At 34.8% G+C, this 72,089-nt stretch overlaps 3 protein-coding genes across 10 annotated transcripts in view; all 3 read right to left on the reverse strand.

Annotated features, from left to right (window-relative positions):
- Positions 1-10,139: 10,139 nt before the first annotated feature.
- LOC109073485 (F-box and WD repeat domain-containing 11-A-like) lies at positions 10,140-27,059 on the reverse strand. Its single transcript, XM_042737914.1, has 14 exons — positions 26,903-27,059; positions 23,628-23,732; positions 21,860-21,928; positions 20,230-20,463; positions 18,894-19,075; positions 17,559-17,649; positions 17,295-17,432; positions 17,089-17,207; positions 14,746-14,995; positions 14,547-14,656; positions 13,183-13,302; positions 12,970-13,048; positions 11,475-11,639; positions 10,140-10,279 (listed from the first exon to the last, which is right to left on the reverse strand). The coding sequence occupies exons 1-13, from the start codon at positions 26,939-26,941 to the stop codon at positions 11,478-11,480; spliced, it is 1,698 nt and encodes a 565-aa protein (XP_042593848.1). The 5' UTR covers positions 26,942-27,059; the 3' UTR covers positions 10,140-10,279; positions 11,475-11,477.
- Positions 27,060-28,516: 1,457 nt separating this feature from the next.
- On the reverse strand, positions 28,517-38,546 carry LOC109073472 (eukaryotic peptide chain release factor subunit 1-like). Of its 2 annotated transcripts, XR_006156410.1 has the most exons (12): positions 38,401-38,546; positions 37,987-38,080; positions 35,444-35,619; positions 34,101-34,240; positions 33,881-34,019; positions 32,259-32,449; positions 31,927-32,056; positions 30,745-30,918; positions 30,295-30,359; positions 29,406-29,430; positions 29,160-29,307; positions 28,517-29,058 (listed from the first exon to the last, which is right to left on the reverse strand). XR_006156410.1 is itself a non-coding variant. In XM_042737915.1 (11 exons), exons 2-11 carry the CDS (start codon positions 38,070-38,072, stop codon positions 28,976-28,978), a joined length of 1,332 nt encoding a protein of 443 aa, XP_042593849.1. In that variant the 5' UTR covers positions 38,073-38,080; positions 38,401-38,543; the 3' UTR covers positions 28,517-28,975. The 2 variants fall into 2 exon arrangements, 1 of the variants encoding a protein (XP_042593849.1); XM_042737915.1 differs by lacking the exon at positions 29,406-29,430 and having other exon boundaries at positions 38,401-38,543.
- A 15,487-nt stretch (positions 38,547-54,033) lies between these two features.
- The window catches only part of spock1 (SPARC (osteonectin), cwcv and kazal like domains proteoglycan 1), a 221,201-nt gene continuing 203,145 nt past the window's right edge, over positions 54,034-72,089 (reverse strand). For 5 of the 7 annotated variants that reach the window (XM_042737922.1, XM_042737921.1, XM_042737917.1 and 2 more), the window contains 5 exons: positions 65,337-65,453; positions 57,032-57,253; positions 56,849-56,911; positions 56,626-56,763; positions 54,034-55,321 (listed from right to left, as the gene is read on the reverse strand). In XM_042737922.1, the coding sequence (XP_042593856.1) occupies positions 55,128-55,321; positions 56,626-56,763; positions 56,849-56,911; positions 57,032-57,253; positions 65,337-65,453 (734 nt within the window). In that variant the 3' untranslated portion in view covers positions 54,034-55,127. The remainder of the gene's footprint in view (positions 55,322-56,625; positions 56,764-56,848; positions 56,912-57,031; positions 57,254-65,336; positions 65,454-72,089) is intronic. The other 2 variants (XM_042737916.1, XM_042737923.1) reach the window with 2 other exon arrangements.

The raw sequence follows: 72,089 nt of genomic DNA on the forward strand, positions 1-72,089 counted from the left end.
CCAGCTGAGTCAGCGGGAAAAGCGAAGGATTCCGAGAGAGAAACAGACTGTTCTGGAGGCGAAGTGGTGGAAAGATTTGTCGGCCAAACCCAGAGGGAAGGTGTATGGTAATGCTGAGAGAAGGAAAGAATGCAAAATATGTGCGTGAGAACACAGGGTGACCTGAGACCTGCTGGAATTATGGGAAAAAAATATATCCCACCGACCCACAGGAAACCACTCACACCCTCCATCTCTCTCTCTCACACACACACACACGGTCCGCTCCAGCCAGACACGCAGAAGGTCACGCTCACACACATTCTCACACACCCTCAGTATGACCACACACCGAACACGTCGACACAAACACACCCTCAAACCAGGAGGGACGCCGCAGACCCGCTCAAGTAAACGTGGCCAGCTTCACACACGGATACAATATTCTATTATATGCGGTAAATTAGCTACTAGCAAAAACCAGACAAAGGGATGAATCATACAAACACTTGCAAAAACCTATGAAGAGCATATTTCACTTAAAAATCAGACAGTATTCTGCATAAAACAAAAATAAGGCTATTTTTAGGATTATTGCAATTTTGTGCATTATGACATGATGATGATTAAACAGATTACACCCCAAAATTCTAATGACTACTTATTTTAATTAATGCTAGAAATCACTTATTGATCACTTATTGCAAATATAAAATAATATTTAAATCATTATTTAGATGTAATGTTTTGTTTTTTTTAATGTTGTGTTTTTGATTTATTTTTAATTTTTTACAATTATAATAATGATGATATAACACTAAAAAATTTTATAGCAAATTAATCGGTTATTTTTACTTAATGATAAGATCTCTATTGAAAAAAGTAAAAATAATATATATATATATATATATATATAATATATAATATATATATATATATATATATATAATATAGATATAATATATATATAAAAAAAAAAAATGACACACACGCAAAGTATTCCAACATGACCTATTACATTTATTTTCCACATTTTACGGTCCTATTTTACAAAATATAAAGATTTGTAAATTATATTATATAATATATAATATATATATGATATATATATATATCTATATATATATATATATATATAAATATATAGTCAAAAAGTAAATAAGAATAATAATGTATAATAATAAAATATATTTATAATATAGTTTAAACACAATGTGAATTGAGTTTTGAGTATTTGAGTTTTATTTAAGTATTTAATGTATTTATTATGTATTACTATTACTATAGTTATATGCTAAACTTACATAACACTAAATATTATTTTGCCTTTGCTGTTGGAGTGAAATATGACCTGGACATTTGCTCATGACACTCAAACACACACACATCTAACTTTTCTGTAACACGGGTAACATCTAGCCCTAAATATTCACTACTAGAAGGCCACTAATACCGCAGCGTAGAGACTGAATCCAGGTCATATTGCTGTGCAGCGAACAACCACAGCTCCATCTCTCTCTCTCTCTCACACACACAAACACACACACACACACTTTTCAGCACAGCAAACCACAACGACACTGACGGGCCGCAGCCAGACCCACAATGTAAAACAACGAGCATTAAGTGCTCCTTCTCTCTCGTCGACACCACAAACAAATTACTTCTGACACACATTCCCTCTTTCCAATCTGTGAAGACACACAGGCCCACGACGATAAAACTCTCCAAAGACAAATGCCCTTTCTGAAGATGTATTGGGCTGAAATGGGCTGAATCGACTCAACATTCCCAGACAAACATTCTCATGTCGGCCGCTGGCTGTAAAGCCGGAGGAATGTTTTGAAATGGGAGAGTCAGCGCGAGGTGTGCCAGGAACCGCTAACAGGTGCACCGTTTGGGATTGTTTGTGTTTGTTTGGGAATGTTGGGGAAAAGACGGCTTGTGGCCTCTTCTGAACCTGCCTGTGCTAAACTGTGCACTCTTCGCGCTGGTTTGTTGTGAACTTTTCCAATCTATTCTGGACGAGTGACATTTATGCATTTAAATGCTTTAGTTTGCCAAGGAAAACCCATTGAGGACATATTAACATTTCCAAGCATAAGTCCACCCAGGGGTGAAGGTGTTTGGCAGGGGTCGAGCGTAACGTGCTTTATCCAACTGGAACAACACTTCTATCGGCCAATCATATTTCAGGAACCTGTGCAGAGGTTGCACTCAAGCCAGCCAATCAGATCACTGTTCAGGTCAAGGAGGACGCTTCTAGTTGTTTATCAGAAGGGAGCTAGTATGGAGTTTGATTATTTATTTATTTATTTTTAATTATATATTTACATTTATTTTTAGTTTTGGTGGGTGATTACTGATTGTATAATTATTATTGTTTTTTTTTAATTTTTTTTTAGTTGGATATTAATAAATTTTGTTTAATTGTGTTTAATTGAAAATACTATGTAGGTTGTTCAATTTTATTTATTTGTGTTGCTTTGTGATTGTTTTTTGATTTTTTATTGTTTTTCATAGCTAGATCAGTTCAGTGTCAAAATGCATCAGAACTGATTTTATTTACATTCTTAATACATCTCCCTGGTCTTATTTTGATGGATTCATCTATGCATGTTTTTCTATTCAATCAATTATGATTTTCCTGAATATTAACACCGTTAAAGGCCTGAGATCAGAAATGTACTCTAAGCCAGTGCAGTAAAGAAAAAGTAAATAAATAAAAAATAAATGAATGAGATAAAAAACAATAAGATAAAAAATATCAATAAAAGACACATTCAAAATAACATCTTACAGTGTAGTGCTATGTAAATATAACTACATTTAAATAATACATAATAATATCATTTTTTTAACGAACTGACTAATAAATAAATATAGATCTTTTTTTTTAAGAAACTGAATATTTTCCAGATAACATTTTATAAATTTACAATATTATTTAGATGTTCCTTATTTTTCTTTATTTGTTATGGTCTATGATGTAACTAAATAGTCTCATAAGCTGCTAAAAAGAAAATGAGACTACTGGTCTGGCCAATGGACTGCCTCTATCATTTTTTAAGAAAAAGACCCCAGAACATTCTAGCAACCACTGCTAACACCCTGGTAACCACTCAGAACATTTTGGATGCTTCGGCAACCACCCACAACATTTTAGCAACCATATAGCAATTCCCTGGCAACCCTCCAGAACATTCTAGCAACCACATAGCAACACCCTGGTAACCACTCAGAACATTTTAGGAACTTCGAAGAGGAGTGGGAAACTTAAGCAGTCACATAGCAACTCCCTAGCAACCACTCAGAACATTCTAGGAACCTCAAAGTGGTGTGGGAAACTTAAGCAGTCACATAGCAACACCCTGGCAACCACTCAGAACATTCTTGGAACCTCAAAGTGGTGGGAACAGCAGCCATAGCAACACCCTGGCAACCACTCAGAACATTCTAGGAACCTCAAGTGGTGTGGAACGAGCAGTCACATAGCAACACCAAACCACTCAGAACATTCTTGGAACCTCAAAGTGGTGTGGAACTTAAGCAGTCACTAGCACCTGGCAACCACCAGAACATTCTTGGAACCTCAAAGTGGTGGACTAAGCAGTCACATAGCAACACCCGGCAACCACTCAGAACATCTTGGAACCTCAAAGTGGTGTGGGAACTAAGCAGTCACATAGCAACACCCTGCAACCACTCAGAACATTCTGGAACCTCAAAGTGGTGTGGAAACTAAGCAGTCACTGCAACCCCTGGCACCACTCAGAACATTCTGGAACCTCAAAGTGGTGTGGGAAACGTAAGCAGTCACATAGCAACACCCTAGCAACCACTCAGAACATTCTTGGAACCTCAAAGTGGTGTGGGAAACTTAAGCAGTCACATAGCAACACCCTGGCAGCCACTCCAGAACATTCTAGGAACCTCAAAGTGGTGTGGGAAAAGAACGCGTCACATAGCAACACCCTGGCAACCACTCAGAACATTCTAGGAACCTCAAAGTGGTGTGGGAAACTTAAGCAGTCACATAGCAACACCCTAGCAACCACTCAGAACATTCTAGGAACCTCAAAGTGGTGTGCGTCTGAGGCAACCACTCAGAACATTCTAGGAAACCTCACAGTGTGGTGGGAACTTAAGCAGATCACATAGCACCCCTGGCAACGCCTCAGAAATGCTAGTACCTCAAAAGTCAGGTTCCTTCTGAACTTCAGCAGTCACAGGCAACACCCTGGCAACCACTCAGAACACCCTGCAATGTAACCCTGGCAACCACTCAGAACACACACAAATCAAAGCTTAGCGATTGGTTTTTTTTGTGTTTTTGAATAAATAAGGGGACCGCTTTAACGCCTCGTTTCCCCCTGATTATGTTAAATATATGTATTGTTATATAGCTATTATGTTTTTTTGGTTCGGATACATTATGTATTACAGTATACGAACTATTGTTTATGGTAATATTATAAAGAAAATAAATGGCAAAATATAACACTACTCACCGCATGATTAGAATATAACATTGCATGATTATATATAAATTTTTCATTGTACTGTATTATGGTAATGACAGTTATTGTTTTTATTGAAAACATGAAGAAAATCATGTCCAATAAATACTAGAAACTGTTAAATAAAACTCTCAACTTCGAAGGATATGCACTAAATATTTCTAGATGGTGGAAAAAAAAACCTGTTTGCTTATAACTGAAGCCTGAACACCACACACACACACACACCACACACACAGACCACACATTTACTTCACCAACACCGTAATCCCGCAGTCCTCTGCCCAGCTGATCAGCGGGAAGCGAGGAGTCGGAGAGAAACAGACTGTTCTGGAGGCGAAGTGGTGGAAAGATTTGTCGGCCAAACCCAGAGGAAGGTGTATGGTAATGCTGGAGAAGGAAAGAATGCAAAATATGTGCGTGAGAACACAGGGGTGACCTGAGACCTGCTGGAATTATGGGAAAAAATTTATCCCACCGACCCACAGGAAACACTCACACCCTCCATCTCTCTCTCTCACACACACGGTCCGCTCCAGCCAGACACGCAGAGGTCACGCTCACACACATTCTCACACACCCTCAGTATGACACACACCGAACACGTCTGACACACAACACACCCTCAACCAGATGGACGCGCAGACCCGATCAAGTAACGTGGCAGCTTCACACACGGATACAATATTCTATTATATGCGGTAAATTAGCTACTAGCAAAAACCAGACAAAGGGATGAATCATACAAACACTTGCAAAAACCTATGAAGATATTATTTCACTTAAAAATCAGACAGTATTCTGCATAAACAGAAAAAAAAATTAAAGGCTTTTTTAGATTAATTGCAATTTGTGCATTCGGCATTATGATGATTAAACAGAGACACCACAATCTAATGAATACTTATTTTAATTAATGCGAGAAATCACTTTTGTGCCATACACGAAAACAATAAAATAAATTGTTTCCACATCATCAGTGATTTATTTTTGTGAATTGGCTATTTTTAATTTCGAAACGCGATTTTTCAATTATAAGATGAAGGATATAACACTAAAATTTTTTATAGCAAATTAATCGGTTATTTTACTTAATGATTAAGATCTCTATTGGCAAAATCGTAAAAATTATATACTATATATCTATATATACTATATATAATATATATGATATATACTATCTATATAATATACTATATAATATATATATTATAATTTAAAAAAAAAAATGACACACACGCAAAAGTTATTCCAACATGACCTATTATTTCCATGTTATTTGTCCACATTACGGTCCCTACAGCTTTACAAAATATCAAGATTTGTAAAATTTATATATATATTATATATAGATAATATATTATATAATTATATATTTATCAATATAATATATATAGATATATATATATATATAGATATGGTCAAAAAAGGTAAATAAGAATAATAATGTATCTTAAAATATATATATTTAGAAACAATGTATTTTGAGTTTTAAAGTATTTAATATGGATGTTATCTATGTATTACTATTACTATAGTTATATGCTAAACTTACATAACACTAAATATTATTTTGCCTTTGCTGTTGGAGTGAAATATGACCTGGACATTTGCTCATGACACTCAAAACACACACACATCTAACTTTTCTGTATACTTCGGGTAACATCTAGCCCTAAATATTCACTACTAGAATGCCACTAATACGCGCAGCGTAGAGACTGAATCCAGTTCTGGTCGGAGATTGCTGTGCAGCGAACAAACCACAGCTGCCATCTCTCTCTTTTCTCTCTCGTCACCAGCACACCAGACGTCTCGGAAGTCGACGACACACAGCACACTTCTTTCATGCACAGCTCAACAACCACTAACGCACACTTGACGCGGCCCCGTCAGCTCCAGACCCAGCTATTGCTTAAAACAATGTCCGGCATTAAGTGCTCCTTCTCTCTCGTCGACAACTCCACAAACAAATTACTTCTGACACTGCCATTCCCTCTTGCCAATCTGGTGAAAAGAACATAACAGGCCCACGACGATAAAACTCTCCAAAGGACAAATGCCCTTTTCTGAAGATGTTATTGGGCTGAAATGGGCCTGAATCGACTCAAACATTCCCAGACAAACATTTCTCATGTCGGGCCGCTGGCTGCAAAGCCGGAGGACATTGTGTTGAAATGGGGGAGAGTCTCGATGGCTCCCCCCCCTGTGCCAGGAACTGGCTAACAGGGTGCAGCGTTTGGGTGTTTGTGTTTGTTGCTGGGAATGTTGGGGAAAAGACGGCTTGTGGCCTCTTCTGAACCTGCCTGTGCTAAACTGTGCACTCTTGGGAATGTTGGGGAAAGGTTTTGTTGTGAACTTTTCAAATCATATTCTGGAGACATGTTGACATTTATGCATTTAAAATGCTTTAGTTTGCCAAGAAAACCCATTTGAGGACTATATTAACATTTCTAAAGCATAAGTCCACCAGGGGTGAAGGTGTTTGGCACCGGGGTCGAGTGTAAGTTGCTTTATCCAACTGGAACAAACACTTCTATCGCCAATCATATTTCAGGAACCTGTGCAGACAGGTTGCCCTCAAGCCAGCCAAAAATAGATCACTGTTTCAGGTCTAAGGAGGTAGCTTTTTTTTTTCATTTGTTTACTCCAGAAGGGATGGCTAGTATTGCGTTTGATTATTAAAAAAAAAAAAAAAAAAAAAAAAAAAAAAAAAAACAAAAAAAAAAAAAAAAACAAAAAAAAAAAAAAAAAAAAAAAAAAAAATAGTTAGTTTAATTTAAATATTTATTATTATTTATAGTGAGGGAAGATGCTTCCACAACTGTATACTAAATTATTATTTATTTTTAAGTTGGAAATTAAAATAGATTACTTAAGTCTGTTTACTTGAAAAGGACTATGTAGGTTTGTTCATTGTATGACTTACTGCTGCTTTGTAACTGTTTTAAGAGTGAAAATGTTTTTCCATATGTAGAGCATTTCAGTGGTCAAACAAAATTTCATCAGAACTGATTTTATTTACATTCTTAATACATCTCCCTGGTCTTATTTTGATGGATTCATCTATGCATGTTTTTCTATTTAATTTATTGTTTTTTTTTGATTTTGAACTGATTTTATTTGCATTCTTAATATCAGAAATGTGCTCTAAGCCAGTGATTTAAAGAAAAAGTAAATAAATAAAAAATAATATAAGTTTATATTTTAGAGATAAGGTATGTAATTTAAGAATGTGTTTTTGAGATAAAGTATGTATATTGAGATTAAAAAGAATAAAAACACATTAAAATAAACTAAATACATTTGAAATAATAAATAAAATATATATCATTTTTTAAAGAAATGAATATTTTCCAGTATACATTTTTTAAAATTTACAATTTTTTAGTTTCAAATTTTTCGTTTAGATGTTCATCTTTCCATTATTTATGATATGGTCTCTTGAATACAAAACTGAGCCCCTGCTGAATAGTTCAAACCTACAATTCACCATAAGGGCTTGTAATACTGCTGCTGCTAAAAGAAAATGAGACTACTGGCTCCGCTCTAATGGACTGCCTCTGTCAGAGTCTGCTAAAAAAGGACGACGACCCTCAAGACAGGATTTCTGGAAGAATTCTCTCTTGGCACGAGTCTGGAATAATCCCCAGCCCACGGCGCTCTGTCATCCGCTTATTACTGAATCAATCAAACAAACGCTTGAACCAGCAGCTCATCAGGAACGTTCAGGCTTGTTCAGTCTGAGGCAGAGAATGTAGATGTGCAGTGACACCTAGCGGTCTCTCTGACAACAGCATGACATGCTGCCTTGCATGATTGAATTATTTAAGGGGAACTACTCGGGTCAAAGGTCATATTGCTTATTAATGTTAATCAATCAGGATTTTCTGAAGCTTAACTCTGTTAAATTAAAGTCCTGAGGTCAGAAACATACAGTGGTTTTCAAACAATAAATGTAAAAAAACAAATTAAAATAAAATGAGATTTAAAAATAAATTAAAAAAATAGATTAAAACAAAACAAAATAAATAAAAATTAACTAACTAAATTGAACATAAGCTAAATATTCTCCAGATAAGACATTTTAGACATATTTATGATATTCATTTTTCACAGTATGAAGTAAGTATTTTTACGAGAAACTGCAAAGATGCCTTGGGGTCCTTCGCACAAAGATTATCAAAATTTGGTGGTATATGGCATTAAAAGATTGAAAACACCTACTCTAGAGATTAAGGTTATAATAATTACATAAAACTAAAATAAAAAAATAAAAACATTTGATTACTTGGAATATAATAAACAATATATATACGTAAATGATTTTATTTTTTATTGTTTTTCGTTTGTGTTTATTATTATTTTTATTGTTTTTGTTTTTTTTATTGTTTTTTTTTTTTGTTTTTTTTATTACAGTTATTTTATTTTGTTAAAGTTTGTTGAATACTAAAATAACTAAATGAACAAAACAAATAAATAAATAGATTTTTACTCCAGCTAGTTGCCAAGGTAAAATGTCTCAAATACTAAAATAACTAAATGAACTCACACAGAATACATGTAAATATTATATATATATATAATATATATAATATATATATATATAATATATATAGATACAACTGTATAACTGTTAACAACTATCCCAATAAACCCCAATAACCAAAATCAAAAAAACTCAAACTACAAATAAGCTCTTCAAATTTCAAACTGAAATGAAAAATCCAATAATCAATCTACATTCAACATAACAAAAACAATAATAGTATATGAGAAGCTCGTACAAATGACGATAGTCTCCGGTCACACGTCTGCCGATAGTCTCCTTCACACTTCTGTGACTTTAAAACATGTGTTATCATTTGGGTAGCTGCTATAAACATGTCATTATTTTATTGATCTGTTAAGGTGGTTTGTATGGTTATTTTCATTCATTCTTTTTGCCTGATCTGAAGGTGATATGAAAGAGATGAGAATGGGCGGAAAACGCAACTGCATTTGAACTACAAGAAATGTGTGCACTTGTGTAAAGCATGTTTCAGGTCAAGTACTTTATTCACAATATTTGTCTGCTTAAATGATTAAATTTAAAACATACAACAATCTGACAAGACAATTTTGTTTACAACTAGAACAGCCCTCGATGAGCAAGCCAAGGCAGCCGAGAAATCCAAACCAGAACAATTGAGTGACAAGGGCACATACAATGACCTAGCTGCTGCACGCCGTCATCCTGAACAATACGCCGGGTGTCCTGGTCTGCAAGAGACGCAGAGTGTGCATGGAAAGCCAAGCGGCGGCAGACGTTCCATGAGCGAGAAGGTTTGCTGCTAGTTCAGACGTCCTTTCTCGTCGCACAGCAGTCCGCAATCTTTTGTTTTGTTTCAGATTTTTTTTGAGTCTCATTTACCGTCACTTCATACGTTATTCCTTTCTCTCGGAATGCAGTCTTCAGTGTTTCATTTGTGTGTATTTGCTTTTGTTAGTGCAGATTTCCAGGTTATCTGAGCAGCAGTGATAGTACAGATACGCTTTGAAGCTGTTGAATGTCTGTGTGTTTGATTGTGCTTGTCTTTTCCCCACTGGATAAAGCAGAACAGTGCTGAAACCCAGTGGTGTGTGTTTGGCAAAGCATGAATCTGTGTATGTTTTTCTGTAAGTTTATAGTCAGACAGAGAAAAAGAGGCGGATCCTTAGGCACCATTCTGTGACGGACATGGCCAACAACCAATCAGCTCTCAGCTCTCCCAGGACACACTGGCACATAGAAGAGGCACCTGAACAGATGAGACAGAAAATCATTCAATCAATATTTAAAAGAATGAAAAATAAATTGCAACTATAATACCCACTACAATATGAACGTGGAAAAACACCTCAGTTTTTGTATTTAATATTTATTGTTTTAAAATAACAATATAATGACTATAATATGGATGTAAACTAAATAGAATTACAGACAAAAGCACTTTAAACAAATTTTCTAAACACTGAAAAATAAACTGCATCACATAGCAACCGCTACAATACGAACAAAAAAGAAACAAAATTATAGAGAAGAGTATTTAAAGAACAAATAAATGAAAAAGTAACCTGTATAATATGAAGAGTATTTAAATAAGAATAAAAAGAAAACAAATTTATGAAAATATTTTATTTAATTGTTTTAAGGTTTCAACATTTTATTAAGGTTTAAATGTGATAAAATTTTGAAAAGTATTTTATTTTATTGTTTTGATGTTTATATATATAATAAATATATTCAATATTATATTTTTTAAAATAGATTAAAATTAATCAGAACTATTGAGATATTAAATGAACAAATAAATAAATAAAACAACAGAAATTATTTAATGAACAAATGAATGAAAACAAATACTACCAATGAAAAATATTTTAATATTTTATGGTTTTAACATAAATAATACAAATATAAAATAATAACAAATAAAATACAAAGACAACTATAATAAACACTAGAAAACTGAATAGAATTTTAGACAAAAAATAAATAAATAAATGTATTTTCAAAACTAGGAAAAATACATTGTTAATATAATAACCATTACAATATGAACAGAAATTCAACAACTAAAGTAAAGTATTTAATGAATAAATCAGACATTAAACTAATAAATAGATAAATAAAACTACCAATGAAAAATATGTATTTATTTAATATTTTATGGTTTTAACATTAATATTCTAAATATAATTAATACATTACAAACTATAATAAACACTACTGTATTAATGAGAGCTAAACAGAATGAAAGACTTTAAATAAATACATGCTAGATGGTCAGACTTAGGATTTTGGACTATCAGTGCTTTTTTTTTTCACTCAGGGCTTTCTGACAAACATGTAAAACCACCAAACACAGTTAAAGCTAGACTAAACCTAACACTATCATACATAGTGAAATACAGATCTGGCGAATGACTGAAAACTCTGGGCTGTGTGTGTACCTGCTATCTGGAGACGTATGTATATGTCCGTGAGGGCGATCGCCTCTCCGGCTGCCCATTGGTGGAGACGTTCAGGAAGTCCCATATAAGGATCGTGTCGTCATGGGAACTGCTAATAATCTGGAACTCATCAAACTGCAGTCGGAACACACGCCCAGAATGCTCCTGCGAGATGTTACCATGACAACACACACTACACTTAAAGGAACATGAAAACATACAGTAACGCAGATGCAAGCACTGCAGAGGTCTGTCAGAAACGGGGAGTATGGTGTTGAGGAGTAAACCCAGCAACACTACTGACCTACCCACATGTTTCTGCAGTGTATTAATTGCTCAGCTGCTGAAATAATGATTCAGTTAACGTATATGGAAATGTATGCAAAACAAAATTCATGATTCTCAAATCAGCAGTCACCAAGTGCTGGGGAAACCACTTTGAAGCTTGTTCATCAAACTGCAGGCTACTAGAAATACTAGCATTAAAAGCACAGGGAGTTAAAGAAATACAGTGATGACCCAACTGTTTGTTGAATCAATTCTTTAAAAATAAATAAATAAATAAAATTGATTCACTAAAATAATTGGATTTCCAAACTGATTCCCTAAAAGAATGTGATTCCCAGCTATACTATTAAACAAACTTTGAAACAAAACGATTCATTAAAAGAATTGGATTTCCAAACTGATTCCCTAAAAGAATCAGAATTCCTAGCTTTCCTATTAAACAAACTTTGAAAATAAAATGTTTCATTAAAAGAACTGAATTCCCAAACTGATTCATTAAAATAATTAGATTCTTTCCAAACTGATTCCCTAAAAGAATGTGATTCCCGATTCTTTAAAAGAATGTGATTCCCAGCTATACTATTAAACAACTATTTACTATATACACTATTTGTTTAAGAGTACAGCTAGGAATCTCATTTTTTTACTGAATCAAGTTAGGAATCCAATTCTTTTAGTGAATCAATTTGTTTCTAGGTTTGTTTAATAGTATAGCTGGCAATCACATTCTTTTAGTCAATCAGTTTGGGAATCTAATTATTTTAATGAATCCTTTTGTTCCAAAGTTTGTTTATTAGTAAAGCTAGGAATCAGATTCTTTTAGTGAAGCAGTTGTTTCAGTGAACCATTCCAACAAAAACTGATTAACTAATTCATTTTATTTAGGCTGCCACTAAGTTCCCATATGTCCCTGTGATTTCGTTACTATTATTTCTAGTAGCCTGTGGCTTGGCAAACTGGCTTTAAAGTAGTACTCGGTGACTGCTTATTTAAAAAGTATGAATTATATTTAACATATTCCCAAATAGGTTAACTTAATGATTATTTCAAACTTACTGAGGTAACTAGCAGAAAAAATAAACTTGTAGTGACATCTTGTGGTTGATAAGTTTTATCATAGGTGAATGTAACAACAACTAAAATATTAATAGTACTATTAAAAAAAATTACAAAACATAAATATGAAGATGGCATTATTCAGACGCACCACGAGTGTACGCAGACATAACGTGCTGGCAGGGGCCCGAGGATCCAGAGCTGCCTGTAAATCCCAAACTTTAATTTTCCTGCAGAGGAAGAGCGAGAATGAGAGAGTGAGTTATGGCTGCACGATATTAACCCGTTTGACAGATGAACGGCCTGTCAGTAACAGATGGTGCTGTGACTGAGTGTGTGTGTGTGTGTGTGTGTGTTTATTCACCCATCATATGCTCCACTCACGATCCTCTTGTTGTCGAATCTGATGCAGCGCACAAGCTCCTCATGACCCTCCAGCACACGCAGACAAGCACCACACTCAATGTCCCACAGTCTGAACACACACACACACACGTATGTTAAAGATTTGAGAGATTTTATAGAGCATTCATAGATATTTTAATTATCATCATTTACTCATACCAAACCTGCATGACTTTCTTTCTTTAGTGGAAAACTAAAAATTTGAGAGGTTTTATAGAGCATTTAAAGGGTTAGTCCACCTAGAAATTTAAATTCTGTCATCATTTACTTATTCCAAACCAGCATGACTTTTTCCTTCTGTGGAAAACAAAAAATTGAGACTGCAGTATGAGGGGTCATGGACAAAATAAAATCATCATAAAAATTCATAATAGAAGTCTACACAACTCATACACTATATTTCAAGTGTTTTGAATGCTTACGATAGTTTTGTGTGAGGAAAAGATTTCAATTTAAGCAATATTTATTGAAATTTACTGAAAAACGGGAAGGTTCTATGTTTTCTAAGTAATTAATACTGTCTATCATAAATGCTTTTATGATGCTTTTCTGAGCATAAAACTCATCAGTTCCTATAAAAGGTACTTATGTATCTCCTTATACATGAATTCTTACAAATACAGTACTCTTCAAGAGTTTTGGGTCACCAAGAATTTTAAATTAATGAAAATTTTATTCAGGAAAGATGTATTAAATTGATAAAAGTTACTAAACACCTTTACAATGTTTCAAAAGATTTCTATTTTAAAGAAATGCTGTTCTTTTGAACTTTCTATTCATCAAATAATCCTGAAAAAAAAGGGAAGCTGTTCTCAACACTGATAACAATGAGAAATGTTTGAGCAGCAAATCATCTTATTAGAATGATTTCAGAAAGATCACGTGACCCTGAACACTGCAGTAGGATGTAGTATAATGCTAAAAATTCAGCTTTGCATCAAATAAATAAATTCGATTTTAAAATATATTCACACAGAAAACATTTCTTTTAAATGAGTAGAGATTTCTTTAAAAACAAAATCTTAATTTCATAAACCATTTAAATGGAAGTGTATGCCAATGAAAAATTTACCAAATTAAATGTTAAATATATTATTCACATTAAAAATGAGTATTTTTTTCAAATTAATTGTTAAATTTATTATTTAAATTTAAATTTTTTTTTTTTTTTTGTTATTGTGTAATGATAAAGAAATGATTACTGTTTTACTGCATTTATCTATTAATGAATAAAAAATATTTAAAAAATGAATAAATAAACCCAATATAATAATTAAATAAGATTTTGTAATTATTATTATATTAGTTTATTAATTGATGAATTAATAAGAGGACCCGCTGACCACGAGTCTGTCTCTGTACTGAAGGCAAGCGATGCCGCGCTTGTGACCGTTAAGCGTCCGTACAAACTCACACGTGCTTGTGCTCCACACCTGCAAACATTCGAAATGTCTTTCATCTTCATCATCATCACACTACAGCTGCCAATCACCCATCACTAAAGCCCCGCCCACCCGCTCACTTTTATGGTTCTGTCTCCAGACGCAGACACAATGTATTTGTCATCAAAGTCCACCACGTTGACGGCGGCGCGGTGACCCACGAGCACGCGGCGCAGGCTGATGTCGGTCGCAGACGCCATGTCCCACACCGCGATGGAGCGATCTTTCGAACACGTCACCATGAGACCGTTCCAGAAGCGCAGGTGCAGAACTGCCTCGTTGTGATGGATCAGAGTGTTGAGAACCTCACCAGAAACAACATCCCACACCCTGAGACAGACAGACAGAGAAACATATCGCAGATTAGGACACATTATGAAGGGAACACGAGTACAACTACTGTAAGGGAGGATATTATGGTTAACTAAAACTAACACTAAAACCATTACAAAACAACATTTTGTTACTTGAAATAAAAATGTCAAAAGAAATTGATTAAAATTAATAAAATAAAAATAATTATCTAGTTTAACTTGATGTACTGAAATAACTCAAACTGAAATAAGAACATAAATAATAAATAGTTTAATTAAAATTATTTATAAAAATAATATATAAAATTTAAAAAAATATATTGAAAAATTTTTTATGTAATTTATAAAATTTAATTAAGATTATTTATTTGATGTATATAGACATATTTATATATATATATATATATATATATAATATATATATATATATATTCAATAGGTATGAACACAAAAATGTGCACTAAATGTGCACTGATAACTGAAATTTCTGTCTGTTTCTAATGTTTACAATTAAAATATTTAATATTTAATATTGTTTGAATTCAGTATGATTTTTCTATAAAAGTTTTTGATATGTGTGATTTTTTTTTGTTTATTTTTTTTTTCTTTATACAGTAAAAACTGTAATATTGTGAAATATTACAATTTTAAATAACTGTTCTATTGGAATATTTTGTAAAATGTAATTTATTCCTGTGATTGGGAAAACTGTATCTTTAGCATTATTACAGTGTCACATGATCCTTCAAAAAGGATGCGCTCAGGAAACATTTCTGATTAATTATCAATGTTTTTTTTTTTTTACATTAATAAAATGTTTTGACACTTTTGATCAATTTAATGCATCCTTTTAACTTTTTTTTGGCACAAAATTTCCTTAAAACAAAACGGTTTGAAGAAATAATAGATTCCTATACTATTCTTTCAACAATTCAAGTACTGAATATCTCCTGTAATAACTGCTACGCTCTTTTGGCAAAGCTGTTATTAAAACAAACTAAGTTAGAGGCAAAGCTCTAGTGGCATAAATGAACAAGCGCAGCAGGTGCAAAACACGGATGGACGGTAAATTACATGTGAACGACCTCACCAGCAGCTGAAACATCCTGCTCCAGCTGAACTCGGCCAACTGATGTGTTAATGCTCTGTAAACACCATCACATTACAAAGCCGCTTCCCTCTCCAGGTGTTAAAAGTCCGGCCGTTTGCGCTTCCACTCGGAGTGACGCAAACCTGATTTATGCAGCTGTACAGCTGGTTCCCGCAAACTCTCACAGGTGAGAGAAACACACACATACTCGCACTGGAAAAGGTGACAGAGCTCCGGCTGGAGCTTTAAATGCTTCTAGGGAAGTGAGGTCATTGTTTCCAGGGAGATTCTTCAGCTGGAGGCAGTATGTATGTGAAACACTTAAAACTAATTATCATATTTTTATTTTCCGGCTTAAGGACTCCCATACTTTTAGACTTCTATAGCTGTTCAGGACTACTGGATAAAGATTTTTAGAAAGCATTTTAAAAAGATGAATGTGAAAATTAGAAAAATGTGTACGGATTAAAGAATTATCTAATGCTCAGATCAAAAATGTTTTAGCTAAATTTCAAAATGTGTTGTTATTATAGAATTTTTTTTTGCTAAGTTTAAATATGTTTTAGATTTTTTTTAATATTAAAAAATGTTTTTTTATAGATTTTTATTTCAGTTAATAAGGAATTTTTTTAATAAATTGTTTTAGTTTAACTACAATAACCCTGCATGAACCCTTACAGTAGTACCAGAAATCCTTCCAAAATCATTATAATATGCTGATTTGTTGCTCAATAAACATTTATAATTATTATAAATGTTAATATTTTTATAAAAACCATGTTACATTTTATTTTTCAGGATTCTATGATGCATAGAAAGTTCAAAAGAGCAACATTCCAATCGGAAATCTTTTGTAACACTATAAATGTCTTTTATGTCACTTGTGATCAATTTAATGCATGCTTGATGAATAAATGTACTAATTTCTTTAACATAAAAATCTAACTGACCCCAAACTTTCAAACAGAAGTGTAAAATCTGTTAGCAATTATGGCACTGCAATATTAATGTGCAAGTACCTGACAGTTGAATCAGAGGAGCCTGTCACTATGACTCTGTCATCGTACTGCAGACACAGAACCGAGCCAGTGTGACCCGTCAGGATCTTCAGACACTCCAGAGACTGTTTGTCCCAGATCTGACAGAGACAGAGAGAACGTGATAATCACCACAACAGACAGATCAACAGACAGACAGACAGACAGACAGACAGAGAGACAGGTACTTTGATGGAGTTGTCTCGCAGGCCGCTGATGATCTTGTCGTCGTCGTACTGAAGGCAGTAAACACCTTTACTGTTCTCTGACCGGCACTGAATCCGCTGGAGATTGTGACGTCCACAACGCCAGTTTGCTTCAATAGTCTAAACAAACAGAATGAAGAAACAGGAGTCTGAATGAATGAAAGGGTGGATGGATGGATGAAAAGGCAATCTGATGGATGAGGTTGTAACTGGACGGACAGATTTATGGAATGAATGGACGCTCACCTCAATGTCTTGTATAATTTTGGGATAGAGTGAATGGTAGTATGAATTGGGCGGAACCTCGTTAGTTCGGTTCTTAAATAAATATTTCTCCCTGGGAACGAAAACAAGAAAACCACCAATCAGATACAAGCAAAGGATAAACAACCCAAATGTTTCTGAACTGTTTATGGTGATTGGCATGGCATGACTTTATTTAAGTTGCTGTTTAACAGTTTTACAGTTAATGTTTTTTTTATGGTTTTAGTTAACTTTGATAAATAGTCTTTTTTAAATATGTCTACGTAGTTTTTATTAAGTTTTAGTTATTTTAATACTACCTTGGCAACTAGCTGAATTAAAATAAGTTGAAATAAATATACATTTTTGTTTATTTCATTAGGTAAGGAAAAAGTTTTCATTAATGATAATAATCCTGTGTGGTAAACATGGTACAAGTAGATATTAAATTAATAAATAAATAAATAATAAGAATGCACTCCAACTTCATTACATACATGATTAATTAATATTGTTTGATATTAACACATATTTTACATACAAACACTTAAAATACTGTCAGTTTGTCGATGATCTCACAGGACTGATAGTCCTTGTGATTAATCACAATCATCACACGCAGCACTAATTATGATTCACACCAAAGCACATGGTCCTAATATTTCAGGCATGTGTTCAAATTTGCAGTCAACAAAAAAAAGAGCTTTTAAAGGCCAAATAAGAAACACTGTTCTGACTGACAGATTATATGGTATTAATAAGGAATAACTGACAAACTGTTTAATTACTGATGCACACCTCGAGCACATTTATTTTCAATTTTCAATTTATTTATTTTTTTATAATTATTACTCTGCCTATTATTATCTCTAACTAAAATGAAAACCATTAAAAACAGCTAGTTTCAAAGTAAACATTTCTTATTTTCGGTTAGCTTAAATTTAAGCACTAATATATAATATTTAAAACCATTAAAAACAGCTAGTTTCCAATTTTAGGTTTGTTTTTTTTTGTTAGCTTAAAATATATATATATATATTTTTTATTTTTTTATTTTTTTTTTTCTTTTTGTTTAACTAAAACTAAAATACAAATTGTTTAAAAAACTACACAGAAATTTTGTATGCATTTTCTGTGTATTTTAATATACACGCATATGTATATTTTAAATATTTAATTTTAAATATTTAATATACATTATTTTAATATAACATTCTTGTGGACCATATCATTTTGTACTTGTCTTTTACAACAACAATCACGAGTTTAAAAGAAGATTGCACAGTTTTACACGTTTGCTCAGAGTAACAAAGCATGAGCGTCTGTGTGTGTTTTTACCACTGGTGGCGCTCTGACAGGCCTTTCCACAGCGGGTCTGTGCGCACCATCCTCTCGATGAGCTTCTTCCAGAGCATCCCGTCTGAAATGACCCGCTGCCATTCTCGACAGACCAGCTCAGCAGAGCACAGAGAACGAGCGTCGAGAAACGAGAGGATGTTCTCCGCTATGTGATCCAGACCCTGATTCAAGAGTACAGCTGTAGAGATTCAGTGCCGAGGAGCTGGTGTCGCCTCGACGATGTGCAGCAATGGCAGAAGACACACAGGACACATATATTATCGTGTGTGTGGCGGAACGGTGAACGCCTGATGGTTATTTGTTTTTTAATATGTGCAAAATAGCAAGAGCTTTGTGAGGGCTGCATACATATGCATATATGAATATAAGCCTATAATATGCTAAAATGCCTACTTATATTACGGTTGGACGATAATGAAAAAATATAGCATTTTTGTTTTTTTATTTTGCAAGCTTTTATATAATATTATAATATATTATATATATATGTGTTAATATAATGATAAAGTTAATGGGTGGTGGTATTATATAATTCTAATATAGAACACATAATATATATAAGGTGGGACATAATCGGAATAGTACTTGGCAGACATATTATTGTGTTTCTATGTAAAGTTGCTAAAAACCCTGAATAAGCATAAAATATATATATATGATATAGCAAAAGATAAAAATTTTTTTTTTATTTGTTTGTTTATTTTATTTGGTTACAAGTATATCTAGAAAATAATCATATACAACTATATCGTATATAAATATATCCCCCCATCCTGTGTTAATGTTGTTCAAATATTTTTTACACATACACTAGCACACAAAATGTTATATGTATGTGTATACACACACTAGCATTATACATCGTTTATTTTTGCTATAAATAAAAAGCTAAAAAAAAAAAAAAAAAAAAATAAAAAATATATATTATTATTATTAATTATTATTTAGGGGTAGTACTAATAAAGAAAAAAAAATATGATTACTATTATGATATAATATAATATATATATGATATACATATAGCAATGTCTTTTTTATTTTGTGTTTGTTTTTTATTTATGTGGTTACAAGAATCATATCATATAAAAAATATAATAAAAAAAAATCACAAAAAAACTAGCATAAAAACAAACTGTGGTACATGTTGTCAGATGTGTGTGTAAGTGATGTTAGTGATATATGTGTTGTAGTAGGAGGATTTGGGCTTGAGGATAACATGTGACACACACACAGTGTGCTTACATATATACTAATCTACACATAAACACCACACACATATAGTTACGCCACACATCTCTCGGGCACAACGCGGTACCTGGCACAAAATAACGTGGATGAATAGAGAAAAAGCTCTCTGTAACATGGGTTTAAGGTATGAGTTTATATGGCCGTGCTGGTAGTGACACATGCGTGAGATCAGATGCTCCACAAACTCCACCTGATCCGATTCGGACCACTGATCAAACAGCTGGGTGCACAGATCTTTCTCCTTCTCGAAGTTCCCCTGCGACATCCTCTTCCTCGAACCTGCCACTGAACCATTCCCGAACTGAATACACAGAAAAGACATAAAATAGAAAAATAGATCAATTTAAAAAGAAGGTAGTACAGATACCACCACAATATATTTCATTTCAGCTACTTGATAACTAAAAATAAAAATAAAAAATAAAATAATAAATAACAATATAAACTACAGCCATATTTATATAACAAAAAGTTTAAAAATAGTTTACCTAAATTTTTATTTTGAGTATAGTTTATATAAAATAGTTAATTATTATATATAAACAATATAAACTACAGCCATATTTATATAGCAAAAAGTTTAAAAAAAAAATCTCAATGATACTGAAATTACACTGCTTCACACTTCAAACCAGAGTTTGATTTTATAATTGAAAAACGTATGTTTTCAGACGACGATTTAAACTTGGAAATGTTCTTCTTATGTGGTCAGTCACATATTCAACCAATATATAACATCAGGAATTAATATCAGGAAACTTGGTATGCAATGGTTTTACTGTCTTGCATTTTCCAAACAATCGATGTCATTTTAAAAAGAAATACGCAACACAACAAAACATCTTATTTACGTAAGATCAACCACTTAACCCAGCAACATGGAAGGGTCAAAGTCAACTAAAAAAAAACATGGCAGGGTCAAAGTCTAAAGTAATAATAATTATAATAAAACAAACATTAAGTGAAAAATCTTATTTTATTTCAGCTAGCTGCTTAATTTCTCATTTTAATTTAGTTTAACCTGAGTCAAAGTCAACTAAAAAAAAAATGGAGAGTGGAGTGATAGAGTGGGTAAAAATGTATGGAGAGAGAGAGAGAGAGAAAAAAAAACTACAGACATATTTTTTAAATATTAATGAAAATGATAAAAACAACACAAAAAAAAATATATAAAGATAAAAAAAATATATTTTTAAAATATTAATGAAAATGATAAAAACAACACAATTGTTAAACTTTAAATAATTTATGATTGGCTAAATTTGAAATTTATCTAAAAGTATATAATATACTTATTTAAGTACCTGAAAAATGTATTGCATACCTGTTGGTGCCACAAATGTACATAACTTTGTAGTCTTTTTGCTCCCACTCGCTGAAGTGGATCGGTGTGGTTACATTATTCTTGTAAACAGTTTCAGCATTTCAGAAATAAAAGTCTATTTTTATAAGGCACGCACATTACAGTGAAGCACAAGAGTTACCATAATTTGCTTCTCAACTGATTTCTTCTTATAAACTCGGAGGGCAATTAAATCACCACATGAGTCATGACCTTGGTGTTTGTCAAAAAACAATTCGGCTGGGAATTTTTTTGTGGTGGGAGACAAACTTTTTCCGGATATTCTGGATTCGGATGGGAATAAAATCACAGACTAGCCTCTGTAAATGTACATATATCTCTTTTCCACACACACCTTGAACACTGTTGTCTTCTTGGGTGAGACGTCACCTGTGTTATTCTGTGACTCCATCACCATCATGCTCTACAGAGAGACACACAAGAGAGAGAGACGGGTGTTAAACATGGGTCTGACTAAAAGAAAGCTAAAGAATCAGTCTGAATGGTGCATTCTGGGTAGAACATTCCAAACACGAGCAGTTTAACATGCACACAGAGACGGCAAACATAAACAAACAGATCGAGCTCTCAAAAACCTCTAATGCGATGTCTGTGAAAACAAACTTTGAATCTTCTCTCAGATCCAATGAATCTATTATAAAAAAAAATATGATGTGCGGGGGGGGGGTTGATTAAGAGTGGGAGGAGTTTCATTTATGGCTGAACTGTTGCTTTAACTGGAATCACACAAAGGGTTAAAAACACACAAGTACATGCATGTGCACCTTTGACAAAGCAAACAGTGAAACACAAAGATGAAGACAGACCGATGACACCTGATGTAAATACACACTTGTACTGTGACTTGAGTGAATTGTCTGAACATTTCTGTAGTACAACAAAATATTCACGTGAGTGTTTGTGTCTGTGAGTTTCAAACGCAGCGGGATCTTTTCTCTTCACTTTATTTTTGAGGTTTAGATGTCTTTAAATCAGCTGGTATTTTGGTGGATTTAATGGATGTATGAAGTCAGTTCTTCTCAAGTTCACAAAAACCACACCAACTAGCAACATCACCCACTAACTACACTAACCACAAACAAACAACACTGACTGACTGTCTGATTCACACATGAGCTGCCAGATGAGTTTTTTTTCAATAGAACGTCACAAAGATAATGCTGTGATTCATGAATGTTGCATTTTTTGATACCCTGAACTATTTTGTCTACACTTTCTGGTAAAAAATTGAATTAGAAACTTCGTTTTATAATTAATACTTCTCTCACTTCATCTGCATCTCAGGGTATATTTTTTTTTTTTTTTTTTTAACCGAGGTCAACGCAGTGCACTATGGGGCTGGAACCAGCACTACCAAAAATTTTAATTATTAATATTGTAAAAGCAGTAACATTGTGAAATATCATTACAATATAAACTAACTGTTTTCTATAAGAATATATTATAAAACATAATTCATTCTTGTAATCAAAGCTGAATTTTCAGCATCACTACTCCAGTCTTCAGTGTCACATGATCCTTCAGAAATCATTCTAATATGCTGATTTGACGCTCAAGAAACATTTCTGATCACCATCAATGTTGAAAACAGTCATGCTTCATATTTTTGAACAGCATTAATTTTTTTTTTTTTAATAAACGTATTTTTTATCAATTTAATGCATCCTCAGTTTCTTTAAATAAAATGGGCTGACAAATACTACCAGGGACACTTTAAGATTGAATAAATTGTTATTAAACAGTTCTGTTTAATAAACTTTTAATGTATGTGTGTTTTCTCAATGGAAAAAGTTCAGATATGAGATGGTGAGACTAAAGCAGACACAGAAAGACAAGCAGAGAGAGAGAGAGAAGATAGAGAGAGGGGGGGGACAGACAGCACTTCCTCTTCTGTTTTCTCACAAAAAAAAACAAAAAAAAAAACAGGTTAAATTATAGAGACTGAATTACAGCTCAGTAAACTTAGATATCTATGCATTTAATTCACATCTAGCCAAACACACAGACACACAACCAGTGTGTGAGACAGACAGACAGATAGACAGATAGACAGGAGGAGCGGAGAGGAGATGAGAGAAGAGGAGAGAAGAGGAGAGCAGAACCTGGTTGTGGGCCCGGGAAGACGGGAGGCTCTGCACGCATCTGAGAGCACACAGACTCTCTGCCACCGACGAACAACCCAGCCAGACAGAACGAGGCAAAGAACACTGTGTGTGAGAGAGAGAGAGCGAGAGAGAGAGAGAGAAGGGGAAACAGAATGGGAATATGCCATACGAGAGAGAGCGGTAGGCAAATCGGAGAGAGAAAAAGAAGGAAAGAGCAAACAAAGACCCACAAAAGAAAGTCAGAATGATAGTAAACCGTAAACCAAGGAGGAAAACAATGAAAGACAGAAAGAAAAGAACAAACAATAGAAAGGACAAGACAGAAAGAATGAACATATCGATGAACAGAGAGGGAATACGCAAACAGGAAAGAATAAACAGAAAGAAAGAAAGAAAGACAGAAGCATGCAAATAATGGCAGTGACGTGAGGGTTGAACAAGTGAAACAATGTGAAAAAAGAGAAAAGAGAGAAGAGTCAGTGAGGAGAGTGAGGGGAAAAAAAACTGTATTAGAGCAACAGTGAGCAACACACACACACACACACACTCCTGCAGACACTGACCAAAAACACAATTATGAGTAGGCGGAGTGGAAAAGAGGGAGTGGCCTAATAAGCTCCTACCTCTGCACTCCATTAAAAATATGAGCAAGTTAAGAGTATGGACTTTACACACTCAAGACTGTGTGTTTGTGCATGACACTCAATGAAGTCTGAAGTCACATCTAAAGATGGTCAATTATTAATTAATTTATTTATTATATTATACAATTAAATACATATTATTTTCTTTAAATTAATCTATTAATTATAAATATAAAGTATTCATAAATTATTTTGATTTATCTAATATATATTTAATTATTTATTTCAATTAATATAATTTTTTACATTTACTAAAACACAACAGAAGATATTTTGAAGAATGCTGGTAAGCACACAGTCGCGGACCCCTCTGACTTCTGAAGTATGGGAAAAATGGGGGCCAGAATCTCTTTGGTTACCCACATTCTTCAAAATATCTTCTGTTGTGTCCAGCAGAAGAAAGAAATATATACAGGTTGGAACAACTTGAAGCTGAGCAAATGGTGACAATTTTATTTGCGTGTAAACTAAATTATTTTCCATTGTATAAGACAATTCAGCCATTTCATGTTTTACTATTTTACTAGACCTCATACTAATATTAACCATTCATAAATCTGCATCCAAAACCAGTAATAAAAGAATAAACTCCAAATCCCATTCAAAACAAACCAGGCGCTGTGTCTGCAGGCAGCTGGCCTTTAACAGAGAGGCTGTTGTTAAACTCAACCTAACATGACCCCAGATGAAGACTAGCATAACCATGACAGATCCAGAGAGACTGAACTGGTTACACCCTCGTGTGCATCATTTACATAGAGATTCAACTATGCATGACTGATTAGGGCACAGATGTGTAGAAATGATAGCACATGTGACAGTTTGGTAAATGTGAATAACATACAAATGACTAATAAGTCATTTAATAGATGTTTTTATGCAAAGGGGACAGTGAACAGACTCTGTAACACATGCATGTAGAGAGTCATAATATAGCTTATAAACATGAAGACTGTGATAAATGAAGCACATAAACTGCATGAAATGATATCCAGGACATATATAAGTGGTATTAAATACATATAAGGCTGTTTACAGAGTGAATTAAAGGCATACAGGTTGTGTAAGGTAAATGAAGCACATACAGATTCTGTGTATTCAGATTCAGCAGCTATACATAGACACATATGGACTGTATGTGATGTATGAAATGCATTTGGATTGTGAGATATGAAGTGCATAGAGAGAGTGAAAAACTAAGCATATACAGATGATATGTGACACAGAGATTGCATATACACTGTTTGAAGCACATATGTGACCCTGGAGCACAAAACCGGTCATAAGTAGCACGGGAATATTTGTAGAAATAGCCAAAAAAAAAAACTTTGTATGGGTCAAAATTATTGACTTTTCTTTTATGTCAAAAATAATCAGGATATTAAGTAAAGATTATGTTCCATGAAAATATTTTGTAAATTTCCTTTAACTTAATTTTTGATAAGTAATATGCATTGCCAAAGACTTCATTTGGACGACTTCAAAGGTGATTTTCTCAATATTTAAATTTTTTGCACTATCAGATTCCAGATTTTCAAATAGTTGTATCTCGGGCAAATATCTCTCTCGCTCTCTCTCTCTCTTTTTTTTTTTTTTTTTTGTTTTGTGGTTTAGTGTTAGGTTTTTTGGTAATGTTTTTGAAAAGGTTTTGTGGTCAAGGGTCGTATAAAAAGTAAATATTTATTACTTGCATTAGATTTATAAAAAGTTTACATTTATATTAGACTGCATATGAAGCGTATATAGATTAATAAATAAAGCTCATACAGATATGAAGAGATGGTGGTTGTTTATTATATTCATACAGACAAGGCGATATATGGAACGCGCTGATAGATGGTTTATCCTATATGAAGCCATACATTGTTTAATATATATAAGCTCATTATAAGACGTATAGAATTCATTAGATTCTATGTTATACGAAGCATTACATATTGTTTATTTGAATAGCAGGGGAATATATGAAGCTAAAACAGATAAATTTAGAAAAAAGAGTATGGTGATTTATGGCGCATAGATAATGATCATATCACAATACAATTAATATATGAATCGCATATATATTAATTCGAAGCGAATATAAACTGATATTTGATGAATCTCATATTGTTTACTATATGAAGCGAATAAAGTGGACGTGATATGATGCGCCTACACATTGTTTAATATATTTTATATGTTGTTATAAGCGGATGTTGTGGAGTGATGTGGTTATTTTTTATGTATTATTTGAATAAAGTCTGTATACCTCATAGTGCATATGTATCTGATACATACAGCGCATAACGACTGTGATATATGAGGCGCGCAGTGGCGCAGCGGTGCCGCAATGACCGCTCCGATCCTCCAGCGAACACAAACCATTCCTCGACATTCACACGCGACAAACTCGTCAAATCATGAGCGAAAAATCGCTTTAACGACTAAACTAAAATCAATCATCACAGCGCAGCACGATAAAAGTCGAATGTTTCACATCGATTCGGGCCGCGGCGGCGTTTTTGTCTTCCTCCTCCTCCTCTATCCCGCGTTATACCGCATTAAGTTACTACAAATATAAACATCCGCAGCACCGCGAGCGTCACGTATTCAGACCGTGTCGAGTATGCTGCTCCGCACACGTACCATCAGCTCCAGGGTTTTGTCCTCCATGTCCGGATCCATATTATTGTTGTTCTGGTTGAATCCAATCGTGAAAATGGAAACCCGTCGGTGAACCCGAGCGAAGAGAGAAACAACAAACGCCTACAAAACATGGAGCCACACCGACATCACAGCAGAATAAGAGTCCCAGTGCACAGTGACACGAGTGAAGATGTTTTGAATTAATTAAAACGCCGATGAATTGTTTGGATAATACTCATGAAATATTTTACTTTACTTTCCATTTAAAAAAAGCGAACGAGAAATGCAAAGACTGGAAATTAGGATCAGACATGGTTACATTTTCAGTAAAAAAAAAAAAAAAAATTATATATATATATATATATATATATATATATATATATATATATATATATATATATATATATATATTTAACAATTGTACACAATCGGAAATATACCATGAGCAAAATTATAGATAGAGAACATCATAATAATAGGAAGAACAATTAACTAATAATATATTACTACTATAGTAATATATTATTTGTTTATTATAACTAGTAATAAACAAATAGTATATTACTATATTTCAATAACATTATATATTTTATTTGACATTAGTCTTCTAATTTCAGTTCCCCGAACAAATCAAATTAATACACATTCACAAATTTCATTCACGATCGAATTCGACTTTTATTTTGCAAAGGCAGCGACATTGATTGGTTTTGGGATCTGCGCTGCCCAGTGGTCACGTGGCTCTGGAGGCGGCGATATCTGCAGCTACTTTAAAATGCAGACGCCCTGATTGGTCAAACAGATCAGGTCCGTTTCAGGTCGGTTGTAGTGAAGCATGCTTGCAGTTGATTGGCTCCTTCTGTTGTTGGGTCTTTCCCCATCAACAGAGAAAAACAACAAATCAACCCATGGACCTCTTTTGAGCTAAGAATCTTGGAAAAATAATCTATAATATTAATATTAATTGTTAGTTTAAAAAAAATAAAAACAAAAAAATAAAATAAAACCCTGCATACATTTTCTGCAAGTTTGGATTTTACTATTTTTTTTTTTTTTTTTTGCTTAATCTTTACTAAAATGTGTTTAAGATAAGAGGTTTTCAATCTTTCACATGCAATTAACCCCCAAATGGGATTATCAGGGACCCTAACCCTATATAAAAGGCTAAATAAATAAATATAAACAAACTCAATTTATATTGTGAAAAATATTGGGGAAAATTTGAAGGGGAAAATCAGCTTCTTTTACATTACATTTTAAAGTCTTTTTTATCTTTATCTTTGTATTTAAGTAAAATGAATCAATCAATATTTGTATTGATTTATTTTTAGACTGTTTTTCTCTAAACTTTCCACAGGCCCATCACTTTTGATTTTAAATACCTTTAAAACTTCACACTGATTTTACATTTTTGGTTTCTAATAAGTTGACTATTAATTTTCATTATATTTCTTAACTGGTGTGTTCTTGCGATAGTGTTGATTTATTATTTTCATTGTATTTTTTATATGGTTTGTTTTTTTTGTTGATGTTGATGTAGTATGTTAAAGTAAATTGTCTATAAATAGCTTAGTTTTATACAGAGCACACAGTAAAACACAGACAGAAGGAAGCTTACTTCAGAATTCAAATTTATTTTGTTTTCCCCCATTCATTACAGAAACCCATGTAAAAATACCAGACTGTCAAAATACAGCAGCAGCTATCGCCAATAATAATAAAAAAGGAAGAAAACTAGTTGTGGATTTATGGTGGAAAAAGTTGTGATGAGAAGAACAGGAAACAGAGGATAAAAAGAAAAATAAACATTTCAAATCGAGTCCAAACAGTCAGAAGGTTACTGCGACTTTAATTCAAACAGGGGAAGAGAATAAACAAATGAATCCCGTCCAATCAGAATGCTCTAAAACCTGGGCTGTTTAATTATTCATGAACGGTTCTGTCCTTCATTTGACTGACAGACGACACACTTCTCAAGCTCTGTGTTTTTGAGTATTTGGTAAGAAAGAACTATTTTTTTCCCAATGATTCCTCAAATCTTCATTGATTTCTCTCTAGCTCAGTCTTGACTACCTAGTAGTCATCCAAATCAAAAAATTCCTCATCTTCTCCCTGGTATTCCAACCCCTGGAAATCCACTCGGTACCGCAAAATACCTAATAGAGAAGTCCATATTTTGGTAAGAAATAAACAGTGATACGATTCTATATCAACATCTTTTCATTCATGTACAAATCCAGATTCAGCGTTCGCTCACCTCCGATTCCTCCGAAGCCCTTGACGAACTGCGATCCCTCCTGACTTTTATCCGTCACGATCTCCAGAGTCGCTCCAAACTTCTTATAGCTGTTGGCGAACCACTCCAGCAGCGGCATGCACTCGATGAGCTCGTGTTCCTGACCCGTCTGAGCCGCACAACAACACAACAAACACACGATCAAACATTACACCTGTCAGGGCTGTCAAATGTGTAAAAGTGTTATGATAATGCACTGCAAATTACTGCATATCTTCATTTGGTGGCTCTTCTTTAAACATGTAAAAAGAAAGGGGGGGAAAAAACAACTGTTTCATCATCAAGCAACCGGTACATTGCCTGACACTCACTAAAGTCATTAAACCAGAAAAATGTCAAATTATCAAAAAAAATTATTTAAATACATTAATAAAAACAATATAAAAATAATAAAATAAAATAACAATTATTGAAATACTAACTTTTAATCTGAAAGGGGACTTTTTTTTATATATATAAAATATTTTTTTTATAAAAGGGGTTCAAGCTGACAGAAAAGTTTGGTAATCCCTGACACAGCAATGCACATGCCATTTCCAGTAAAGAATAGAAATTCTTTATTATCTTTGACTCATCACAGTTTTATTTATATAGAATAAAATGTAAAAAATAGTGACAAAGACTAGCTATCCAGCTATTCTAATAAAATTTGCATATGTAGTAGAAGAGCCAAATTTGCTAAAAATTTAAATAAAGATTAAATTAAATTAAATTAACAATTTAGAAGAAAAACTGAAACTAAACAAATTAGAAATGTTGTCTCGGAAGCCATCTGAAATAAACTTAAGCACTAAAATAAACTGGGGGAAAAAAAACTAAGAACTAAAGAAAATAATATAGGTACTTACTTAATAATATATAGAAAATAAATGAGAACTAAGAACTAAAACCGAAATTTATCAAATAAATAAAAAATTATTAAACCTAAATAGTAATATTTACAAATAAATAAAGCGGCCAAAAAGCAACTAAATTACTAAAAAAAAAAAAAAAAAAAGGAATTTTACAGTTACAAGGGAAAATTAAAAATCTAAAAATAAAATGTAAAAGTAACTGTTTTCACAGCACAGACAACCTTTGACACAGAATCACACACCTCTTTGTCTATGAAGTGCGATTTGTCCTTCTCTTGTTCTGGGGTCAAATAAATGACTTTCTCATCTGAAACACACAGCAGTGAGGAGACATTACAGAAGCACTTCCGCTCGACACAATCTAATCTCTTACTATCTGCTTTGTTGTGGGGTCAAATAAATGAATTTCTCTTATGAAACAAGTCACTGTGAATGTAAGGAACACTCGTGGTTACACTGAACACAGAGCCAGAAGGCAAAAGAATCTGTGGTAAATAGTGAATATTATCACACACATATATAGCTGTTACTATACTGTCACTGAAACCAATCAGAAGACAAGAACAGTCTTTATATTATAATTTTTGATGTGATTTAATTCGATTTAATTATTTCAAATAGGAACTGACGTGTCCATGTTATAATTTCTGATGTGATTTAAACAGATTTAATTATTTTGTGTGTCTCTGTACCATTCTCCGAGCCGTTGACCTCCGCGCCGTGCAACCTCAGGACATATCTCATCGTCTCTAAGTTTTCATAGACAATGAGAATTTCACCGGCTCCCATTTCCAGCGCCTTCAGTGTGTCCTCCACACCGAAACAATACTTCCCTGTGTCCTGACTGATCTCATCGAAGTATCGCCCTGAGACACAGAGCACCGTTATTAATGCTCTCAGCTCTGTTTAGGTTAGCAAACTAGTCAAACATTTGATTTAGTTTCAAAATAGTGTTTTCTATGCGAATATATAATTCATGTGAATTTTCAGCATCATTACTTCAATGTCACGTGATGCTTCATAAATCATTCTAATATGTTGTATTTTTGATCAAATAAATGTAGCCTTTTGAATAAATAAATGAACTAATGTGTCAATACATGGATTTTGTTAATGTAAAAATGTGTTTAAAATAGGCAATCAAAAAGACTGTTTTATGGTTGTTATTAAATATAACAACCATAAAAACTAACGTAATGCATAATGCAGGGCTTTTAATTATAAACAAACAAGCCCAAAATACACTTGGACTCTTATTTTGAAATTACAATGTTTTACTGCTACAATATGATAAAATATGGACTCTTACAACCATCAACAACATGTTACAATATAAACACATAATATAATTAATTAAAAGTCAATCATAATCGATCACTCTGCATCACTTTGAACATAGCGGTCACATTTACAGAATTTATTCATCACCTTTGATTAATAATTATATTAGGTCGAATCATGAATCCTGCTTTTCAGTCTCAAATTTAATATGGGCCTTAAATGGATAATTAAGACTTTTCTTACAGCATTTAAAGATATAGTTCACCCCAAAATAGAATGTTGGTAACCAAATAATTGACTTCCATATATTGAAAAAAACAATTAGTATGGAAGTCATTGGGGACCAGAAACGGTTCTTTAGTGTTCAACAGTAGATAGAAACTTAGTTTGAGGGTGAGTAAATGGCAGAAAGATCCCTTTAAGATATTAAATTTAATGAAACTGAATTTAAGAGTTTAAGACTCCCGGGGGTTTGCATGTGCAAAACTTTGGTTGTTTGGTTATAGATTGATTTGTGAATGCAGAATTAGACTGTGGCATTGTTAGAGACTCATAAGATACAGAATTGCATCTTTGGGAGAATCAATATTTACCTATTAATTTTTTCTCCTGCATGAATTTGACATTGGACAGGACCTCAGCGGACAGTTCGATGGCCTGATTGAAGCCGTTTTCTCCTCCGTAAGAGATGTCGACCAGCTTCAACACTTTCGCCTGTAACCTCTGCAACCAATCAGAGACAACAAACGGATGTTCGAAAGACAGACTTCAGCCAAACACAAAGAAACTGCAATTAGGTCACATCCAATGATAAACTATGCACAGAATAATATTTCTACATAGCACTCTTAACAATGATTTCAGAGAAAGTATATTCTTCTAAAAAGAGAACAACAACTGCCAACCAATCTGCTTGCTTTCTTACCGGGTCGAACATGTCTGATTGGCTGAGCTCTGTTTTGAAATCTGCGGATCCGGCCAGCACCAGTCCAGCCACGTTGACTTTATCATTGGACACGAAGAGCTGCACGGCCGTCTCTGCCACCTTCCTCACGTAATTATGTCTCTTCTCCATCCTTAATCGAGCGAAACGCAGCGCAGACTGGCCTCCTCTTCCTGAGAGAGAAAATCATCATGTTTATTTTATTTTATATAAATAGTATTCAAGAATACCAGAAAAAATTGAGTAAGGATGACATCGAATTTAATTTTAGCCGTAGTGTCCAGTAACAATTACAATATTTATGCATTTTTTTTTCTAAAATTTAAAGAGTAATAATTAGGAAAAAAGTAAACTATAGTCTAATCTAGTTTAGAAAAATCAAGATGCGTTAAACAAAATAAATGTTTGTTTATAATATTTAACCATTTTAACATATAAACAAACATAACATTAATAATGCACTTAATTCTATGAATACTACTTATATTAGGGCTGCACAATTAATCAAAATTAAATCAGAGAGGCAATAAATCAAGATTAGGCAGAAGCTGCGATTGTCGTGTGTATCTTTCAGTGAAGCACCGTTCTGTGATCATCAGTAAATCTCCATCCAAAGGCCAGAGGGCGCTCTCCCGCTGAAAATCCAAATATGCCCCGTAGAAGAAATCCAGGAAATGTCTATTGCTGCAGCTGAATAAACAGACGATTTAACTGCTTTCATTGATTCAAGTTGACTAATAAACGCACAACTACGGCAATAAACGGTATACGGAGTTCTTACTATAATTTTCATCATAAAGTATATCTATAATGAAATGCTAATCGACATAGCCTTTATCACTGCTTGGAATACAATGAAATATTGTTAGCCTTAATTATTCTGTTTAAGAAGCCACATCATTTCACAGAAGGATTTATTTTAAACACTTGACTGACGTTATGAAGTGAATTTGGAGTTGTTAAAAAAAACGTGTTATTAAATGTGGTATTTTCACGTGCTCTCAGATGGAGCAGCATTTACTACACAGAGCCGTAGTTCACGGAGAAGATACGCAAACAGCTGTCATAATCAAGAACGATTTCGTCGATTTCATAATCCTACAATTATATCGTCTGCGATTATGAACGCGATTTTGCATAGCTTGTCAGAGAACTATGGCTCTGCGTAGTAAATGCTGCTCCACCTGAAAGCAGGTGATGGAGATTTACTGCTAATCACAGAACCGGCTTTACTGACTAAATGCACATGACAATCGCAATTAATCGCGTGAAATTAATCATGCAGCCCTAATTTATATATTATATTTATATACACCAATTTTACATAATAATCAGCACAGATAATTTTACTTAAACTTTTTATTATATAAAAAAAAGTAATAAGTGATGCAAACGAATCATTGAGTGAGACTTTAGAATCAAATGAATCATCCTTTACCAAGTCTAACACTTTTTGATTTGCTGCACATTTTTGAATGACATACGAGTCTAAAGAGACGGATGAATTATGAAACAAGTTTAATGACACAATCATTAAGAAACTTCATAGCTACATACTAAGTACACTGAAACCACCTCAAAGTGAAGTGTTATGCTGTGATTACCGTGTTTTTTGGGCAGGTCCACAGTGAATTTGTGCAGCACTTCTCTGGTGTTTCCCTGCAGAGTCCCGAACAGAGCTCCACTACCATCAATGACTATGAATCCAAACTTACTGTCGTCTGACAATAACGCCGTCAGAGCCTAGAGAAAGACAGACGATTATACAGCATCTCAAGAATAATGAGCTTTATGAAACAGGCTTGATTTGGACTGTGATTGTACCTCGGTGTGGAACTTGTTATCACAGAGGTACAGAGAGGTGTTGATGGGTTTGAATGGCTCAAAGTCAATGTTGACTTTCTTTTCTTTTCCTTCTTCTGTCACTATGGTGCCGCAGTAAACCACCAGACCATTATGGGGCACTGCCAACACACACCAAAACAGGATGACACTCCAGCTGTATATTTGTTCAAGTCTAACTATCATCTATAAGAGTGCAGACTCTGGATGTGGCTGACATGAACAAACCAGAAATATTAGAGTAAAAACAAAACGTCAACATGCAGCGACGTGCAAAACCCATTTTACTTCCATACCGTGACATATATTCAGTTGATACTGAATATTTAATGCGATAAAAGTCAGTGCAGGACAGGAATTGATCAGATCTTACTCAAATCTATCATTTTAGACTTTAATGCGTTAACTGATATTAAACTATTGTTTTAATTACTAGCAATAGCAATGCACTGAAAGTATTTATTTATTTATTTAATCAGGACACACTGAAAATTCAAAAACCAAACTGCTGTTATTTAATCATCAGCTAATTAATCAAATATATTAATCACCACACAAATAAAACATCTTGAGTAAACATTTAAACTGCACATAAGGCAACTTTTTAAAGATATTATTATGCTTTTACTGTCCAATTCATTGCTGAAATATAAACATTTAAAAGGTGGCTATAATAGAAACTTGTTTTCATAAAAGATTTTATTTAATCATATTAAGTAATGAAAACAACAGGTTAAGTAAAGATATAATGAATATGTAATACAATGTATATATTTGCTCCATTTTGGTCAATGATTTCTGCCCTTCGAAACGTGTTTTGGCCAAAACCCAAAGTTAAATTTGTGGCAGAAAATGTTTTGATTTCATACATGACCTACAACAGAATAGACAATTGTCCATTGGTTACTGTGAATTTCCCGTGAGTCTCATTGTAGACGTCGGCCAATAAGATGCAAAAAGCTACTTTTTAAACAAACTTATGTACGAATGGACTGTGCCGAATCAGATCAGAAAGTACATTTAGAAAGTAAAAATTGTCTATTTGGAGGGTCATAATGACTTCATATCTTATGATCAAAATTAACTTAATTAACGTTTGTAGGGTCAGAATGTATTTTTAGAAAGTAAAAATTGTCTATTTATGCATTTAGCCCCCAATTTATTTTTCTTAGAAAGCACAATGCTAGGGTCTTTTGCTTTCATAAATCTGTTCTCATATGTTGAATAAATTGACTCAGTGATGTGTGTGGTCAAACACAGGCTTTTGTCTCAAATGGAAAATAAATGCAGGTGTGTTTGGTTGTGGAGCGTAAAGACACACACACCTTTGTTGTAGAGTTTGAGTCTCTGCTGGACTGAAGTAATGGCTCCCAGCACCGACAGCCGGTTCACTCGACTCTTGATGTTTGAAGCTGTACCGAACTCATCAGCCAACATCTTGGCCACTCTGGAGATCTGATCTTTAGGAGGAATGATGAGCGAGATCATGCTGGTCCCATTACTGACAGAGAGAAATTAACGCCAATGTTATTCATTTCCATTTATGAATTTGGCAGATGCTTTTATCCTAAGTGACTTGCATTGCAGTCAAGGCACACATTCTATCAGTACCTGCATTCCCCGGGACTCAAACCATTGCTAGCGCCATCATCTACTGGTTGAGATTCATCAAACTGACAAATTACTGTCAATTAACCAAATTATAGAAAGAAAAAATATCCAAAATAAAGCCAGCTGTTACTTGCTGCCTACGAAGCAGCCTTTTAAGGCAGGATCCTGACTCAAAAGGTGACTGATTTGGAACACTAAATAGTCACCAACACTTAATTTGCATAACAACAGAAACATTGTTATGTTCAACACAGAGAAATATTGCTTTTTGATCAATACAATATGATTTTCACTGCTAGTCAGTTTCACAAATAATAACAAAGAATTTACAAGAATCATAAACATATAATATTTACTTTAAGTAAGATAATGAATGAGTTGTTCATTTTTTTTTGATGTAATAGGAGGTGATTAGTAGTATATTTTTTTATTTTTTGTTATTTTTTTTGTTTTATTGGGGTTATTAAAATGCTGGGGGAAATATGGTGTAAAACTTCATTTAGAAATAGTCAATTTTACAAATAATTGGGTCAAAGATAACATCCCATTGTGGTGTTGAAGGGATTGCCTTCTCTGTATGTTATCAGCTATCGCATGCATGATGCCTTATAATGGTGCCTAGATTAGTAGCTCACTAGTTATTACAATAGAGTCAGAGAGTCACAAAGAGGTGAAAGGCCTCAGTATTATCAGCTGACAAAAGTGGCATTTCTAGAGTTACTCTCACACAAACTGCTGCTAAAACAGAGACTGGCTTCAGACGCTGGGTTTACACCATCCACGCTGAGCTGTGAGGAGTTATCAGGGTCACGCTGGTGACAGAACACAGACAGACCAACACGCTCTGCTTTATTAACACACACACACACACACGGCATGAAGATCAGCGGCACGCAGGCATAAAAACAAAGAGTTTCAGTTTCTGATGTGGGATTCGACACGACTCTGTGTGCCTGTGAGTATTAATTACTCTTATCTCATGTGCACCTACACTGAAGTTACCCTTGAGTGAAGGTCCGTATTGTTGTGACGCTCGACATAACTGAATGAAAGCACGAGTGTCATGCCGATGACGCATTTACACTCTCTCTCAGCGGCTCTTCTTCAAATAGATCCATGTACACTCGCTTTACCCTTCATCAAGAGATCAAGAGCTCACGGATCCACATTCTTCATCCAGCAGTAAAACGCATGACAAAAAGTAGGTTGTAGGTTCAAATCCAGCTAAAGCTGACCGTGAACAAATCACAATTGTGCCCTTGAGCAAGACTCTTATCTGAGCCTATAATAAATGCACTGCATGATTAATGTGTGATTATAGTCATTATGAGGCACAAAACACACCTGTTTGAAACTCACTGTGATTCAAAACTCAAACACACACACAAACACACACACACACACACACACAGCAGGTCTGAAGTGAAGTATCTGACACCCTCATGAGAGCTGCCCCGTCCTGCGGATGGACTAACCTGTCATTACTGCTGTTTACAAGGCAGAATCACCATTACTATTGCTCATACTTAAACATTAGAGATTAGGAAGAGAACCACATTAAATTTAACTCTCTCTGCATGTATGAGATTAGGAAGAGAACCACATTAAATTTAACTCTCTCTGCATGTATGAATTAGATGATATTGATATATGTGACCCTGGAGCACAATACCGGTCATAAGTCGCTGGGGTATATTTATGGCAATAGGCAACAATAGGCAATTTTTGTATGGGGCAAAATGATTGATTTTTCTTTTATGTTAAGTAAAGATCATGTTCCATATAGATATTGCATAAATTTCCTACTGTAAATATATCAAAACTTAATTTTTGATTGCGAAGGACTTTATTTGGACAACTTTAAAAGCGATTTTCGTATTTTTTTTTTTTTCTTACACCCTCAGATTCCAGATGTTCAAAGCTTATTTATTCAGCTTTCAGATGATGCATAAATATATAAATATATATATATATATATATATATATATATATTATTATATATATTATTATAAATTTATTTATTTTTTAATGACCATTATGACTGGTTTTGTGGTCCAGGGTCTTATATACAAACTGTACAAGCCTTAGTTTTTATAAATGCATGTGTTGGCATGTAATAAACGAATCTTTGTGGAGTCTGAAACGATAAGCTTTCAGTTCACAGTCCATATGTCAACCACTAAACTAACGCAGCATGAAACCACGTTTATTATTCCGTTTATCGTTCAAACGCTTCCACACAAACTCTCTCTCTCACCCTCTCGCCGCTTCCAGACTCTTGATGAGTTTCTTGATCTTCCAGATCTCCACATTTCTGTCCGCCGCGCTCGGATCATCTGCCATCTTCAGTCCTACAACAGCGGAGACAAAGCGCCGTTAAACCGGGACCGACCTGACCTGAGAGCGCGTGCATGCGTGCTAGCGCCGGTGATCGGTGGCTCGACGCCCCTCTTTGCTCTCCAAGGCCGCACTAACTAAAAGTACCACAGAGTACTATGGTATTACACTCATTTCTGACACGAACCCCGGAGCTGTTACTGTATTCTTCGAAGTAACTTAGCATATACATAGCATGGTACACGTCGAAGAACACTAATCGAGTAAGTTACTCCAGATCCTTTTTAAAAGCACATATAAACCTGTACTGAACACGCTTGTCCGTTATAAATACCTGACTGTCTCTCTCCGGTCCGCCGGTTTCGGTCAGTCGGTTTCTTCCACCCGCGTCACGCCGCCGCCGGTTCCTGCGGATACACGTGGGAGGAGGAGCTTCAGCGCGTTCACTTCCTAGTTACCTGCCTAGAAACGCCACGTCAGAGATTCCCTGCGTGCACACTCTCTGTACTAATAGTATTGAAAATGACTAATATCATATATAATTTAGCATGGATAGTGTGCACATTGGGACGCAGGCTATATCTTACTATATGGAGATAGGATCTGTGGACAAAAGCGTAACGGCTAACTTGGATCACGTGTCCTTTAATAACCAATAACATTACAGCCTTGACGCCATTTGAACGTTAGTCACAGTTGTGCGACCCCATAGAAATGAGAAGTGCCGTAAACAGAATCCCAGCTGTCGCAAAAGTCAGTGGCTTCTCTCATAAAACGGCCATTTTTCGAGGTAAACTCTAAACAAATTTCAATCCAGAAGTATTGTTGAGTGTAAAACATGTTGCTGTTTACGGTTTTTCGGCTAATGGTTGCAGGCTTGCCTTTTCTCTTTGCTTCTAGTGCTTTCGCCACGTGAGTGCAGCGGTGTTTCCTGCAGGGGGCGCGCTGTGGCCCAGACACGCGATCGAACCACATGAAAATCATGTCAAATATCAGATATATATTGACAGTTCTTCAGCAGCAGGGTTGAATAAAAAATTACACCTGAATAATGATACAAAGAAAGTTTTATACACAGTGAATTGACAAAAAAACAGCGGACAGTTATAGCCGGCTTAGCTAAGCCCCGCCTACTTTATACAGCTTTCCATTCTAACCGCTTGTTCTGATTCAAAGCGTCGTTCTGATTGGACGACTGGATGACGAGTTGCGTATGTGTTGTAAATAATGTATTTTTTGTTATTCAGTATTATCTAAGTACATGTCTAATTAATAAATTTTAACATGCAATATATTAAAAATGGCGGTGATATGAGTGTATGTGAAAGGGGATATAATTTCTCCGTTTGTGGTGTGGCGCGTCTCATTGTTGCCAGCAGAGGGAGACATTGTCTCTCACATGTCGCATTGTGAAACAGTATATTGCGATAGATCCAGTGAGACAGAAATACTTCATAGATTTGGAATTGAAATATGAAGGCTGTATTTATTTGTTTAAGAAGACATTGTACATTTCGATGTTTTTGTTTGAAGTGTTTGGCGAAAACACAGGCCTGGACAGATTTGAACTGTTAGTGTTTCTTTCACACCCACTCAGTGCAGCTAATCAGTGCACACCACGCCTGTTTAATCACTGAATAAAACATATACGTTTTAGGAAGTCTTATATATTAATAGACACATCTTAACTAATCGTGATATGTTCAGAGTATTTTTATTAATTAAGCAATAGCTGTCCGAACCTACAGGGAATATTCTATTTATGTAAAGAAACTCCCATATGGTAAATTATATAGTTTTTCTGGCCAAAATATATTTTAAATATATGCTAAATATATGTTGTAAACAGTTACTCTCAATGAAATATGTTTTTTTAAATTAATAATATATTTAGTCATTATTACAGACAGTCTTACAGTAGCATATAAACTAAATGTGTTGATGACAAATTAAGTTTTCCATCAGATGTGACGTGAATATATTCTCTTGGATTGAAATATATAGGGGGGCTAAATCACTTTTTAAGTGTTTTTTTTTTTTTTTTTTTTTTTTTTTTTTTTTTAAATAGAGCCAAATTAGGCCTATATTGGTAGAAAATATATTTATGTAAATATATTTTAGCAAATATATTTTTTTTGGCCATTTTACTTTTGTATATTTTGAAAAAAAAAAAAAATTTTAAAAAAAAAAAAAAATATATATATATATATATATGTATATATATATATATATAGCTGTATGGGCTTTTCTGGCTAGCCAACAGAGAGTATTAAAATATCTGTTTTGGTAATATTCTGGGAGCTAGAACTGTTAGCTGGGTATAAAATATGTGTGTTCACACAATTCACACTCCAATTGGAACAATTGAAAGTACTTTTGCATGTTTATATTTAGTGTTTCTCCACGTTAACACACACTTAAATCTGTTTCCTTTGCACAGGCCAAGAAAATCCCAGCTGAAACTATCTGTGATAATAGCGATTTAAGGATGACAATCGCAGTAATTCTCGGCTCAAACACTTTTGAACACCCTGAGACTCTCTGGCGCTGATGCTCGGGTTATTTTGGGAAGGCTGGATGTGTCTCCTGGAGGGTGTGAGGACGTTTGCTCCCGGTGAGAGTCAGGTCAGTGTTTACGAGCACAGAGACTGCAGCAGTTATCAGAGGAGGCAGATGGTCATTACCAGCGCATGAGAGCCTGGTGCATCAGCACACCAATTATTACACTATCGGCATCTGAATGATGCTTTAACTTCATGTCAAATTAAATGTAATGTCTTTTATTCTGGAATGGAAGAGAGAGAATGTTTTTTAGAAAAGAGGGGTGTGGGGTCACAGGAGGGCCTGTGTTTTGCTGATTGTGCACTTGCATTTCTATATCTATAAATTAAAGCATCCACCTTATTTTAATGTATTTTAATATATTTTTTTGTAATCATAAACACACCGGTTTGTTGCGCAGACAGCTTTGCTGATTACTGAACTTTGTTTACCTATAGTGGCCCTTGAATAAATAAATAAACAAACACACACACAAATATATACAGTATATATGTGTATATATATATATATATATATATATATTGAACTTTGTTTACCTATAGTTTTTTTTTTTTTTTTTTTTTTTTTTTTTTATGTTTATTCTGTATTATTTTTAGTCTGGACTGATCTGAGTTGAAGCGTCATTAGAACCAACAGCCTGACATCATTTCGAAAATTTAATACATTTCTTTTTTTGTTTTAGTTAATCAAGTTAAACTAAATAACAAAGAAAAATGTTGTCAACTAGATAAATTATTCTTTTTTATTATTATTTTAATATATTTAATATATTTTACTTTTCAGGTATTTTTTATATAAAAAAATTTGTTTAAATAAAAATAAAAAAAACATTGCTTATTAAATGTTATTTTTATTAAATAATAAGCATGTATAAATATTTTATAATATACTATCAGCATCTGCGCACAGTCATTTTTAATAAATCCTTATGTAGCCACAATCATGCAGCTGAGATTTACAAGCTGAGAAGTAACAAGCTGAAGTTCAATATTTAATGTTAGTGTTTTGAGATCACTAGAAATACTAGAAGTATTGATGATGCTTGACTCTAGTCAAATATAACATGCTGTTTCTCTATACCATCATTCTCAGCAGCACTGCTTTCCCGGGACAAATCCCAAACTAAACAGCAGAATTAAGACGGCCGTTAGCTGGATAAACTCACCATGAAGACATGGTGAGACAAACACAATTATAAACGCAATTTTCAGATCTCTCCCCAAACGATTCGAGCAGGAGCAGGTCTAATCTGGTTTGCTCGTTGGATGTTATGGGGTAATTTTAGAGGCCTTTTGGGCTGCCGCGCGTCCAAGTCAGAAACTCCAGGCCAACAGATTTGTTCCAAATGGAAAAGCTTGGTACCAGATGACTCTGAGAGGAATGATAGATCGTTGCAGGGGAGATGCGGCGCTTTCAGGCCTTGCCAGGATCTCCTGGCAGAGAGGATGCTGGGTAACCAGCAGAATTCATGCTTCAGGTACACAAATGTGTCTTAAGCACAGATGACCTCCTTTAGTCCTGTCAGTCTGCACAAAAATTCCCAGTTTTGGTAACGTCAGCTTTTTACACTCATGCAAACGCTTCCTCAGACATCAGTCTGAATGTCACACACGAGCCGTCAACATGACGAGATCAAATGCAGACTAATAGCTGCCGTCTGCAGAGGAACTGATGCGATTATGTGTCAACAACAGCGTGTCTCTCCACTGGCACTAACTGATCAGACGTGATTCCCCATCAGTCCTGCAGGGAAAAGTTGATCCTCAGCGATGTCATGGTTATGGTTCAGGATTAAGGTCAAAGGTCATGATTATTTATGTAGCTTTATAAAATAAAGATTGTTTCAAATCAGCTTCATAGAAATAAACAGGAAAACAAAAAAGCAACATTCAATTTCAGCTGTAAAGCAGCTCTACAGAAGAGAATACAGTCATTATTTAGTTCAGTGTTGTTTTAATTCAGTTTAATAGCAGTGTGTTTCAAAGTTCATCAATTATGAAAAATTCAATTTCAGCTGTAAAGCAGCTCTAAAAAAGACAATAGCATATTTATTTAATTTTTTTTTTTTTCTTTGGTTCAATTTTTGATCTTAAGCTGTAAATATGTCAATATTGACAACAGAGTCATTATTATATTAGTTCAACACAGTGTCAATGTTGCAAAATTCATCAATAATGAAATTATTTAAGCAGTTAATCTACTCTGCAGAACACAATAATGTCATTATTCAGCTCAAATTAAGTTTAATGGTAATTTAGTTCAGTTCAATAACAATAACAGTGTAGTACAATACTTCAGTTGATGTTGCAAAATTACGGAGCCCCGCACATGGCATGCAGGAAAAAAATAGTTGGCTAAATCGTGTGCACGATTACTAATTCGTTCCCTCAATGTACTAAAACGTGCACAATGATTACGACACATGATTACTATTTCATTCACTCGATTTATAAATTGTGCGCACGATAAGGGAACGCAATAGTAAATCAAGGGAACGCAATAATAATCGTGTGCACGTTTTAGTACATTGAGGGAACGAAATTAGTAAATCGTGTGCACAAACATTTATTTTTTTTTTCTGCTTGTCATGTGGCGTTCCGTACAAAAATCAATTAAACAAAAACTTAGTTTCAGATGTAAAGCAGTTCTATGGAGGACAATATTGACATTATTCAACTCAATTCAGTTTGATCTTGTATTTGGTTTAAGATGTTGAGATTATTTATGTAGGTTCAGTTTGATCTTGAATCAACTATGTTTGATTAGATTATTTCAATTTAGTTCAAAAACTTTTTGTGGTGTTTAAACAATCAATGCTGAAATTTCCATTATTTCAATTGACCTGTAAAGCAGCAAAAAGACAATAGTGTCATTATTAAATTCAGTTTAGTTCAATAACAGTGTCAATGTTGCAAAATGAATCAATTATGCTGAATCTGCAGCTGAAAAGCTGTTCTGAACATTAGTGTTATTATTCAGCTCAGTTTAGTTCAGTGTTGATTCAGTTCAGTTCGATGTGTTAATACTGCAAAATTCACCAATGCTGAAAGAGATTTAATTTTAGCACAAGCAGCTCTACTCAAGACAGTTAAGTCGTTAGTTAATTCAATGTGGATTCAATTACATATTGTCTTTTAAGGTCACAGTTAGAACTAGATTGACAGTCAAGACATTATTTTGTACTGTAGATGTTCTAAAGAAGTTTCCGAAAAGATACATATCCTTAATTATTTAGCAATTAGTTAGTAATTGGTGTCGCATCACTGCCATTCATAAATCCTCTTTGTGGCTAATCATATGCCCTTCTACCTCTGAATCACAGCAGAAGTAGTAGGTCATTGGAGTACTTTTGCCTACTCTTTCATAAGTACTATGAATTCAGACATACTTCTTTCACATACAGCTTTTTCTTTTTGCCTGCTATATATTAAGGAAATATGTTATTTCAGTTGCAGCCTTAGTTATTTGAATCCTGTTGACCTCAAGGCCAGATGTCAAAGGTCAGATTGAGTGTTATGATTTATTTGTTGTAGTTAGATATGTGTGTGAAAAGACCCACAAAGCAGTAAAATGTGATGGAACAGAGAAGCAGCTCATGGCTGACTCACCTGAATCTCTCTCTCTCTCTCTCACATACACACACACACACGTCTGCCACTGTTCCAGTCTGCTCTAGTTTCCATATGCAGCCATCTGCTATTACAGTATTCACTCAAAAAAGGCCTAAATGTAAGATTTATGTTTTTGGATTGCATAAAAAAAAAAAGCATTTAGATTTTAGATTACTAATAAATTTTATGTTTTATGTTTTTGTATGTTATATATCAATGAAACAGTTCAGATTTTTGCACTCCAAATAAATAGATAATTAAATGCATTGTTTATTAACTATTTGCATCTATTTAATTTCATTTAAATAATCATATTTTTCAAAAAAAAAAATCTAATTTATTTAAATAATCTATATGTTTTTATTCAAATTGGTTAAATTTAGCATAAACCTGTTCATTGTGAAAATTCAATTTATGTTGTTAAAAAGTATGAGGACTGAGATAGAAACTTATTGGATTAGCTGATGCTAAAAATAAACCTGGTTAATTAAACCATGTACAGTTTTTTAGTATTTTTGCATTAATCTGACCTGTTTCATTTAAGTAAGACTGACAAATATGAGTCACATTAAGTTCATTAGTTTGTGTTAAATCTGCATAATCCAAATTGTATATGGAATTCAAATACATAAATATTTTATTAAGGCCTAAATATAAGTATATACTGCTTGGTGTTTTTATGAATAGTATATGCAACAGTAAAACATTTCTTCCTGGGTTGCATGTTTTAATTATTTTGCTTTTCTTTATCAATAAACAGCATGATTAATTGTGAGTGACAGAGGCAGGCTGAGTGTTTCACTCACATGTATGGCTTGATTTTGTCTCGTCAAATCTTTTCTTTTTGTTTTTTTTTGTTGTTTAGGTGGTTTTGTATGTGTGTCTGGGTTATTTCAGGGGTGAGAGACGACATCCGCTCGGCTTTCAGGCTTGAGTTCACCATGCCTTCAGTCTGATATAATCCCTCCGGGGTCTCCACTCAGTGAATCACGTCTTCCAGGAAACTCAATGAAAACTCTTCCTCAACTCAAACACGTCAGCTTTGAGTCGGTTGACAGAGCAGCATGAAATGTTAAGCCTCCACAGGCTCGTCTGCTGAACATGTCTGTCATGTAACGTGTCTTTGAGCTGCTGTAACTGCAGAGAGGACTCAGTCTGAACTGTGCTGAAAGTTCTTTGCAATCAGATCTGGAATCATATGAACGCTGATCGTGTTCAGGATTTTCTTTGTTCAGATCTGTTCATTTCTTTAAACACACATTAAAATTGCTTCCATAAAATATAGACTAGGTGTGCTACAGATGCATAAAAAATACATGGCCACTGGTGCCCAGAAATGTAAAATCAAAAAATGCCAAGGTGCTTGTGGTGAAATGTAAAAATCATTTAATAAATTGGGTTAGGCATTAGTTTTAATGATCACAACCCAGTTTTGCCTTGGAATGTTTTGATTTTCAAGCAGATAATGGACAGATAGGAACATGTTTTAAATTCTTGAATGAAAATGTGAGGTGTTAAGGAAAAAATATCTAGGTTGTGTAGCCATCCTGAGATTGTAAAAATCTATTTAAAAAATTGATTATTAAATCTATTTAAAAATTAAAAATTATTATTAAAAATTATTATATAAAAACTTGTTTGAGATTTTTTTTTAAGTATATTATTATTATTATTTTAAATATATGTATAATTCTATTTTTATTTTAAAATGTAACATCAGAACAAACAAGCAAACTTTTTCCCTGGTAAATCGAAAGCAGAATATTTCTGCCAAATAAAGGAATGGCAAATATATAGTAAAAAGTAGTATTCAGAAAAGTGGTGTAACCATCTTGAAATCATAAAAATTGCTTGCATTTATTATTATCAAAAAAAAAAAAAAAAAAAAATTGAAGCAGCTATTTAAAACATTTTAATAAAAAAATTTTGTCTGGTATTTTATAGGCTAAACTGAAAATAACATGAAAAAATGAAAGCAGTTCTAACAACCTGACACATTCATTTCAAACTATAGATTTTTCCTGTTTATGATCCCCAACATCCTTATTTGTCATTGATCTCGTGTGTGTGTGTGTGTGTGTGTGTGTGTGTGTGTTTTCTTCCCTCTTAATCGCCATGAGATCATTCCTGTCACATCTGACGAGAGCTGCTTTATGCTTCAGCTCTGAAATATTAAGTGGATTAATGAAGAATTTAAGAGCATCGCTGTCATAAATATAAATAGGAGTTTTACAGACAGTTAAGATCAGCCAGTGCATGGAGGCTGGATTTGCCGTGACACTGCTGCAGGCGTGTGTGTGTGTGTGTGTGTGTGTGCGCGAGTATTTCAAGCAGCGAAGGTCAAACACGAGGGAAAGCAGAAGTTCAGTGCCTTTTAGGCTTGACTGACAGGCTGAATGAGGCCGTTATTCTGCTTTAATATGGCAGTGTGGGAAGAGCAGCACGTCCTCTAGTGGTTAGTATATCTGATCTGAGCAAGAAACACCTGCCGTCTTCATCATTAGTGCAGAAAAGCCTCTGAATATATCTCCTCACAATCCACCTTTCAGCTTGCGCTAGTTAGTGATATTCGCAAAGGCAAAGATTAGCACATGGTTATGACTAGGGATTTTTCCAAACTCCAAATTAAATTTCAAATGAAAGTTCAGTGTGTGTGTCGTCCTGCAATATCTAGACACTAGATGATCAGGACTCTTCTCATGCTGGAAAGCACATTTCCACCACATAATAGAAAAAAAAAACATGATTAAGTAAATCATATTTATGATATAAAATGTCATAATTATGAGATGAATCCAAATTATGGCATACAAGTCATAATTATAAAATAAAATTATGACAAAAAGTTGAAATTATGAGATAAACGTGTCTAAATTGAGATAAACTGAAATTATGAGATAAAATGTCATAATTATGACAAAAGTTTGAAATTATGAGATATCAAACTTATGAGGTAAAAAGTTTAAATTATGGAGATATACTGAAATTAAGAATAAATGTATACTGACTAAATTTACACAATGTCATAATTATAGGATAAAAGTCATAATTTTTGAAAGTCACAAGAATAAATGTATACTGACTAAATTTACACAATGTCATAATTATAGGATAAAAGTCATAATTTTTGGAAAGTCTTATACTGGAAATGAGATCATGAGATATAAAATGCAATTATGAGAATACGAAATTGAGATCAATTAAATTATGAGATAAAAAGTCAATTATGAGAGTTGTGATACAAAAATGAAAATTTATGAGATAAGGAGATAAATAGTCTTCAAAAAGATAAATGTAAAATTTAAATGATAGGATAAAAAAGGTGAAAAGTCCAAATTAATAGATAAAAGTGGAAATTATGGGGAAAAGTTATAATTCTGACATAAGCAGTCAATTTCATTTTTGGCATAATTATGATATACGTCAAAATTATGATTTACCGAAATTATTTTTATTATTATTACAAAAACTGGAAGAAACACAAAAATCAAGTTTTACCTTTTAATTCCATTCATCAAATCTGAATCCCTGTCATATTGGCTCATAATACAGGGAAATAATAGACTAATGCTAATTGCTGTCTCACTCATAGAAGGAACACACATTTTGGCATATGTTGCGGCTACCCACAATCCCTCTGGAGACCTCTGAAACATCTCTGTTGTTTTCTGACGGACTCTGAAAGGGGACAAATTGACATGTTGAATGCAGGTATTTTAAGGAATCCAGATGGTACAAATTCCCATGCTACCGTCTGTAAATAAACTCCACGGCCGCTGTCAGCTCCAAATTGCTTTTATCGGTGGTGAGGAGCTGAGAGTGAGGAGATCCCACTTCAATAAAGATTTCTGGAACAAGAGGAACATTCTAGAATCCCACTGAAACCATATCGGTTAGCACGTCCTAAATGGAGTGAGACGAGAGAAACGAGAGAGAGAGAACGAGTGGGCGACACAGACACTCAGGAAGAGTGACTGACAAAATAATGAATTTTTCTGCCGGCCTAATGAATTAAAGCGTAGAAATCGGGTCTTATGAAATCAATGGGTGAATAAAGCTTATCAAATTAAGACAAAGGAACAGCGTCTGCCGTGTCGTCTGGAGATCATTAGCTTTGATGGATGTGTGCTGTTCTGAGGGCGTATCTATGGGAAATAATGCCTCAGACAACAATTGATACTTTTGACCTTGTAATGTTTAACCAAAATGTCATAAATGGACCTTCTAGTGAAACAGCAGTTAAAAAAGTTAAATAATGAAATACTAAGTAACAATTATGAGATAAAAAGTTAAAATGATTATCTATTCAGTCATTTATCCTGCATGAACAAAACAACTGTGGAAATTATGATGTACTAAATCAAAATTACGAGATATAAAGTTGAAATTATAAAATACTTAAATCCAAATTATGAGATAAAAAGGCGACATAACGAGGTAAGAAAGCTGAAATTATGAGATATAAATTTGAAATGATGACTTATCCACTCAATTACCCCGCTTGAACAAAACAACAGTGAAAATAATAAAAATAATAAATTGAAATTGAGATTTAAATTTGAAATGATAAAATACCTAAGTCAAAATTATGAGATAAAAAGGTGACATTATGAGATAAAAAATGCATAATGACACAAAGTTTCAAGTTATAAGATATAAAGTTGAAATTATGACTTATGACATTTATCCCGCAGTGGAAATTCTAAAATCAAAATTATGAGATATAAAGTTGAAGTGATATTAAATTCAAATTATGAGATAAAAAAGACTGAAATTGAGCTATAAAGGTTAAAATTATGATATAATGTTGAAATTGTGAGACCGAAATGCTGACATTAAGAGATATAAAGTTGAAATTATGAAATGCTAAATTAAAATGATGAGTAAAAAGCTGAAATTATGACTTCTCCAATCATTTAGTCCATATAAAACTTGTCTTTAAACTTATCGTAACCTGCCTTCACTTTTGAGTGCCACTCCACATCTCATCCACCAACATTTAATCAACTGATGTATAGAACAAAGGTTTTGCCCTATTTTTTTTTTTTTTTTTTTTTTTTTTTTTTTTTTCAGATCACAATATGGAAGAAATTATTTGCTGCTACTTCAGTTTCAGTGTGACTTTAAATGCACAAATCGAGGTCAAATATTTATTGATGGATTGCAACGACACCATTTCAGACGTTCAAAAACTGCTAGTGGAACCAAATGCAATGAAAACGGTTCAGTTATATTATATTCATATTAAGAACCAGTTCTCAAACCTTGTGTAGACTCACAGCGACCAGTTTCCAACAGAGACACACAAGCAGAAAAGAGCTTCACAGATGGAGAAGAACTGGACGAGGACAAACTCCAGTTTTATTCAGACAAACGATTTCTCAAGGAACCATTTTACAGCTAAAACTAAAAATAAAAAAGGAAGAGAGAGAGAGAGAGAAAAAAAGAGAGAGAAACAAAACAAACCAAACCGAGCAAACAAATCAGCCCAGAACAAGAACATTCCACTGGGACTCTCGATCAGGAGGGGAAATGACGGGAAAACATGAGAACAGAGAGAAATCACCAAACTGGTGCCGGCATTCGGCCGGAGAATCTGTTACTCAGGCTCACTTTTCAGATCTGACCCAGAACTGGCGATTACACAGCTGATTTTTGAGATCATGGCCATGGGTGCTGAACTCAAAACTGTCCTGTTTTGTAGTTTAATGATTTTTGAGCACATAATGTATAAAATACACTCTTAAAAATAAAGATTTCAAAGGGTGGTTTCACAGCAAAGCCATAGAAGAACAATTTTTGGTTTCTTAAAGAACCTTTAAGTGAATATTCTTTTGAAAAACCTTTAGGTTCTCCACTGAACCATCAATGCCAATATAGAACTTTTATTTTTAAGAGTTTAGAATGTTCCATTTCAAAATTTAATTTTACCTCATTTTTTGTCATTAAATCTGATCAGCAACCTAGCTATCGGTTTTGGCTGTTTAAATCCCACATTGGGTCAGATTGAACAGTGAATCCGGTGCGAACAGCGGCACTGTGATGGTGGATAGAGAGAGAGACAGACAGATAGAGACACAGGAGGGTCTGTACACTGAACTCAGGACCACAGGAGGGTTTTTACACATCCAGACTCAGGCAAGGCAAACGGACGAAGCCACATGACGTCATTAATTACATCTCCAGTTGAACATTCAGCATTTTTCTTGTTTTTTTACACATTAATTATTGTCTTTACAGAGTAAAAAATATAGAGAATTAACAAAGGAAACTCTTGCAAATATGGCCATCGACTGTTTCATCTGTAGCTGCAGGTGTGAGCGGTCAGATCGCCTGTGTGTGTGTGTGTGTGTGTGTGTGTATGTGTGTGTGTGTTTGGTAAAATATGTGAAAACATCATGACAAAGCTTTTCTTGCACCTTTGTACAGGAGCGTAGCAGGCAGAGGCGGGATGGGCCGGGGGAAGTTTACAATTGCAGGCCAGGCATCAGACACACAGCAGCACTAGAGGAGGGAAGAGGTCACCTCAAAGGTGAAAGGTCATTGTTATCATCAGAAGTCCATGATGCAGTTCTGCAGAGATCAGATATGGTGTTTGTGTGTGTGTGATGCTCTCAGCTTATCGTGACAACAGCTGATTTCATCTGAGAATGTGATCGAGAGAGAGAGAGAGAGAGAGAGAGAGAATGAAAGAAGGATGGACTTCCTGTAGCTTGATGCTCATATTTCAGGATAGGGCTGCATGATTAAACAAAATAAACAAAATCACAATATGGCTTAGTTTAAATCAATTTAATTTGATTTAATCTGTGATTTAATTAAAAATGTAAATGTACTGTATATTTCAGAGTGACGTGTGATGCTGTGTTCATTTACACATGAGCAGCTCAAAAAACGTCTTTCTTAAAAAAGCTTTTTTAAAAGCTTTAAAGCAACACTATATAAATGTTGGGGCTCTAGCGGTTAATAAACAGAACTGCATGCATCCCGCAGAAGAACATTTTAACTGGAGCTACTTCTCTAAGTTTATGTCTATGGCGATTTACGCAGGTATGTGTTACTCCGCAGCGGTGACGACCCAAACAGGCTACAATAGTCCAAAAATAATCACTTATAAATGTACCGTAGTGATTTGGGATAAGACAAAAAGGCGCTTTGGTAGATGAATTTATGATGTACTTGCTCATTATATACATTTTGCAAATTTTGAACACAGAAAAAGTTACATAGTGTTGCTTTAAGTTTTAATTTGTAAAAAGAAGATATTAATAAATCCATAAACAGCACTGTAATTTTTATAGTTGATATTATTTTTATTTTATTAATAATATTCTTTTCTTAAATATGCTATTTAGTATTCTACACTGAAATAATATTTAATATTGCATTTAATTTAATACTGCATTTAACATTTCATAAATATTTGAAATCGTGCAGCCCTGTTTTAGGGTAACTTAAGAAAAAAAACCTTGTGTTGTTCCAAACCTGAAAGATTTTGTCTTCCCACAGCTCTCAAATCTCTCCAATTACACGAAAACTAACAGTGTCTGTTGTCATATCTCATGTTTTAAATATATTTAATAAAATGCTAATAAGATTCTAGAAATGCATTTCTTTTCTTTCTTTTCCTTTTAGAGAAAAGTTCTTAAAACAACCATTTTATCTTCGTTTTTTCAATATAAAGAACCTTTTGTGGAATAGATGTTAAAGGTTCTTTGTGGAACCATTGATGCCAATTTCATTTCAAGACTATATGATGCTTGTATGATTTTTTTTTTTTTTTTTTTGTCTGCTTTCGCTGTAATGTATAAAAGCAGTGAAAACTTTCTTCAAAAACCTGTTCACACAGGTTTAGAACAACATCAGTGTCAGTAAATGATTTTTGCCTGATTATTCACTGCTCTTAATCTATTAAATGTATCTCCTACTCCAGGCTAAGCCACCATTTACATGGGAATGAAAAGGTTCAGTGAGGAACACAGGAAAAAAGAATAAAATAAAAAGGTGTTAGGAAGCCATAAGCCCATCAGTTCGTTCCTCTGTTACCCATAATCCCTCAGGAGCACCCAGAAACTTCCCCTCTGGGTGCAAAATGCCTCGTAAAATCCATCTGCAGTGGTGTCTATGATCTCTGAGCAAGACATCTCCTTCTGCGGAGAACTCACCGCTGACATGAGCGAGAAAAGACATGCCAGAAAGCTGAGAAACGAGTGTGTGAATATAGTCAGAGGAACAGAACTAAGCTGCTGTGATCTGATATCAGCACTAAACTCTACTGCAGTGTTTGTGTTTGAGGAGCGTGGATCATCCGATCCGGTCTAACAGCAGTGCATCACCAGTTCCTTCTCTATAGGAGCCGAGCGGGGGATTGCGGGAATGCTGAGCAAGTGAGACCGGCAAAAAAAAAAAAGAGAGAGAAAGAAATTCAGAACTGTATGCAAATCAAAAGCAGAAAACAGCAAGCGGAGGTTGTGATGCCTGTCAGAAGACCTCACGTGTGCTTCTAAAACTGTTTAAGCTTGACATATCCATCTATTTTGATCGAATGATGAATGCAGAATGAGATGAAGATTCGAGGCGGACGTGACTCCAGGGCCCAGAGTCTCACGGATGCGCTAACGACGGCAAATTCATCTGCCGACAGCCGTCACGCTGTTTCATTCTTCCTTCTTTTTTTTTTCGGGGGGAGGAGTTGTTTGGTGGTTTTTTGAAGGTGTGGGTGTGGAGAGGTTTTTTATCTTTTGTGTTTTCTGTCAAGCCGAAACTCTCCAGCTTCAGCGAACGGATCGCACAGAGAGCCGACGCAAAGGTCACGATCCACTTAAACACTCCGAGACGGTGAAAGAAAAACAGAATGAAGGACTCTGAAATGAAATCATCAGCTGAAGACAACAAACAAACGATAATATCAGGCTCACGGCCGGCGCGCTCACATCACGTCACAATTACTGCAATTACCAGATTCTGTTCACATGCTTGGACACAGATGGGATTTCTTACTATTTCATCTGTGATAGTAAATACATGAATTTATGCTCAGATTCCTTTGCAAAATGTTGAAAAACAAAGAAAAGGCTCCAGGCAAATCTGCTTGCAATATAATGAAATCGTATCAAACAAGCAGTCAAATAACTCTAGTCATTTTGGTTGTTTTACATGATGTCACAATGGTAAACACTGCAAAAAGTGCTGTTCTTCCTCAGTATTTTTATCGTTTTCCAGTATAAACATCTAAACATTCTTAAATCAGTTTATATTTTCTTCAAATCCAAAATGACATATTAAGTCTTGTTTTCAAAGATTTTTATTCTCAGATTTGAAAAGCTTTAGAAGTTCATGTTTAAAACAAGAATAACTATCTGCTAATGGGGTCAGAAAAATATACAAGATGATTTTTCTGACCCCATTTGCAGATATTTGTTCTTGTTTTCAGCATAAACTCACTTCAAGTCTTGTTTTCAGACAAATTTAGCAAAATGAAGTGAGTTTATGCTTAAAAGAAGAACAAATGTCTGCCATTAGGGTCAGAAAAATAATCTTGAAGTCAAGTTCATTAAAATGAAGATTCTTTTTCTGACTCCACTGGCAGATGTTTTCCTCCTTTTAAGCATAAACTCAATATATATTATGCCATTCTGCATATCAAGTAAATGAAAATTAGAAAAGTTGCCTGGGAAACTAACTGAAATGTATTAAAAAGTACTAAAATTAATAAAACTAAAATAAAAAGCTAGGTTGAAATAAATAATATGAATTATCCATTTATTTTAAAATGTAAAAATATTAATTATTAAAAAAAAATGACAAAAGCACACGACAAAGTTACTAAAACCATCAGAAATTATTTTTGAAACTTTAAATTAAGCTGAAATAAAATAAAATCAACTGAAATAAAATTTGTGCTATAAAACAAAACAAAAATACTGAAGAAGAGCAGCACTTTTTGCAATGAAGTTCAACTATAAGTTCACAGTAGCATGCATGGGATTTGCTTTATAATTACAGTAATTGTGAACTGACGTGAAAGCAGCATAAAGTCAAGCACACACAACCCGACTGAAGCTCATCGCTCTGTGCACTTTTACACCGTTTCTTGTGTTGTTTGTGTGCACATTATACTCAACTAATCACAGTCTACATGCATTAATTACAAGATCGTCCTGCACAAACTCTCCTCATTCTCACACAAAAGGAAGGGCTTTCAGGTCATTTTTGCATGGATTTTGCATGCAGCAAAAAATAAAAAGGAACCAAAAAATGCATGAGCCAGTGCTTTGGGAGAAATTCACCATTTTCGTTCTCCTGAAATCTCATTACCTTGTTGCTCTTTGCTCAGATTTAAAATTTTAACTAGTATTGTAGTTGTATTGTGTCTCACACAGAACCAACATTAATGCTGTGAGTTCACTACGATCCAAAGCCTCTTGTGGCAGATTTAAAACATGAAAGCGTGATGAGCTTCGGTCTTGTAGTGTGCGTTTGGCTTAAGCCCACCTGATCCTCGCCCTCGAAGGTCTCAGACGTCATCTCCTGCATTCAGCAGTGGCGTTCATGCATATCACCACTGAGAACGAACCCTTTAAAAAGATCCTATGTAGAACTGGTATGAAGCCCCCGAAATGCTAAACAATCTCGTCATGCACATCTACCCTCTAGAGCCGGTCTAGAATACGCAAGAGCGATCCAGGAGAGTTTGAACGGGGGAAAACAGAGGACAGAACATGAAGAGGCGGCTGAGGAAAGAGAGAAAAAGAGAATGAGAAGGACAAGTTTAGATCCAGAATGAGAAGAAGGGGGCGTGTCTGAGGGGGCGGAGCTGGAATGGCTTCAGAACTGTGCATTTTAACATGGGTCCCTGGTTAAATTAGCGGAAGATGGGTGGGCGGAGCTACCAGACGTAGCCCATCTCGTCGTCCTCTCCGTCTTCGTCGTCCTCGATCGCCCCGCGGGGGTGGAGTCGACCCCGCCTCTCTTTCTGTCGGCCCCGCCCACGCTGCGGAGACTCCTCCTCCTGATCGTCCAGTAGAATCACGGCGCCGCCGCCGCTACCGCCGAAATCTCCAGAAGTCTCCTGATCCTCTTCTACACACACACATACACAGAGGCAGATGAAAGGGAAGGTGTCAGGCGGATAGATAGCGGGTGCACGTGTGTGTTCTGAGGAAGATCATTTATTATATATAAAATATGATATTTTATACATTTTGACAGAGAATTCCAGAAATACTGTTGAATAATACAACTTCAGCTGTAAGAGTTTGCTGCAGGAATCAAAATGTGTGTGTATAAATCAGTGTTGACTAAAACTAAAATTAAAAATGTTTCCAAAGTAAGTTAAATTAAATAAAATATAAATATCAGATGAAAAACTTAAACTTGAAAAAAAAAAAATGAATGAAAATTCGAAATGTTGCCTTGGCAACTAACTGAAATTAGTTGAAGTAATAAAATAAAAAAAAAAACACACTAAAGTTCTATAGAAATATTAAAAATATACATAATAATGCACAAAATAAAATTACTAAAATTATTAAAAGTATTCAGGAATTTCAGTATATATATATATATATATATATATATATATATATCATATATATATATATATATATATAAATTAAAAAATTAAAATAAAATAAAAACTGCCTCAACAATTAACTGAAATAAAACAAAGTTAATATAATTAAAATAGAAATAATCTAGCTATCTATCTAACAAAAGTGCTGAAATAAGCTGAAGTACTACAATTACTAAAAGTAAAGCAAAACAAAATAAAAACAAATTAAAGCTATACAGAAAAAAATATTAAAAACACAACAAAAACACAAAATTAAAACATTAAAAATCATTTCAGTAAACAAATTAAAGCTATATATATATATATATATATATATATATTAGATTACAAATGTAAACTGAAATAAAGCTAAAATGAAATAGAACATAAATATAAAAACAAGCATAAACTGTTGCTTTGGTAAGTGGGTGTAAAAACAATTAAACTGAAGTACTAAAATTTGTAAAATTGGAATAAAAATAAAGCTATACAGAAAAAAAAAGAAAAAGGCAAAAGCACAAAATAATTACTAAAAATAACTGAAATGAAAGCTGAAAATATAAAAATAAAAGATAATTTAAAATATTACATAAAGTATGTAAAGCTATGATCCATACTCAAAAAAAAGTCTTCTTTTAATGTTGTTTTACAATCACCAGTGTGTGACTGTAAAACAGTGTGAATCAGTTTTATATACTAAGTAATTAAATAGATTGATGCCCCCAAAATAAAATATTAAGTGACAAAAGAGCGAGGTGCAATTGGCTATGTAAAATATGAATAAATACAGATAATCCTAAAACAAGACTGATGTGTGTTTTAGTGTCTGTACCACAGGTAGGGTTTCCCTGTCTGCGGGATCCTGCAATCTCATTGCCGTATTTGTCGACACACCAGCACTGACCGGTGCTGCCATGACACTGAGTGGCCTTAAAATACCCGTCCTCAGAACAGCGCGGCACATACGCCCCTACACACACACACACACACTATTACAAGTCATTTCATGCTGGATTCAGGGGGAGGAGCTAACAGCGTTCATCATATCCACCCACCTATCAGAGTCTTTCTCCGGCTCTGAGAACGAATCCTGTTCATCTCATTCTGACACGGCATGCCTGGAGAAACACATTTAACAGTTTCTAGTGTCTGTGACTTTTCTCATTCAAATTATGCCTAGCTCCCCATTGTGAAATACTCCCCAATATAATGTATATGTCTAATATCATATAACTCACCGTCAGGTTTCTGGAAACAGTAGCACCACTCGTTGTTGGACAGCTTTCCGTCTTTGAAGGAGTCGCAGGAGTTGAACAGCGGCCGCATGCACAGCTCGTATTTGTCAAGGTAAATGGCGCTGAGCTCTGATTGGTCGAGCAGAAGGTCGTAATTCATGTCCAGCTTGTTGAACATCCACCCAAGAGAATCTTTACAGATGGGCAAAATGCTGGTGTCGAAACCTACAGGACAGAGAGAGAGAGAGAGAGTTCCATTGGCTGGAAAGTCATGATCCACTTGAGCTCCTAATTTTTTTTTTTTGCAATTTTTTATCTCTAGAGTGAAGAGGCCTAACGAAACATACAGGTCCTTCTCAAAAAATTAGCATATTGTGATAAAAGTTCATTATTTTCCATAATGTAATGATAAAATTAAACTTTCATATATTTTAGATTCATTGCACACCAACTGAAATATTTCAGGTCTTTTATTGTTTTAATACTGATGATTTTGGCATACAGCTCATGAAAACCCAAAATTCCTATCTCAAAAAATTAGCATATCATGAAAAGGTTCTCTAAACGAGCTATTAACCTAATCATCTGAATCAACTAATTAACTCTAAACATCTGCAAACGATTCCTGAGGCTTTTAAAACCTCCCAGCCTGGTTCATTACTCAAAACCGCAATCATGGGTAAGACTGCCGACCTGACTGCTGTCCAGAAGGCCATCATTGACACCCTCAAGCGAGAGGGTAAGACACAGAAAGAAATTTCTGAACGAAATAGGCTGTTCCCAGAGTGCTGTATCAAGGCACCTCAGTGGGAAGTCTGTGGGAAGGAAAAAAGTGTGGCAAAAAAAAACGCTGCACAACCGAGAAGAGGTGACCGGACCCTGAGGAAGATTGTGGAGAAGGACCGATTCCAGACCTTGGGGGACCTGCGGAAGCAGTGGACTGAGTCTGGAGTAGAAACATCCAGAGCCACCGTGCACAGGCGTGTGCTTTTGAACCAGAAACAGCGGCAGAAGCGGCCTGACCTGGGCTACAGAGAAGCAGCATTGGACTGTTGCTCAGTGGTCCAAAGTACTTTTTTTCGGATGAAAGCAAATTTTTGCATGTCATTCAGAAATCAAGGTGCCAGAGTCTGGAGGAAGACTGGGGAGAAGGAAATGCCAAAAATGCCTGAAGTCCAGTGTCAAGTACCCACAGTCAGTGATGGTCTGGGGTGCCATGTCAGCTGCTGGTGTTTGGTCCGCTGTGTTTTTATCAAGGGCAGGGTCAATGCAGCTAGCTATCAGGAGATTTTGGAGCACTTCATGCTTCCATCTGCTGAAAAGCTTTATGGAGATGAAGATTTCGTTTTTCAGCACGACCTGGCACCTGCTCACAGTGCCAAAACCACTGGTAAATGGTTTACTGACCATGGTATTACTGTGCTCAATTGGCCTGCCAACTCTCCTGACCTGAACCTCATAGAGAATCTGTGGGATATTGTGAAGAGAAAGTTGAGAGACGCAAATCCCAACACTCTGGATGAGCTTAAGGCCACTATCGAAGCATCCTGGGCCTCCATAACACCTCAGCAGTGCCACAGGCTGATTGCCTCCATGCCACGCCGCATTGAAGCAGTCATTTCTGCAAAAGGATTCCCGACCAAGTATTGAGTGCATAACTGAACATAATTATTTGAAGGTTGACTTTTTTATATTAAAAACACTTTTCTTTTATTGGTCGGATGAAATATGCTAATTGTTTGAGATAGGAATTTTGGGTTTTCATGGGCTGTATGCCAAAATCATCAGTATTAAAACAATAAAAGACCTGAAATATTTCAGTTGGTGTGCAATGAATCTAATATATATGAAAGTTTAATTTTATCATTACATTATGGAAAATAATGAACTTTTATCACAATATGCTAATTTTTTGAGAAGGACCTGTATATCAAACCAAAGAAAAAAGTGAGAGGAATATTAAGGTGACCGTGATAGCTGTGCATTTCTTTGCTACTTCTGCATTTTAAAAGACTATTACAAATTAGTGAGGGAGGACTAAAGTTATTTTAGTTACATTGAAATATAGTAAAGTGACAGTTACAGAAAAAACAAAAAACAACAACAATGCAAGCCATTGAAGGAGAGCCCCTCCCACTGCACAACTTACCCACAGGAGCGCAAAAGACAAGAAAACCTATAAATACAGTCTGCTGAAGAACAACCCAGAGACTCTGATGGCAGACATTTCTCAAAAAGGGGACAGAGCCATCATCACTAATCTGCTCCTCTACACAACAGACTGCAATCTTTGGCACACGGTCATCTGTAAACACTACAAAAGTTATAGAAAACTAGGCATCTGTAACGGCAGACAAATCCAAATTTATGAAGAAAATGACACTAACAGGGCATTTCTAACTGTAAATATTTTCCATAATGGAACCATAATGTTCCAGGGGACTGAAGCATGTCTCAGCTCTCTCCAGGCCAACTTCACCATCCTAAAAGCTCTGGCAGAGGCTGAGAAACAAGCACAAGGAGCAAACAGTGATGCTGCAGGAGGCTGTGACCCCCAGAGCTCAAGAGAGAGGCTCGAGGAGATGGAGCTTAACCCTGATGAACACAACCCACAGCTGGAGCAGTCTGTCAATCAGATCAGGTGGAGCTCAGGGAACTAACACTCTCCCATGCAGTATCTAGTGAACGCCTACAACACCTGGAAAATAAACTCAATCACCTCACACAAGACTTTAAAACTAGTGTTGAGGAGCTAAAAAGAGAAGTATGCAAACTGCAGCAAGACAGAAAGACCCTGAATAAAGAACTGGAAACAGTCAGACAGGAGCTGCTGCTCAGAGAAGGAGAAATACAAAGCCTGAGAGAACAGACAGAGAGCCTCAGCCGCATCTGTAAGCAGCGGCCCAGCTCTCCACCCACCCACCCAGACAGCAGCAGCCCACACTCCAACACCTGAGTCCAGCACTCCAACAACACCACAGACAGAGGCCCCCGAGGGCCCCCAAGAGCAAGGAAGTGACCCACAGAAAGCAGAAGTCATTATCTTAATTGATTCAAATGGCAAATTCATCAATGAGAAACAGCTCTTTCCTGGCCACAAAACATTAAAACTTTGGTGCCCAAAAACAGATATTGCCCTACAGCAGCTGAAAAGAGAGAATCTGGGTGAACCCAGTCACATCCATGTGGCCACGGATGACTTGCGGACACAACAAGAGCAAGTGGCAGATTCAGTAACATGGGTGGCCATGAAAGCAACACAAATCTTCCTGACTTCAAGAGTAGTTATCTCCACCATCCTGCCCAGATCAGACTTCCATCCTCGCACCATACATAGAGTAAATGCAGACATCTCACATAGAAGTGCTGGAATGCCAAATGTTCTTCTGGCACATCATCCTACACTGGACCTCGGCCACCTCTACGACCATGTCCACCTCCGTAAAGTCAGTGTTTGTGTGTTTGCCAAAACTCTTAAAGACATGGCTCTGGGCCAAACCCCTGGCAGCCCCCCAAAGAGCCAGTGAGATGCTTTCCCCCAACAGCACCACAGAACATCATCTCTCCAGGCTCGGCTGAGCAGTACTCTACAAACCCTACCCACAGGTCTGCACCCTATGGCCAAGCCACTATGACCCCACCCCACCGCCCTGGACCTGTACCTGTACCTCGTCCTCAGCCTCGACCTGGATCTGTACTTCGACCTCAAACTCCACAGCCTGCTCTCTACTACCATCAGCCTACACCGCAGCAGCTGAGACCCCAACAACAGTACCTTGCACCACAGGGCCCTCTCTCCTGGGACCAACATCAGCACAACCACAAAAGACCCAGAGCAGCTTCAGCAAGGAACGACAGCATCGCGGCAGAGCAGCAGCAGCCTGGTCCACACCCACACCCCCACCGGCCCGAGCAGCAGGAGCAGAGGAGTTATGCTGCAGCCCTAAAAGGGCCAAACCCAATCAACCTGGTAGAGATTAAGGACCTCCTCAGACTTTTATACACACGGCTGGAACAGTAGTAGTGAGTAAAAGACATACACACAATATAAAAATGTGTAGATCTATGTATACACATGTACTCTGTGTTGGACTTGGGTTTGTATCACTCTAGAGCAGCGGTTCTCAATTCCAGTGCTCGCGCCCCCCTGCTCTGCACATTTTGTACGTTTCTCTTATTGCTTCAGACTTTTGTTCTATTCAAACGTTAGTGCCCTGTGAAGTGGACATCACAGGATATTCCACCATGATTCTGAAGTGAACGTATATGTTCCATTCAAAGTGCACTTAAGTGTGCGAGACGTGAATTTAAATATTATTTATTTACAGAGGTATATGATGTCACAACTTGTCCGTGTGTAAAGACATTGCGTAGCGCAAATCCGTGAATGAATGTTCCGAAGTGAGGTAACTTCAACAGATTTCTCCTGCTCAGGGAGTAGGGAGCATGTCAATGGGAACACAGTTCATGCACGGAGCTCACTTCTAACGTGCTGGTTATCTGAATTAGGTGTGTTAAAGAGAGACGTGCAAAATATGCAGAGCTGGGGGCGCGAGGACTGGAATTGAGAACTGCTGCTCTATTGCAATATTAAGATTGTTTCATTTTTACATTTGTTGACAAAATGAGATCATTAATCATTACAGTGTGGAACATACAAGGTATTAATTCATCCAGTTTTGGTAACAAAACTAAAACCTCAGATTTTAGAAAAAACATTTCAGACATGGACATAATAATATTACAGGAAACATGGCACAAAACTGATGAAGTCACTCTTTGTCCCCAAGGATACTGTGAAATATTTTTATCCTCTAGAAATCATGAAAAAATCACATGTGGAAGAGATTTAGGGGGCATCATAATCTGGCACAAACAAGAAATTTACAAATACAATACATCCAAACAATTAAAAAAAGAAGAATCACATATCCAGCTCAAAATCAACAAGCACCTTATCCAAACCACTAAAGATGTTTTCTTATGCGCTCTCTATATTCCTCCCTCTGAATCCCCATACTATAATGAGGACATCTTTGAATTTCTCCACAGTCAAATAAACCACTTCCAGGCCCAGGGAAGTGTGTTAATCTGTGGAGATCTAAATGCCAGGACAGGATCTCTTCCTGACTACACCACAGATAATGGGAATAACTATATTTTTGGACAGAGCTTCCCACAAAATATTGTAAACTTCCCAAGAAATAACACAGATGACCAAGTGAGTAAAAATGGGAAGCTTCTGATGGAGCTCTGTCAAAGCCTGGGTCTGTACTCGTCAGTGGCAGGGTGAGAGGAGACTCTCTTGGAAGGTACACCTACAGTTCATTTCATGGTTGCTCAACAGCTGATTACATGATCACAGATTTAGATCCATTCTCTTTCAGAGCATTCACAGTCAGACCACTAACACCCCTCTCAGACCACAGTCAAATTACTGTTTACCTAAAGAGGACAACAAATTCAGACATACATTCACAGCCCAGTAAGCTGTACAACATTAGAGAGAATTACAGATGGACACAAAACAGCACAGAAAAATATGTGACAGCAATTGGCCATCCAAAAGTGTGTCTACTTATAGACAATTATCTAGGCAGAATTTATCCTCACAATCGAGATGGTGTCAATCTGGCTGTGGAGAACATAAGTTATATATTTAAATATTTGACCAATTTATCTAACCTCACATTCTTTAAGAAAATCCATAAAACAACACAAGAAAATGAAAACTGGTTTGATTTAGGCTGTAAAACCACAAGGAAAAAATTAAGGCAATTGTCAAATCAAAAACACAGACAACCAAACAATGCAGAACAGTACATCCAAAATCAACTCAAAACTACTGAAGAATCCGTAAATTCTAACAATTTCTGGGACAACTGGAATCACTTGAATAAAAAACATCAGAGAGACAGCTGGAAAAATCACTTTGAACAACTTTATATTGACATTACAATAAACCCAGAACAAACCCCAAAATATGAAAAAATGATTCGTATGGAACATACAATTGGTAAATATCAAAACCCATTAGACTACCCCATTACAGAAAACAAACTGATTGATAAAATCCAGGCCATAAAAAACAAAAAAGCAAGTAGACCAGATGGCATCATCAATGAAATGCTCAAGAACACAGAGCACAAATTAAGATTGGCCCTACTAAAACTGTTCAACTTGGTTCTGAGTGTTGGTCATTTCCCTGAAGCCTGAAATCAAGGACTCATAACACTCATATTCAAGAGTGGAGACAAATCAGACCCAAACAATTACAGAGGCATCTGTGTGAGCAGTAATCTGGGGAAGCTGTTCTGCAATATCATCAATACAAGACTTGTACACTTCCTTACAGAGCACAATGTCCTCAGCAAAAGTCAGATTGGATTCTTACCAAATTATAGAACATCAGACCACATCTTCACCCTACACACCCTGATTGACAAATACATTAACCAAAAAAAAACCCAAAATATTTGCTTGCTTTGTAGATTTCCAGAAGGCCTTTGATTCAATTTGGCATGAAGGTCTGCTGTCAAAACTTCTAGAATCAGGTATTGAGGCTAAAACATACAGTATTATTTAAAAAAAAGTCCCCTGATTCAGATGGTCCTGAAGCTGCAGAAACAAACTAACATGACTAACAACAGCCAGCATCAGGACACTGAAATATCCATCCACAAAATTTGGCCTAAACAAATTATAAAAGCACAGAAATAAAATTATCTAACTTATTGGACTGAAACAACAGAAAAACTATGTAAACTTGAATGTTATTTGGCCCTAAATAGAGACTACACAACTGCAGAATATCTGAGTACAGTGAAAGACTGTAAATTAAGAAGACAGATGACGAGGTACAGACTGAGCAGTCATACTCTGACTATAGAGACGGGCAGATATCAACAGCACTGGCTGCCCAGAGAGAGCCATACAGAGCAACACTTCCTCACCAGCTGCTCTAACTATGAAGAAATTAGAAAGACATTTTATCCCAAATTTGAAATACTTTACCCTGACTTCAAAATGTTAAACAAGAAAACACAACTTCAATATATATTAGGTGAAAAACAAGATTGTATCTTACTAGCAGCAAGATACATTGATGCCTGTCACAAAAAGAGGGAGGAGTCAACAATTCAGTGATGCGCCCACAAACGCACACACGCACACACACACACCTAATTATAAAAAGGTTCGTAGAGTTTTAAAATGTTATTTGTTCTACTTTTTAAATGTATATACATACATGTTTTTGTTTCATATACTGTATATGTCGGTTAAAAATTCAATGTAAACACTATGCTATTGCAATACATTTTAACAATTGTCATGCCAATAAAGCACATATTAATTTTGGGGGGGGTTCAGGTTCACACTGGTGGACAAATGTTTTACAATAAATAAATATGTAAATAACTAAATAAAATAAATGACCTTCTTTGTGTTATATATAATAATTATAAATAATGTTTTAGAAATTAGATATGTTGCCTAGGTAATAAACTGAAATAAGTTTAAGCTAAGGTAATAAACTTACTAAAACGATAAAAACAAAGGTATACAGAAATATATAAAGTATAATAAAATCAAATAAAAATGAGAACATAATATCTACTTGCATATTAGACACATAATATTGGACAAATTCTGTTTTCGTATTATTTTTTTGTTATTTTACTTATTTATTTTACCAGTTAAAATCAATTAATATATCACAATAAATATAAACATATAAATATAGAACTGCAGTAAGGGTGAATTAAAATGATTATTTAATTATTTATTTATTTCAGTAATATTATTATTACGTTCTTTTGCCATTTTATTACTTTTAGTAAGTATAGTACTTCAGCTTAAACATTTCAGTTTAAACATTAATTTTCTTTACTTATTTTAGTAAGAAGATCTGCAGCTTTTATATTTCCATTTTAGTAAGTTTAGTACTTCAGCTTAAACTTATGTAATTTGCAAAGGCAACATTTTATTTCCAATACAAATATGTGAATCTCTGCAGATTTCCACAGACAAGTAAACAAGTAAAATAAATAAGTATAATAATAATACATAATATGAAGAGTTCAGATGCAAAAGCCTCAAAGTGCCGTCTGAAATTTTCTTTTAAAATGAGCATTATTCTCAGGATCCTATGTTTATGTTATTTAAGTGAAATAACTTGATAAAAATGCTAATTTGAGAAGTTAATTTCAAACGGCACTAAGAAGCTTTTGCATCTGAACTCTTCATATAAAGCAATAATAAAGTGGTAGTGACTCTGAGCTTGATCTGAACACATGAACACACTTACGTCCTTGTGCAGTGTCACTCGTGGCGCCCTTAAGGTCTCTGTTGGCATCGGTGTGCAAAACCCCGAACCAGTCTTTGAGTCTGGATGCTAAACTTTTCAAATCAGCATCGCTGCAGCCTACAGAAACACACAAACACATTTAAAAGAGCACGTCTGACTTCACAACAGTTGTGCAGGAGACACAGACACACACACACTGAGGAACTCTGATTACATTCAGCTCTTCAAACAATGCTCATTTCTATTTACAAAGAAACAATTACAGTCCCTGAACAGAGAGACTCAACAGACACAGGTCAGAGATCAGAAGAACATTTCATTCCACAAAAGTTTCTCCTTCACGGCTCTGGAAGCTTAATGGAGTTAACTTTTAGTCAATAAAATACATTTCACCTAAAATTCCAGACCTAAATGAGTAACTTGTCATCTAATAAGAGTCTAGAGCTATAAACTGAATGTAGAGCAGCTGAAATCATCTGTTCATATTGAGATCTCATTGCTATCTAGAAGAAATAACTGAGATATGAAAGCTCTCATTCGTGATTCTTCTGTTATTATGAAGTGTGTGAGTGATTGAAACAGCAGGGAAGCCTCAGCGGAATAAAATCAAGGGCTTTATTCGGATGGTAATTGTTTTTTGTGATGGCTTAAGGTAATTTCAGCTCTTACTTCTGCTAGTCTGTGATTTTATTGCCGTCTGAATCGGAAATGTCAGTGATTTTCTCCTAAAAGCCCAGGAGAATATTCCAGACCGAATACGCTAGTGTTTTTGACAAGCATCGAGGTCGCATGTTAAATTAATTCTCATCTGAATCGACATTGAAGAGCGCCGTAGGGCGGCTGTTTGACACTTTCACTGTAACGAGAATGTGAGTTTTTGCCGTAATGGGGGCTTGTTTCAGAGAATTGCTCCAAATGAACTACATGAATAAAATGATGTTGTTTCCTCGATGTGATTTGCCATGCTGGAATAAGGTCATGTGACTCCCTGTGAATTAATTGACATTTGAATGTTTTACCACGAAAAGATCAATTCAGAACCGAGCTATCAAAAAACTGGAAAAATAACACTAACATCCACAGGAAATACCTCACAGACCAATCAGCTGGTCTTATAAATTAATATAAATTATTATAAAATTATATTCAAAAATACTTAGTTTGTAAGTTTATAATACTTAGTTTATAAAATAAATATTCACAGAAATAAAATAAAATATAAAAACTTATTTCACCTAGTTACAACATTTATCATTTTCATTTAGTTTAACTTGATGTACTATATAAACTATATGTAAAACAATGTACTAAAAATTACAAAATAATAAAAAACAAACAAAATTACATAAACGTACTAAAATACTAAAATACTATAATAAATATAATATAGTATAATATAATTAGTGCTGTCAAACAATTAATTGCGATCAATCGCATCCAAATTAAAAAAAAATTGTTTACATTATATATGTGTGTGTTCTGTGTATATTTATTATGTATATATAAATACACACATATACATTATATATTTTGAAAATATATAAATGTATATTCTTATATTTTATATTATATACAAATATATTTAATATGTAAACAAAGCGTATTTTTCTTAAATATATACATGCATGTGTTTGTATTTATATATACATAATAAATATACATTGTATTTTATTCAAATATATTTAATATTTTTTTTAAATGCGATAAACAAAACACATATTTGTATTTTTTATTAAGTAAACAAAAACTTTTATTTTGGATGTGATTAATCACGATTAATCGTTTGACAGCATTAAACATAATATAATATAACTGATTTTACAGCTAGAAATAAAAGATTATTTGTAAGCCAGAAACATCACAAACAGCAAGGAGAAAACTGACAAAAATATATCCATACAAATGCATTTAAAGATTATTTGTAAGCCAGAAAATTTATTTCAGGGCATCTGTCAACCAAAGCTGAAGCAACAGCTCTATTGACTGCAGAGGAAGCGATTTAATTTGAATGCAAAGTCTTGTTTTGTTGGTCTATATTCAGTCTTACAGCACTGTACACACACACACACACACACCACACACATGGTCGTTGTGAGAATAACACACACACACACACACACACACACACTCACTCATATTCTCCTTTGTATAATCCTGTATGTCTCTATATCTGAGAGTGCTGGATTATTTTGGTAGTTGTGTGAATCATCTCTTTGAGCAGGAACCAGATAACACTGCAGTGTAATTCCTCTATTCTGCTGATATATCTGTGCTATGATACATCGCATCATATCTCTGTGTGTGTGTGTCTGTATTGCAATCATAACTCCGGTTTACACTACTCATAAAGCAGCAGAAACACACTGTGCCAGTGGGAAGGATTATGAAGATTACCTTTAGCATGTGTCTCTCTGTGTATGTGGCCACTAAACATACATGCTGGACTGGGAAAACATTAATAAAGTGGGAGTGCGACGTAAATGTAGGCTGCTTCCCCACAAACCTACATAGCTTGTAAAATCGATACAAAATAATAAAATAAAATAAAATGCAATAATAAAGGCACCATTGTTCCCTTGACACTACATAGGACAAGCGATTCTGTAGAAAGATAAGATAAGATAAGATAAGATAAGATAAGATAAGATAAGATAAATCAGCTTTCTGATGTGTGTAACACTGATTTTTCTTTATTTTTACAGTTCCATCTAGTAATGGCACTTGCAAGACGACACACTTCACCTCTACAGACGAGTGTGCTTGACTGCAGTCCTGTGACAAAGACTTTCATGAAGTAGGAGGAAGTGCAGTAAAGGCTTTGATGGTGCAGTAAAGCACCATGAAGTGCTGTATAACAGGTCTCGTTACCGTGGCGACTGATGGGTGTTGTGTACGCACTCTTATGAGCCTCTAATGTAATTAACCTACACAAAGATAAACCCTATAATGAAACGACACACGCTGCAGCTTAACCAGAGACAGACACACAGCTCTGCTGCCAACGCCTGCCAAAGTCTCCAAACAATAGATCAGCACTGAACACACACAATGTGCAATCACACTGCTGCGCTCACGGAGAGGACCTCAGTGAAAGCATCTTCTTACTCAGAATAACCACATGTTTAACTTCAGTATAAAAGTGGAAGTCTGCAGGAGTCAAACTGAAGTGTTTAAAGTGCAATAATTCAGCTGAATTGTGTTGTTATAGTTTTGTGAAAGAAACATGTCACTTCTATTTCACGAACATCAGCGCAAAGCTGCAAACTGGAAATTGGCGAGTGTCAGGAGGGAAATGGCTTTTCAGAATAAGCATCAGCGCAAAGCTGCAAACTGGAAATTGGCGAGTGTCAGGAGGGAAATGGCTTTTCAGAATAAGCCACCTGACTGATAGAAAGCGATAACACACACACACACACACACACACACACACACACTCAGCGTTGTCCTTGTTCCTCAGATAAACAGCCAGATCTAATGGGTTGTGTCTATGTGGCTAGAAACATACTCTACATATTTATGCAGACATACAATCCATCTTCTTCTGTGGTCAGATTGTCATGATGAACCAACAGTTCATTAAACTAAATGTAAAATGAAAGAGTTAACAACATAATAACATTTAATGTCAGATATTTAGAGGTTAGACTCTAACCGAAGTCACTTCAATGCAGGTTTATCATGTACAGGAACACATAATTTTTATATACTGGCCTTTACTGGATTTTAAGCATTCTTGTTTATTTAAATTAAATTAGTAATCTCAACACCCCCAGTTTCTGTTAATAAAAGGTTTCAAAACATGCAGCGTTGTAAAAATAACAGCAGAACTACCCTGCTATATAACAAATATATCTTACAGTTTTGTTGGGCAATAGGGTTCTTTGAGTCAAAAAGTTTGAGAACCGCTAAACTAGAGTCTAAACAAGACAACACACGTATTAACCGTTTAACCAACACTTTGATTCACACGTGTGCTGGTTGAGATGACATTAATAGTCAATGAATATGGCTCATGAATATTAATGAGGCAAGGTTCTCTTTAAGCTGCTGCTGTTGAACAGCATGTTCTCTGGACTGTCATATCGTGTTTTACTCGAGATCACAGGACTGGTGAGAGAAATTACAGCAGAGAGTCTAATTAAATCACTGCATTGACTAGTTGTTCGATTTAGTTCCATTGCGTACTTCAAAGAACTCCGTAAATCAAACAGGTAATTTAAAAGAGACTATTGTTGGGAGAAATCCAACCAAGTTTAACAGTAAAACTTACACCGATTTCAGTATCTACAGCACAATGGAAAAAACTCAGGCAGTTTAACATGCAGTTAAATGAATTTCTAAGGCCACTAAATGATCAACATGATCAAATCTTTAAGTTAAACTTGTACACAATCAGACCTTCTATCATCTGACTGATAGTTTAGACTTTTTTAGCAAGTAAAAGGTCTTTTAGTTTAATTGTACAAACGTCCACCTTCAGCTTGTGCTTAGTGTCTTTCTGCTGTCAAATATTTACTGATTTTTATCAAGCAAACCTACAGGGTAACACTGAAAACCTGGAGAAGTTTCTATTCTTCTGTTTGATTGACAGGTGAGTTTTGGTGCTGACGTGTCTCGCTGTTGCAGTAATTAAAGGCCGCTGTCACCAGGCTCTGATTGTTCCCGTACGCTGCAAATGATAACTGCTGATGCTCACGCGGGACAGTCGTCCTCGTCTTTAAAGATAAACGCTAACTGCACCATTCACATTCTCCGTTCCGGACGAGATGATAAACGCATTTAATTCAGACAGACGTAGATATTAGTCATTTCTCCCAAAACCATCTCTCAGAGCGATTAACAGCGGGACGGGCGAGATTACACACAAACGCTTCTCTCCGTCTGCTGGGTCAGCGGTAATGACATCAGATCGACCGTTTGATGTCACATATAGAGCGTGAGAGATAGATTATAACATTTAATTAAAAGCATAGATCACATATTAATGAAAGCTGTCACCATTCACGCACCAGAATGCATCCTTACAATGAAAGTGGATGTTGACCAAGGCTGTTGAGGCCAAAAAGCTTTATAAAATAATGATTACAATAGTAAATATATTGAACTATTGAACCTCAGACTTTGTGTGAGGAACAAATCCAAATTATAAGCACTACACTGAAAAATCTATTAAAATAATTAAAATAAATGTTAAAATAAATGTTAATAAATATATTAATGAATTAATTAACAAAGTAGTAGGATTTATTTAAAACTAAAAGTCACTTGCCATTTCCTTGTAATTAGTTGTGCAATTTACTACCAATTTCTGATTAAAAACTTTTACTATTCCAACTTTTTTTTTTTTTTTTTTTTTTGTATATGATACTTTTATGGAGTGTTTAGCTGTTTTTGGAGCTCCACAGCATGCGTCTCCATTTGCTCTCACCGCAAGAAAGAAAGCAGCTCGATATTCTGCCAATAAGTGTGTGTTTCAAAAAAGAAAAAGTCAAGGTTTTGGAACAACACGATGATGTTTCTCCAAACAAATCTTGCACTCAAGTGTTTTTAAAACATTTATTTTAATCCATACACATACACACTGTAATCTAATATGATCATTTAATATCATTATGCACTTAAATTAGATCCCAGCAGCTGAACAGAGTTTGCTCGGCTGTGGTGGTGAATCATGTTTAATAAGTGCTTTCAGATGACAAATGTGGAGGTGTGTGTTAAAGTTCAGTATTACATTCTGCAGTATTAAAAGAGTTTTAAATGCACGCTGAGACTTCTGCTCTCTAAAGAGGCTAAACGAGCATGATTTAGTCTTGTTTAATTAGGAAGGAACAGGCCAACAGATCACAGACTAAACATTTGCATGAACCCAGAGACAGAGAGGGGAGGAGACACTTTAAAACTTATAATTAGAGATCCCTAACTCAACCCTAAAGAGTTCACATGTTCATCATTGCTGTCCATCATGTTCTGAGAAAATCAATACAAAATGGAGAGAAAGCAACCAAACACAAACTTTTTTCTATCTAAAACTAAAACAGCCATTTACTCTAGATAGCCACTGACTATCTTTATGCAACACAAAATAAGATGTTTCACACCATGTTCACACTGTTCTGCACCAAGCAATAAAAACATGTGGTAACCAGTGATGATAAAAATGCACAGTAAAAAAATGAGTCATGCATAAGACTGTGTGCTCCTAATTTACATATGCACATTTTTAATTAACACTTTTGATGTCAGTGGCACAAGTTGATATTAGTTTGACAATGAGCAAGTTTGAATATTTTGAACTAAACAAAACTGCGATTTGAAAAACATTTTTCAGTGGATAACAGTGTTGTTTTAAATCATTGATATATTATTATAGTTTCTATTTTGAATTCATTTTTAGATTTTCTGTTTTCAGTTTAATTTGAGTTAAACTTTAGTTGTTGTTTTTTTTTTACATTTTTGTTGATTTTATCATCCTCATCATCATTAGTATTTTAAATAAAGTTTTTACAGTTTTATTTTATTTTTATTTATTTTATTTACCTCAAATTTAAATAAATATATATGTTTTAAAAAAAAATAATTGTTAAAATAAATGTGGTACTATCGTGAACATGCATCAAAGACTGAAACGGAGGAGCAGAAATTGTTGAATAAAGTTATTATTTTTGTTTTCTTTGTGCACAAAAAGTATTCTTGTAGCTTCATAACATTACAATTGAACCACTGATGTCACATGGACTATTTTAACAATGTCTT

The sequence above is a fragment of the Cyprinus carpio genome, chromosome B14 (assembly GCF_018340385.1).
Source record: "Cyprinus carpio isolate SPL01 chromosome B14, ASM1834038v1, whole genome shotgun sequence".
Classification (NCBI taxonomy): Eukaryota; Metazoa; Chordata; class Actinopteri; order Cypriniformes; family Cyprinidae; genus Cyprinus; species Cyprinus carpio.

Excerpts from the sequence above, each read along its gene's own strand:
- LOC109073485 (XM_042737914.1), bottom strand. The coding sequence starts at position 26,941 with ATGGATCCGGACATGGAGGACAAAACCCTGGAGCTGATG. Across the intron at positions 23,733-26,902 it reads ACAAAACCCTGGAGCTGATG|TGTTCTTTGCCTCGTTCTGT; the intron begins GTACGTGTGCGG and ends TCTCACACACAG. Across the intron at positions 17,208-17,294 it reads TGCGAGACAACTCCATCAAA|ATCTGGGACAAACAGTCTCT; the intron begins GTACCTGTCTCT and ends TGTCTCTGTCAG.
- LOC109073472 (XM_042737915.1), bottom strand. The coding sequence starts at position 38,072 with ATGGCAGATGATCCGAGCGCGGCGGACAGAAATGTGGAGATCTGGAAG. Across the intron at positions 34,020-34,100 it reads ATAACAAGTTCCACACCGAG|GCTCTGACGGCGTTATTGTC; the intron begins GTACAATCACAG and ends GTCTTTCTCTAG. Across the intron at positions 29,308-30,294 it reads CGCACTTCATAGACAAAGAG|ACGGGTCAGGAACACGAGCT; the intron begins GTGTGTGATTCT and ends TGTGCGGCTCAG.